General features: G+C 38.7%; 3 protein-coding genes across 6 annotated transcripts; 1 reads left to right on the top strand and 2 right to left on the bottom strand.

The window, feature by feature from the left end:
• The first annotated feature begins 1,573 nt into the window (after positions 1–1,573).
• On the top strand, positions 1,574–7,554 carry LOC127533588 (uncharacterized). Of its 2 annotated transcripts, none has more exons than XM_051946946.1 (8): positions 1,574–2,470; positions 3,545–3,780; positions 3,866–4,045; positions 4,125–4,637; positions 4,850–4,951; positions 5,108–5,306; positions 5,544–5,661; positions 6,956–7,554. In XM_051946946.1, the coding sequence occupies exons 1-8, from the start codon at positions 2,231–2,233 to the stop codon at positions 7,312–7,314; spliced, it is 1,947 nt and encodes a 648-aa protein (XP_051802906.1). In that variant the 5' UTR covers positions 1,574–2,230; the 3' UTR covers positions 7,315–7,554. The 2 variants fall into 2 exon arrangements, with proteins under 2 accessions (XP_051802906.1, XP_051802908.1); XM_051946948.1 differs by having other exon boundaries at positions 5,108–5,310.
• Positions 7,555–36,635: 29,081 nt separating this feature from the next.
• prrx1b (paired related homeobox 1b) lies at positions 36,636–53,595 on the bottom strand. Of its 3 annotated transcripts, none has more exons than XM_022207544.2 (5): positions 52,879–53,595; positions 45,179–45,354; positions 41,002–41,183; positions 38,969–39,034; positions 36,636–37,489 (listed from the first exon to the last, which is right to left on the bottom strand). In XM_022207544.2, the coding sequence occupies exons 1-5, from the start codon at positions 53,123–53,125 to the stop codon at positions 37,357–37,359; spliced, it is 804 nt and encodes a 267-aa protein (XP_022063236.1). In that variant the 5' UTR covers positions 53,126–53,595; the 3' UTR covers positions 36,636–37,356. The 3 variants fall into 3 exon arrangements, with proteins under 3 accessions (XP_022063236.1, XP_022063237.1, XP_022063238.1); XM_022207546.2 differs by having other exon boundaries at positions 37,434–37,491; positions 38,975–39,034; XM_022207545.2 differs by lacking the exon at positions 38,969–39,034.
• A 9,140-nt stretch (positions 53,596–62,735) lies between these two features.
• gorab (golgin, rab6-interacting) lies at positions 62,736–70,085 on the bottom strand. Its single transcript, XM_022207547.2, has 5 exons — positions 69,857–70,085; positions 69,427–69,751; positions 67,381–67,482; positions 67,130–67,270; positions 62,736–65,286 (listed from the first exon to the last, which is right to left on the bottom strand). The coding sequence occupies exons 1-5, from the start codon at positions 69,909–69,911 to the stop codon at positions 64,836–64,838; spliced, it is 1,074 nt and encodes a 357-aa protein (XP_022063239.1). The 5' UTR covers positions 69,912–70,085; the 3' UTR covers positions 62,736–64,835.
• Between the last annotated feature and the right edge of the window lie 2,004 nt (positions 70,086–72,089).

Genomic DNA, 72,089 nt, shown 5'->3' with positions numbered 1-72,089 from the left:
GTTTGGTCTGGAGACAGTGTCCCTGAGGAGAAGACAAGAGGCAGAGCTGGAGGTAGCAGAACTGAAGATGCTGAGGTTCTCTTCGGGAGTGACCAGGATGGATAGGATCAGGAATGAGTACATCAGAGGGACAGCACATGTTAGGGGCTTTGGAGATAAAGTCAGAGAGGCCAGACTGAGATGGTTTGGACATGTCCAGAGGAGAGAGAGTGAATATATTGGTAGAAGGATGCTGAGTTTCCCACTGCCAGGCAGGAGGCCTAGAGGAAGACCAAGGAGGAGGTTTATGGATGTGGTTAAAGAGGAAATGAAGGTAGTTGGTGTGAGAGAAGAGGATGCAGAAGACAGGGTTAGATGGAGGCAATTGATTCACTGTGGTGACCCCTAAAGGGAAAAGCCGAAAGGAAAAGAAGATTTCGACACATTTCTGCTTCTATTGTAAGACAACAGAATGACTAGTGACTGAAATGCAGCCTCTTAACACTACATGTTAACCAGCAGTTATTTCATACTTATTTCCAAACTGCTCCAAGCTCTGCTTTAATGAAATATTGATTTCATAGCCAAGAAATTGGCAGAAAAACTCGTCACAAAAAGTAACAACAGTGCTGCAAATTCAGTGGTATGATCAAGTAAAACGATTGCTCGGAGAGAACGTTAGAACCCAGAGAAGGTTCCTCTTTCAGGTGCTAGCTGCTGAATCATCAGCTGTGTTTCTCCAGTCACAGAAGTATGTGACGAATGTTCTCTCTGATGTGTAAACAGTAGCATATCAATGGTTTGCAAAGCTTCAGACGCTTAAACAGCCTGTTCAGTACAGCCCTAAAACCAGGTGTTACATACAGCCATGGCCATAAGTTTGGACACAGCATGACTTACCATGTCTGGTTTGATGTCTATTACAGAACATAACTAATATATTTTCACAGCACCAGTTTAATTAGTCAACAAATCAACAAGGGATATAATATTATCAATAAATTCCAACAATTGGAACAACTTTGTTCCCAAAACATAATATTAGAAGAAAATAACAAAAAAATGCAGTACTTTCACAACCGAATTTGGTAAGAATAACAAAATGACACCAAACTCTTTTGATGTTTTTTTTAAATATGAAACTTAATATAGTTCTCAGGAGTTGTGTACTGTATTGTAAGTGACAATTTTGTGGTATTTTGTAAGATTCACAAGCGTCATGGTACTTGTGTCCAAACTTATGGCCATGGCTGTAGACATGGTAAAATATTTTCATGGCATTTTTAGTATTTTAAGCTGAAAATTTGAGTCTTTCATTAATTTGCTGAAAAGGGGACAATACAGATTACATATACAATAAGGACTAATAACAAGGACTCAAGACTTGCATTGAGCAGTGTGAAAACATAGTTACAAGAAGTAAAGCAGAAACACTGGACCTCCTACAGAGTAAATGGCAGTGTTGTATAGTAACGAAGTAATAATACTTAAGTACAGTACTTAAGTATGATTTGGCAGTACTTGTACTTTACTTGAGTATTTTTTTTCTTCATGACTTTTTACTTTTACCCCACTACATTTTTGAATGAAAAAATGTACTTTTACTCCACTACATTTTCAATAAGCTACTTCGTTACTGCTACTTTTACTTAAGTACTTTTCTAACAGGATTGAGTAAAAATATTGAGCAGTTCAGAACTTTGCTCCGTCTCCGGGCCACGAGCCGGCTAATGAGTGAGACTTGTGCTGCGTTCATGTGAAGCCAGTTTAGTAGGAAATACGACTTTCCCAGTGCACAGGACTGAAGGTAGTGTCGTATTTACCACTGGGAAACGGAGACATTTACAAAAAAATAACCTTCCAAAATGAAGGATAGAGGCGAAAGATTTTTAAATAATCAGAAAAATCAATCAAATTGTGAAAAGGCAATTGATTGATTTACACATTTATTTACATTTTATTTATTTGACGTGACTGTGAAGTTTCAATATATTTTCCCTTGCACATCTTCTATAAGATTATTTGAATAAGTCAAACAAATATTTTACTTTTTATTCTGCTTAAAGTTCCCTTTCTCCCTCAATAAAATTACATAAACCACTAAAAACCAGACAGACAACCTCATATTTACGAGTTCCTGAGGAGAAAGCTCGTCTTTACCAGAGAACATGAACGCAGCACTAGCCTGCCTGGGTGCCTGGACCAAGCTAGCTTGGACCCGCCAATTAAGCATTTAGCGCTTGGCTGGCACATGCTTACAATGGCTGAAAATGAGACGGAGGCGAGTGATAAAGACGACCATCGCAGTGATGAAGAAATTCCTTCACTGGATAAAGACGCTGAACATCCATGGCCTTATCTTCACTCCCTATTTGATTGTGTTGGGGTCAAGTCAGATTCTTTCCGCATGAAGTGCATGCTTTGCACTCCAAAGCTAGTTGAAATATTGGCTTACAAAAATTCACCGTCAAATCTACGGAAGCACGTGAAGGTAAGGGCAAACATATTTGGTTATATTGGCTTAGTTAACAATATTCTTGCATGATGGTGTTATACTGCTATCTTTAAATAATAGTCTTGCGTAAGTTAGCTTCACTCTTGGCGCGCCCACTAGCTAACATTAGCCTCACAAGCTAGCAAGACGGCCTATTTGCATTAGCCAAAAAATTAGAAATAAATCACTTAATTTTGAGTTTGTTGTAGCTTGTTTCTCACAATGTAACGTTAAGCTGTGGCTACTGGTGGTTATGAGTTATGCTACAGCGGAGCATTTTTGTCATTATCTGGTTCAATTTAGATTGTTATTTGTGTGCTTTTGCAACGTCACATGTTTAGGCCTATACCTTGACCTGACTTTCGCCATCTGACTGTTATTCAAGTTAACATGATAAAATCTTATTTTAGTTAACTGAACATGTTTTTTTTTCTTTCTCTGACGTTTCGAAGCTCCAAGCTTCCTCATCAGAGCCTTGTCGAATGGAAAAGATGTCACATGTCTGTGAACCCAGGTGTCATGGCTGATGAGGAACACCTCGGTTCACAAACATGTGACATCCTTGATTCTTCTCAGTCTACAAAAGGCTCCTATGAAGAAGCTTGGAGCTTCAAAACGTTAGCCAAAAGGGAAAAAAAGAATATGTCTAGTTGAACAATGCCTGGATTATTGAGGTCTTACATTTTTAATTCTTATGAGTAGATGTGAATTGGTCTAAGATCAGGTTATTAGGAAAAAAAGACAGAGCTAAATGGATAAAGATGCAATAGTTTTAAACAATAATCAAATTGTACACAACACCAATATAGACCTGCAGTGCATACCCATAAAATATATAATGAGGTTATTTTACTTGTACCATTATTAGAGCTCTTATTGAATAATTATTTGTGGGAGTTGAGGTTTTGAGATCGAGAAGGCATTTGATGTTTTAATTTAAAGGTTTATTAATCAGTCTCCCTTGTTGTCATTACAGTGATTTATTTGGGACTTGCCGTAGATTTTTTTTTTCCTATTTTAATTTTTGCATTAACAAACTGTAACATGAAATGTTCTAATAATCTGTTTCAGAGGATGCATCCAGAAAGCCTTGCCAAGTACTCTGCCCTGACTTCTGTTAAAAGAAAGCGAGCCGCTGAGACGTCCACGCAGGTGCAGTCAACACTGCGAACCCAGTGGAGCATCTTTCCTCAGGGTTCCTTGGACAAAGCGGTCATGAAGTACATCATTACTGGACTCCAGCCCTTTTCTCTCCTTGAACAGGAATCTTTCAAGATATTTGTGAAAGACTTGATTCCGAATTCTAGGTACAAATGTTAAAATTGTGCTTTTATATGAAAATCAACAAGATAATCATAATTTCAAGGTCACCTGTTTTGTTGTTAAATGCAGGCTGATGACTCGCGTGAAGCTTAGAGCCATGACCATCGAAGCCGCAACAAAGATGAAGAAGGCCTTGACGGACAAGATGGGTGAGGTTGCACACATCGCAACCACCACAGACTGTTGGACAGTCAGGAGGCGTGGCTTCATCGGGGTCACTGCACACTGGATCAATGAAGATCTAAATAGGTGGGCATTTTTGTCAGCTAAGGTTTTCATAATTTGTAAATTGTCAGCAGAACAATTTTTCCTCAAATCTCCTTAACAGATGCTCAGTGGCCCTCGCCTGCCGACAGCTTAAAGGCTCTCACACCTTTGACCAGATCGCTGCAGCTCTAAACGACATCCACACGGAGTATGATATCCGTGAGAAAATTGTGAGAACCACCACGGACAGTGGTTCAAACTTTATAAAAGCCTTCAAGGTGTATGCAGAAGAGACTGAGAGCACATCTGAGAGTGAAGAACGGGAGGATCATACAGATGAAGAGAGTGGAGATGATGTTGAAGTGGAGAATGTGGATGTAGCGGATCTTCTCTCGCAAGATGATGGGATGGAGTTTCAGCTTCCAAGGCACCAGCGATGTGCCTGTCACCTAATCAATCGCATCGTAATGGCTGATGCCCTCGATGCAAAATCGAACGACACTTACAAGAAAGTTTACCGATCCGCTTTTTCAAAGTGTCATGCACTGTGGAACAAGTGCGGAAGATCCACTCTTGCAGCTGAAGCTGTAGAGGATTCTTGCACTATCCAGATTCTACGTCCAAATACCACAAGGTAGGTTGAAAGTTGAAACATTTACCATTTTACACTGGCAGTGATAACTATGATTTAAAGAAAAACAGAGCTTGAAATACTGCAAACATTGCCATAAATGTGTACATGTTACTGTACTTTTTTCTTTCTTTTAGCCTATTATATCAAGGACAATGGATGTTCTTGGTCTTCAAAAGGCTTATTAAAAAACACTTTTTCTTCTCTAACACCAGATGGAACTCGCTCTTCCTCGCTGTCGAAAGGCTGCTAAGAATCATCAAAGACAAAGGAGAGGGGACCATCAGAAATCTTTGCAATGACTTCAAAGTTCCAATGTAAGTAATTAATTTCTGTTGTCAAATTGTTGGTTTTGAGCACATATCCTAGCTCGAGAGTTAAGTGGGTTAGGTTTCAATTAGAATATCCTAGATAAATAACAGACTGCAATGGATATGCATGGTTAATCAGCTAAGATACTTTTTGTCTTACAGGTTCAACCCGGCAGAACTGGCGTTTTTGGGAGAGTATGCCATTGTGATGACTCCAGTTGCTCAAGCAACAAACATCCTCCAAGCAGAAACCAACGCCCAGATGGGATGGCTGCTACCGACAATCACGTTGCTGTCCGTTAAATTGGACAGAGTAAAGTTGCAGCTGAAATACTGCAGGCCTCTGGTGGATGCACTGCAAGTGGGTAAAAAAAATCATTTACTGTACAAAAGAGTTTATCATATTTATAGATACATTTGGAAGTGCAAAACTAATGCAGCAGCCACTTCTAAAAGTACTAACGTAACAACTGTACTATTTTTTTTTTAAATCTATATTTTTTATGTTAGTACCAACTATACTTCAGAAAGTATAGTTAATAACCTTTTTGTCATAACTATGCAAAGTTAATTCTGTCTACAATTTCTATTCCAACAGGAAGGTATAAAGACTCGGTTTGGAACAATGGCAAAAGATCCTGAGCTGATTGCGGCAGCAATTCTTCTGCCCAAGTTTCGGACCACATGGACAAAGGAGGAAGCTACCATCAAAATGGGTGAGGCAATTAAATAGCACCCAATTCTGTCTGGCAAAAAAATTAAGTATTTTTTTACTGAAAGGAGCTGTAGTACGCTTTTTTTTTTTTTTTTTTTAGCAATTTCAAAGTCATCCCTAGGAATTAATATGAACCTTCCCCACTTTAGACATCAGAGACTCATTTTGAATTAAATGTAAGGTTTGCTGTTTTTTATATCTGAATTCTTTGATCCTGCATTACCCTCTGTGTCCACATCAAATCAAATCAAGTTTATTTGTCTAGCCCATTATCACAACAGTTGCTTCAGCGTGCTTAACAAAAAACAGGAATAAAATACAAAAAAAAACAAAAGCACAAGACAAACAAAAAAAAGGTTGTCAACAAAAAAAGTCCTGGAGTCCAAGCTGAGTTTAAACACAGCAAAAACGATTGAGAGTAAACGTAGTGACTTAAAATCAAATAAAAATGCCTTCTGCAGGGATGTAGAGCAGGAACAGGAAGCATGCAGGAAAGAAGGCATTGTTACAAAAAGAAACCATGGAGTCAGATAAAACATTCCAAACAAAATCAAGATAAACACCATGGATCAAAAAATCAGAATAAATACTTTCTTGAAGGATAAACATAAGATAAAAACAATGGATCAAAATTAAGAATTAACACTTTCTGGTAAAGGTAGAAGAAGCAGAAGCATACAGTCAGAGTCAGATGTCCCAAGTTTCTGTTCATACTGGGAAATGTCCTCTATGACACTGACGCTGTAGTTCTCAGCACTGATGATGTGGTCCCAGGAATTACAGTTCAGGATCTCAGCGCTGATTATATGGATCCAGGAATTAAAGTTCAAGGTCATTCAGGAACTGTCCTCCTTGACACTGACTCCTTGGGTCAGTGGGGCACATGGGGGCAGCAGACACAAAGCAAAAGAAATGAGCAGAGTTGACCTTTATTTCCTGGTTCAAACTGCAACAGTGGCACAGGACACAAGGGCTACTGCATTTTAGGCGAATAAATATGGGGGAAAGCGAGAAAAAGGAGCAGGAAAGAGAGGGCTCTGATGTAAGGACGTAACAAGAACAGATTTGCCTGAAGTCGCTGGTTTCCTCAAGTCTGGGAGGGGCTGCAACTCAGAGCAGAAGATTCAGAGAGAGAACAAACATGCCTGGACCAAGCAGAAACCTAACTGAGGAAATAACTATTTAACATGGTTAAAACTTGCAAAAAGTGCATCTCCCATGATACAGCTCCTTTAATTATCTTTGTGTAATATAGAAATTGAGCTTTTAAACTTTTTTTTTTTTCTGTATTCAAGGAATGGACTACATCAAACAGCACATTGAGCAGTCTTCTCCAAGTGAGCAGTCAAGGGCTTCTTCATCGGATGATGAAGACTTCTTCTCACCTCTGCAATCATCTCACTCGCAAGATAGTTCCAAACAGCTTGATGCCTATCTGACCTGTTCAGCGGATCACATGACTGTGCTGAAATCTTACCCAGCTGTCTGCGCACTGTCTGTCAAGTTGAATACCCCTCTTCCAGCCTCCGCAGCATGTGAAAGGCTTTTCAGCATTGCAGGACTCGTCTTTGCCCCAAGAAGAGCAAGACTGAATAGCAAGAACTTCGAAAATCAGCTTCTTCTAAGGATGAACCGCAAATTTTTGAATTGGTGACAGGTTTTTTCATAGGGCTGGCCCCTGGTCGCGTGAACTTGTTCTATTGTTCAAACTCATTGTTTAAACCAGATTTGGTTGATGCATCAATTTTCTTACAGAAAATCCCGGACTGTAAAAATGTATGAAAATGAAGTTAAAGTTTTCAGTTAAGTTGCATCTCTTTGTACAATTTTGTTTTTTTTACAAAAGGTGGCATTTATTTCCATAAGTTACCTAAATAAACCAAATCTTTTTGAACGAGTTTCCTTATCACTTAGATTAAAATCACAATTATCAAAAATGGGTGAAAAAAATTTAGATTTTCTCTTTTGGACACATTGTTTTGGCTGTTATTTGCCTCAGTAAAATATTTTATATTTTGTACTTTGACTTTTACTTTTACTTTTACTCAGAGTAAATTTACTTGAGTACTTTTGATACTTGAGTAAAAAAAGTATGCTGTACTTTTTTACTTTCACTCAAGTAAAATTTTCATGGGAGACTTTATACTTTGACTTGAGTCATTTTATAGTTGGGTAACTGTACTTCGACTCAAGTAAATTTTTTCAGTACTCTATACAACACTGGTAAATGGACATTACATTTCCAACATTATCAGGAAAACAATATCTAAGCCTAACCTCTGGCCTCTGTTTACGTAAAAGCAGAATGTAAAAGACTAAATAGTTCTAAATCAGTAGATTTAGAGACAAATCCTCTTGATAGTTAAGTATTATTACATGTTTCAAGATCTATTTTTTGTAGTGCTTGACATTTATAGTCCCTCTCTTGTCACTGATTATATCTCCAACAAATCCAGAAGCAATTTGCATGAAAATAAACTCTTTCCATCTAAATATGGAATAGATGTAACCCCTATGTAAACCCTATGAAACCCTATGTAAAGTCTGAATCTGTGTTTCTGAGACTGTCATCAGTACACTGTACCTTTAAGGAAGAAATGATGAGCCATGGTAATAAACTACTTATTTTAGTCGTTCCAGCTCCAAACAAGGTAGTAAAATAACCACACACTTCTTGACCATATCAGATAACCATCAGCAGGTGAAAGATCCTTATGTGCCTTAGAATTGCAGGTATGGAAGTTTCTATTATATCAAGACTTTTGGGATTTCGTTTCCTTTCTAGCCCATTATTTGAGCTTGACAGTTTGCTCTCAATGTCTGAAAGACCAAGTGTATTTTTAGAAAGGCAGAAACACAAAACAGGTCTGTCTTTGTAAATGGTGTTTAACATTTCCAAATGTAGCTTAAATGTACTTATAATACTGACTGCTTACAGTTAAAATGTTTCATTGTTTCTAATCACCAGTTGAACGCCACATAAACTGTGTGTACATATATATATATATATATATATATATATATATATATATGTACATACATACATATACATATATATATATATCTCACCGCTTTCAGATATGTATATATATATATATATATATATATATATATATATGGGCTGTGGGTTCATATCCACACACATACACTCAGAACTAACACAGTACACTATAGCCCAGCTGAAAGGCTTCCAGAAGTCTTAAGACATCTCAAAGCCAAACGTATCCCTTCAACAATGTCAGGAGTGTTCCCAGAAAACTTCCACACAGGAGGGATTTGTACAATGGTTGAGTTTTATTCCTTTGAAAGAAAGGCCAGTTATATTGCAGGAGAGAAGGGGTGTGGGTGGACTGATCCCATGGGATATAATCAAGGCAGCTTTGGCAGAGTTTTTATTTTTGACAGATCTTTAAAATTCCAGCACATTAAACATTATTACAAAGCAGTTCCATAACATAAGGATCAGAGGTATTCTCAATAAACTTTCTCGATGTTAACTGATGCAGCGACTGCAGCAGGCCAGATTATAAAACACAGCTCAACGCTGATATGACTGTTGCACTGCTGTAAGCATGCAAACACTCATATTTAGTTTTACTATATTTGTAAGGACCCTCACCCATACAATGTAATGCCTTTCCTTTGTCTAAATCGTAACTGAAATCCTTACTGTTTAAGCCGATATATGGATTTTTCTAACTTTGTCTTTATCAGGGTGATACCAGACACTGTTTACATTTCCTTTTGATAGATTTATCGATCTAATTTATCATGTGACAAACATGTACAAAAAATCTGAATGAATCACTTCTTCCAACATCCCACATTAAATTTGATAACATTATTAAGAAATAAGAAACAGTAATCACTAAACAAAATCTGTCCTCTAAAGATCATTGTAAGCCGTCAATCAATGTTACATTATGTTCTTCAGTTTAAGAAAGAAATTTATGCTCTTTTTGGCCCAAAGCACTTTCCACAATATTATTATTCAACTTTTCTCAGTAACCCAAACAAATTAGATTTTTTTTCTATACACTAAAACACATACAGTCAACCATGAAAAATATTATCACCTAACAAATATTTTAATGAGCAGTTGTAACCTTTGTTCAGCCAAATTTTCTATCAAGACTGGGAGCAGATTGAAAGTTTAAATATAAGTAGATCAACAGATATATCCTAGGGAATGATTCGAAAACTATGGGAGCAGAAAAATAAGTGTCACCAAAAAACATTTGATCAGCATCACTTTTACTGGCAGTGAGTGTAGCCAAAACTCTCAAGGATCAAGGATATTACAAATCTCTCAGACTGCAAATCCATTCTCAGTCAAGAAGAAAATAAGGAACACAGATGTATAAAAAGGGTGGTGGCTGTTGCTAACAGTTATCATAATCATTCATAGAGCAGCATTGTGGCATCTACAAATAGCTGATTTATCAACACAGGAGCGTGTATGTAAGGGTGAGAAAACTCAAATGAGGTTTATATTATAGAGGCATGGACACAAAATGTGTAAGCATGTTCATGATATTTGAAGAGGCACTTACCCATCATAGGTCCATTGGTCTTCAGCCTGGCCTCTTTATCTGCACCGCAATGCCTGAAAAAGAGACAGCTTTCAGGCAAATTCCTTCAAATTAATTGGCTGTTCTATGTGCCTATCTGAGCAAACTAATTGTTATCTTTACATTAAACCCCACCCTCTACCTATGCCCTGCTTACATGATACAAAATGTGGTAAACTCTCCGTAGCACAGAGGGTCAAAAAAGTGCCTTCCCATTGACATGTCAGAGACAGCAGGCACACTCACACACTGGTGGTGGAAACTGAGTCAGCGCATGCTTCAAGTCACCCAGTCATCACTCACCATGGAGAGACAATAAACAAAGACAGACAGCAAAGAATCCATGAAATCCTTCCACCAAATGGTCAAGAAACTCTCAGGGGCTTCCTGCCTCTTTATTATTTATACAGTCATATATACTGTATTGAACAAAGATTCTTGGTTTACCAATTAAGAGACTTATAAGACAGTTCATTTGTTGATAAAGTGGGGACATTTCAGTTTTCTTACCTCAAACAGAGAAAAACATGAGTTGTAGCCTCTGAGGTTCACTTCTAATAACTGACATGAAGTTGGTAAATAAGGAAAGCTTTAAAGAGAATGCTAGATTGTCCTCCTTACCAGCATATCGTCTGAAGCTTCGTGAATAATTAGTAAGAGAGATTAAGTTAGAGTAGATCACGTCAGGATATTAAGACCTCACTTAGTAACTAAAGTGAAAATAAGGTTGACAAGGTAGCTTCACAACATTGTGAGAATGGAATACGTTCGCACAGGAATCAAAAGCTTTCAGATAAAGCAGTGTATTCTTTTTTTTAATGACATCTCGACCATTTAAGCATATGTGCCAGTCAGAACTACAATGGCCTCCATACTGGCCTAAAGAAAATGAGACTTTATGATGACAGCTAAGGGAGCAGAGGCTACAGGAGATGTAAACAGATGTGTCCAACATGACAACAGTAGCTGAGTAGACAACAGTAAGGCTCTCCTCAGCAGCTGTGTGGCAGCAGACCACCAGAGCACTAACCAACAGGCGTAAGTTGTTTTGCATGAGAACAACATTTGTTCTCACATATGTTGGTGGGGTTAAACCTCAAAGCAGCTCTGTGTTAACCATGTTTCAGCAAATTGAAGAAACTAGCACTTGCAACATACACCTAACCTGGAAGGAAGATGACATGCATACTCCATAAACTGGCAAATATATACTCTACAGTGGTGAAAAAAAGTTTTCGGGCACCCTTAAAATTTTACACAATATGACAATATTGTCATGAAATATTTGTGGAAATGTCTTTTTTGTGTTTCAAATGGCAGACAAAAAAGACAGACACAAACAAATACAAATGATAGGATTTTATTCATAGTTTACAAGAAAACCTAATAAAACTAAATTCTTGACAGTTTCAGTATGTCACTTCTCAATATCGTCAGTATCAAAGTCAACAAATCACAGAGAATGTGTTCAAAACTGAGCTAAAAATAAGAAAGCCATCACATCATTAAATACATTTTTCATAATCCTGCCATTAGCAGCAGCAGAGCTCTAATCCTGGCTGACATGTTCCCCACGAGCCTTTCACACTGTTGAGGGATAATCTGGTCCCATTCTTCTTGAATTACTGCTTTTAATTCTTCTAAATTCTTTGGTTTATACTTTGAAACAGACCTTTTGATAATCCACCACAGCTTTTCAACAGTTGATGTCCAGGGATTGAGCTGGTCTCCTGCAGCCAAGTTCTGCTGGTCCTGGATGTGTTCAAGGAGCATTATCTTGTTGAAACATCCAGTTTGACGTTGATGGAACAAAGCATGTGCAGAAGGGAGCATGTGGATTTGGAGAATGGCATAATACTTGGCAGAGTTTAATGTGCCATCACAGACAGTGGGATGACCAACACCAGCAGCACTCATGATCACCAATCCATGATACTGCCTCCACCATGCTTGACAGTAGGTACTGTACATGCTGGAGATAATGCTTTGCCTGGCCTTCTGCGTACCCTCACATTAGCAGGAGGAAGATAAAGCTAGAAACTGGACTCATCTGACCACAGAATCTTCTTCCAGTTCCTGGCTGTCCAGTTCTTATGTGCCCAACAACGCTGGGTTAGCCTCTGTCTCTCATTGATCAAGGGCTTCTTGTTAGCCTTGTAAGACCTGAAGCCATGATCTAAAAGTTGTTCACGTACAGTGCTGGTGGAACACTGAATACTAGTTTGGCTTGACCACTCCTGCTGATGCTCCTGTGATGTCATTCAGTGGTTTTCCCTGTACATCTGGATGAGGGTGTGGTCATTTGTTGCTGAAGAAACCATTGGACGTCCAGATCTTGGTTTATCTTCCAAGCTGTTGGTTCATCTGTATTTCTGCAGAGTGTATCCAACAGTTGAAGGACTTTACTTCTGGCAATCTGGCGACAGCTGTACCCTTCCTGGCTGAGAATCTGTATCTTCATGCATGTTTTCTTGTGCTAGGTTCCTTGTTTTAGCCAATTTATGTTTGAAGAACTTCCAAATGTGCTGGCTTTATATAGACATGAAGCACGGCAACAAATATAGTGTCTTTTAAGAAAAAGCATGATCTTCATTAGTGGGTTTCTGTATGTTACCAGAATGACCCAGTACTCAAAATGTCTTATGTATCTTATGGAACCAATCAAATTTAAGCTTTTAATGGCTTTTTTATGATTCGTTGAGGATTTTGGCTGTAACTATACTAAAAGAAATTGCACTTGAAGACTTAAGAGTGATTCCTAATGTAATATTTGACAAATCTATGGCGTGTCCGAAAAATTTTCAGCACTGTGTATGACAATTTCCTGAAGCTCTGTAGAAGATATCGGTGAAAAGATTTTTTTGCTTGAGTGAAAAATCTTAAGAGAGTACTAAAGGTCATCATATACACAGTGGGTATGGAAAGTATTCAGACCTCTTGAATTTTTTCACTCTCTGTGTCATTGCAGCCATTTGCCAAAATCAAAAAAGTTCATTTTATTTCTCATTAATGTACACTCAGCACCCCATCTTGACAGAAAAAAACAGAAATGTAGAAATTTTTGCAAATTTATTTAAAAAGAAAAACTGAAATATCAGAAGTATTCAGACCCTTTGCAGCGACATTAATATTTAACTCACATGCTGTCCATTTCTTCTGATCCTCCTCGAGATGGTTCTGCTTCTTTCAAAAATTTCTACATTTCTGTTTTTTTCTGTCAAGATGGGGTGCTGAGTGTACATTAATGAGAAATAAAATGAACTGTTTTGATTTTTGGCAAATGGCTGCAATGACACAGAGAGTGAAAAATTTCTAGGGGTCTGAATACTTTCCGTACCCACTGTATAACCTAAAAGAATGACGTAACATCAAAAAAGCAAATGAGTCAGCCATTTTCACAGAGTTGAGAAATTCAAATACACAGAAAATTTTAAGTTTTGAAAGAGTGATAAAAAAATAAGCATATGGTTTTGTCTTTCTCTTCACTGACCTTGTGCTCCTATCCAAACATCATCAGATATAAGACAACTAAAGCGAAAAGTGTGGAACATAAATATCAAGAACAATGGTCAGCCACAGATGATCAGCAATGGTCATCTAGAGCTCACCTGTTACCCTAAGATGGTCATTTTCATTGATATTTCCATGCAATACTAACTGATAGATTACAACAAAAAGGCTGCAGATGCAATAATACCACAATAATTATATAAGCTACGTAAACTTCATGTCATTATTTTCCTATTTCAATATAGTATATGACATTGATATTAAAACTCAAGACTTCAGCTCTTTGTTAATAGCTGAAACTTTATTTTCAAAGGAAATATACTTATTATTTTGTTTATAACTCTAGCTTAAACCTTCTTTACCAGCCATATGTGTCAATAATTAAAAGTTCATGCTGTTCAGAGAAACTTTGTTCAAACCCACACCCATGTATTTTGAATGAATATGATAATATGTGTATAATATAAACTGGTAAAATGTGTTTTAATAACATTGTGCATATTTAGTATATTTTCATTTGATTAAATGGTACAACTATGAATATAATTAATTCACTCAGTTTAAGCAACACTTTGCTTCAAGTGAGGGCTACAACTGGATGATACGCAATATATGACTCTGTTAGTGTGAAGTAAAATGAACCCTTAAACTGCTTCAGGAGAAAATAGGAGTGTGGGAATTATTGGAAATTGGAACATACTTAAACAGATAAAAAATGTCAGGAATGAACAAAGATAGTTGAGGCGATTTCTCTGAAATGACTGAAATTATCTCAGCCAATAGCTGCCGAGGATCCAGAAACCGTTTGTGGGAGCTGAGACCTCATTATGGAATGCTGCACAAAGGTTCTCCTTTTTACTGAAAAGTAAAGATTTTTTATTAGTAGTATTGTATTTTATCTGCTTTCAGTGCAGAGGAGAGCCTTTTCTATTCACACTGAGTTCATGAATGCACTTATGCCTACACAAACACATATAACACACAGCCACAGGTTACAAACCTCACACTCTCACCAAAAGAAAAGCTGAATAGCCTTACCTTCCTCTATAAAGAAATCCACTCATTTTCAGCTGAATAACTTGAAGAAATACACAAATGCTCTTCAGATTCCTGTAGCTCTGACGGACCTTCTTTATATATTTCCTAAGCCATCAGGTAAGGATGAGTCTTCAATCTTACAGTTTCCACAGACCACATCTGTTTATCTCCCGGCTGTCAGTAGAGTTCCAGTGAACAGACAAAGGAAAAATATCACTGGCAAAAAGTAGAGATGTGAATAGACAGGAGTCTTCCAGCCAGCTGTATCTGACTCTTCAGACCCAGAGCCAAGTGACCACAGTCAAGCTGTCTGGCCACGAGGCTCCCGAAGGAGCAAACCAAGCACCCAGGCAGTCATTTGACGTGGCAGAGAGAGTAGGAAGGAGAAGAGGTAAACACCACTGGGGAGCAGAGCAAAGGTACACAGAGGCTGCCTGGTTCAGTATGAAAGAGTGATGTGTTTCAACTTGTTCCCAAACTTCTTCGCTAGGTGTGTGCATGTGTGTGTGTATCAGCATGTGTACAAACCACACTAATGTCTCCCTGCCACTGCTTGTGAAACAGTCACTAAACTGTCAGTTGACTATTTGCCTCTGGTACTTTTTTAAGGCAGGCAGGGTGGAGCACAAGGAGGGTACTCAAGTATCGTGTGTGTGTGTGTGTGTGTGTGTGTGTGTGTGTGTGTGTGTGTGTGTGTGTGTGTGTGTGTGTGTGTGTGTGTGTGTGTGTGTGTGTGTGTGTGTGCGTGCGTGCGTGCGTGCGTGCGTGCGTGTGTGTGTTTATGCATCACCTCTTCCCCCTGCAGGTGTGTATGACATGTTGGAACAGGTAAAACAAGGTATGATTCCTTGCTCCAACGTTAAGCAAACACAGAGCTGCTTTACCTTTTTGTCTGTGGGCCATACACAGATACACACAGAAGACAAATTTTACAAAAAAAAAAACTAAAGATAAAAGATAGAAGAGAGGCTATTAACAGTTACTTGAAAAAATAGCTTAAATGAATCACAGATAAGCTGTACTGTCTATATCCAGACCTGCCCACTGAATCTGGTTGAGCAAGGTCGACATCAAAGACAGGCAATGGCAGGCCCAGAGTCAGCAGCAGAAATTTGATCAGTGTTTGTGGAAATTCATCTTCAGTGCTTTTCCTAGCAAGAGGTTGTGGTTTGCTAGAATGTGGGTCTGCATGTAAAAAAAAAAAAAGGAATTTCATGGTTTCATAAATAATAGTGTATGAATTTTTCCGAGAAGCAAACCTTTATTTGGTCATAGTATAGTAAAGAAAAGATAAATAAATGAATAAAAATCTGATTTTTGACCTATCAGTTGCCATTTTTAGTTACTGCTGCTTTTTGCTGTCATTTCCTTTAATTCTGTGGCAGGTTTTTACTCTGAACCATTTACAATGACCAACAATTGAACAAAAACAGTGGGGCCAGCATGTAAGACAGGTATTTGCTCTTTACAATATCAAGTCATAAAACCATATTTATGCTGATTTATTACCTACTTTGCTGAAACACAGCTTTGAAAAAATACTTTATCATAAGTAAATAAAAATGAATTAATCACAAGATTCATTTTTAAATGTCCAGAGGTGTCCATACTGATTCACATCAAGTAGAATGTCATATCAGACATTGGTGATCTTTCATTGTTTAGCTTCAGAGATTTCTAGTTGTAAATGCAATATTTCTTAGCTCAGAAGTATTAGACTTCAAAGAAATCTTTTAGGGAAGATTTTCAACGTGGTCTCTGGATTGTCTCTGGATGGTTAGGAGTCACATAAAATTTACATAACTCCGACATAGGCACAAAAACTGGAGTTTCACGACTGCGAGTGAACTGAACGTCTACACATGCTGATAGTGGCCATGAACCAACAATCAGTGAAAAAGCACCTACACCTAGGAGTGATGTCGGACAACGGGAAAGTTGAACAAGTTTATCATGAAGCACAGATTCTCTGACAGTGGAGAGCAACAACCAATAGTCTCTATTTGATTTTCATGTGTAGATGACAACAAAATGGGGGAAAAAGAGCACAGTGATCATAACTGATGAAAATTTAGCATTCTGAAAAAATATGAAATGGAAAGAGCCCCACTGAGAAATGAACTACAGCACTCTATGCCAGCATAAAATCAAGAAGGACCCACTAGCAAAAACTGTAGTGTGGCCCTATAAACAGACCTCAGTGTTCGTGAATGCAAACACGTGCAGCATGGGGAGGCTTTTACAACAGACATTCCAAATTCAGGGCTTTGTAAAATCTGCCACCTACACATATCTGTCCTGTTGGCTTTTGGTAAATTCATGGAATTTCTCTTTCCCCTCCCTTTTGCTCCACACATACCTGCCCCACATTCCACACATGCAGCTAGTTCACTCAACAGTGTTGTGGAGCTGTGCGACCCTACGCTGCAGTTCAGCAGGAGACAGAACATCAGGGACTGGACTGAGAAGTTTCCCTTTGCTGAGCCGAACATGCTGTAATTATCCAAAACAACAACCCTTCACTCAGTGTGATTTACTGCTTGGGGCCTTTTGGAGTCTTAAATGTTTTTGCATTTTTATGTTTCTGTATGTCATGATTATAGTGTAAGACAGGAGTTCCCAGCCTGAGACCTGGGATCCCAAGGCAATAGCAAAGACAATGATCATTTACAGAAAGAAAAAGAACACATTTCTACTACATAAAATCTATTAAGTCTATTGTTTTTCATTTTTCTCTGAAATTTAGCTTTTTTTGTTAATAAAAAAATGAAATCATTTTACCTCATTCAGGATTCTAAACGGTATTTGATCGAAACTGAGAAAGCAGCATCCCTTGTTGGTTGGAACTCATAGAGTTTAGCGGGGAGTCAGACTCTTGACAATGTCTGACTATAAGCATTTGACACATGGCTCCTGTGGTCAGAAGGTCAGATTCTCAGACAAATTTTCTCTCCAGAGTTCTTTATTTTTGACAGATGAGCTGTATGTATATAACAATGCTATTTTTGATGCTCCGAAAAGAGCCATAGAGGGACAATGACATCAAGTCAGTTTGCTCAGAGTTTATAAGCTGTGAAACAGGGTGATAAAATTGTATGTCCTGTTGATTTTCTGATACACACACTTCAGCATGTAAGCAAATTAATCCCAACCCACAGCCGATAATTCGAGACGATTATACAACCTTGGAACTTCCAAGCAGCTATACGCTAAGTGGTGACCTTGTTAGTTGTTAGTAGGCTGATTCTAAATTACAGAAATTATGTTGTTAAAATATATAGTCATTCATAACTAGAGTCTAAAATAGGTTGATTTTTTTAAAGCCTAAATATGAATTTACTCAAATCACATTTTAATGCATCCTACTTTGATGGGAAAGTTTTCAATTTTGTTTTGTATTTTATTAAATAATGAAAGGTCGACTCTTTACCTGATAAAAGAGAACACACAGTATAGTGATTACTAATTGAATTGTTTTTCTTTTTTGAAAAATGCATTGTTTATCATTTCATTTTATGTTCCTGATTTCATTTTCCTGAGCTCAGAAGCACATTTATTAAAGCAAACTAGTTTTTAGGAATGATCATTAAAGATGTGAGTGTTTTAATCAATGTGTGCAGCAGGGAACAAAAGTTTACATACGCTTGTAAAGACCATGTGTATCATGGCAGTCTTGAGTTTCAAATGACTATAACTCTTCATTTCATATGATGTAATCACTGAAAAATATGCATCTTTGTCCCAAAAACCCATCATGCATTTTGGTTGTATCATAGATTTATTATAGGTCATCTGGAAGTATGACAAACTCTGCTGGATCAAAAATATACATACAAGTACTAGAATTATCAGTTTAGGTGATGTAAAAAAAATTGTGTCAATCAAATTGTCATTGTGGCATGGTCTCAACTTCTCATGAGTGACTTATCTGAGTCAATCTAAATAGAGCCAAGGCACAAGCCCATTAGGAGAAGAGTTACCCACAGTTACCTAGGCCTCTTGTACTTGTAAGAATGGCCGACATATTACAGTAGATTCAGCATTGAACAACTTAGTTTACTTTCAAACTCTAAAATGTTTAAACTTGCCTAAATGGAAAGGTATGTCTGAACCTGTTACATGCCATTTATTTTTTCAAAGCACAATGTTTCATATGCAGAAATATGCTTTTCCCACTATGTCCTGGCCTCTATTTATTAGAACAGCAACAAAACACCAAGTGGAAACTTGATCAAAAGAGCTACTCTATTTAAAACACGAGCATATGCCTTTACATGGGAACCTACAGCACAGACAGAACCCCATATCGGGCCAGCTGGATGTCCTACAACTAGGAAATCAATAAATCATTACTGACCAGGGAGCAATTGATTCTCATCAGTCACACACTTCCTGTAGACCCAGCAGACTGCTGTTATGCACTGAACACACTGGATCCTAATAACACAGCAGTCTGTCTGCTGCCAGTAAATAACAGAACCATAAACACAGTGCAAAGGCATTAAATTGTCAACTTATACACTACATTTAAACCTAAATTAAGCAATGCTCAAAGTCTGCACTAAAATTGTTGATGTAGTTCACCTCAAATGTTTCTACATGGCAGCACAGATGACATGCCTGATTACCTCTCTGCCCCTGATTAGGATGGTGTGTCACGATGACAGCAGCAGTCTCCTCTCCATCTTCTTCAATTCACCTTCAATGGATCTGCCGCTCACATCACTGCACCACCAGCATCCTTTAATGAGCATTCTGTTCTCCCACCCGCGTTAGAGTGGTCTGGATCCTTCCACCAGCCACCCTAATTCTTCCATGCAGCTGGAGTCAGAGAGGTGCTACTGCTCAGACACCACTGCCGATGCTCCCGTTGCAGCTCATTGGTCGGTAGCAGAGAGGACACACTCCCACCCACCCACACTCTCTCACCACCCAATAAAGGACAGACTGAATGTGGTGATGCTCTTTGTCCTTCCCAGCAATGATGTCTATCCAAACATCAAAGGCATGAGCCTCATGATCTACTTTTGGCATGTGGGAGGCTCATCCATCCATGGAAGTAGGTGCTGAATGGATGGTAGGACAGGAGACACAGCTCTAGATCGCCATCCTTAGTATTATTTGTGAAATTTTGTAGGTTTAAACAACTTAAGTTTTTATCTTACAATTAAATATATTGCTAATTATACAAGATGGGTACAGCTGAATGTGAGTGTAATGGGAGAACAGAAAGGCTACAATAGTTGTAGGCCTAAAAGATGTTTGCTAATGTTATGTCATTGTAAAGGAATAACTGAGTGACATTTTGTCTAAATCTATAAAATTCTGGAATAATTTTAAACAAAGCTTAGCTTTCTTGTAAATTGTGAAAGTATTTAGCACCTGAAATGTTGAAACCACAGCTATAAAATACCTTTTAGCACATCATGATTGAAAAGATAACATTTTCAAATCATATGTGTTTAGCAGCATAACCATAAACTCTACATTCACAAAAATAATAATGACATATCAGTACCTGTCACTGGAGTGGTAATTTAAATGCAACAATGTTGATGAGTTTGTAGTTTGCAGTGGTGTTGAACTAGATCACAGAGATGGGGAGGTGGGGAATAACCTTTTTCCCTACCAAAAAGACACCACTGCCGATGCTCCCGTTGCTTATCCCATGTAAATCTATGTTGCAACTTAAGTATTTACACTCCACTGTAAGGCAGCACATTATTTATTTCATCCATTTATTACAGAATTATAGAATTGTAAAATAATGTAGTTTTTAAATGTGCAGTAAAGGTAATAATGATGCTCTTTCCGTGAATGTGTTGATGTTTGAATTCAGTTTATCTGCTATAAATGACAGCAACATGGACTCTGTATGTAATTATGTTACAACAGCTGAGATTAAGTTAAAGTTGATAAATGGAACCTGTGAATGCAAAGAACAGAGAATAATAAACTGCTGAAAGAGTTGGTCTGTGCTTCTCTAAGTGAAACCTAAACTGGAAGTGGTTCACTAAGGATGTCATCCATTCAGTCTCCTTCTTCACAACCAGATGAACAGCACCACAAGAGGTTTTCCTTCTGTTGGGTTCACTCAGAAGATACTCGCAGTGAATATGAGACACCTGAGATGAAGTGAGTCATCTCAGTATCAGAATTAGAGCAGAGGTTCATTTTACAGTGACCCTGGAAGGATTTCAAATCAAATCAAGCTTTATTGTAAACACTTTGCTATGCGGTAGTTCAGGCAAGATGAGAGAGCATTCCCCCAGGATCCAATAAGGGGCAGATGTGTGTACAAATCCAGATTGACCATTCAGTAAAGCTTGTGGAACAAACCTGTTGATCAGTCTGGTGGTTCTGCCTTTGATACTCCGGAAATGTTTGCCTGATGGCAGCAGTTCAAAGAATTTATGGAGAAGGTGTGAGGAGTCTCTGACAGTGTTCAATGCCCTAGTCCTGCAGTGACTCTGGAAAAGTTCTTTACACAGAGGGAAAGGAAACTCCGATGACTCTCTCAGCTCCTCTGACAATCCTCTACAGGGTTTTTCTGTCTGACGTACAGCAGCCGGAGTACCATGTTGCCTTAAAACTAGTTAAAAAATTTAACTTTGTGGAGATTCTGCCCCTGACCTCGACAGACAGGGTTCCTCTGTCGGGGTCAAGTCATCCGGGTGCTGGCGCCTCCGGTGGGCGTTACCTGCAACTCCTCCCAGTGTGGACGGCCCCAACGGAGGCATTTTCCGCAATCGTCAGTGCCATGCCATGTCTCCCTACAATCAGTGGTGAAAGTGGGTCTGTCGGTGTACGTGTGTGTATGCATGTGCACGCATGTGTGTGTGTGCTTGTGCATATATGTATATATGGAGGGAGGGTGGGATGGGTTGTTTTTAATGTTTTTAAATGTTGTACAGCACTTTGTGTTGCATTTTCTTGTATGACAAGTGCTCTATAAATAAAGTTTGATTAATTGATTGATTGATTGATTGATCCTCCGTCAGACATACACGCTGTCACCACACTGACGCATACGCCAGTGTGGCAATCATTCTCTTCCTCACCAAATAATGTGTGCTTTGGATGTATTGCTGCAATGTTATTGCTGCAATATTAGTGTCTTGTAAACCCAAGAGGGTTGGTCAGACTTGTGTGTTTGTCACGAAAATAAAGAATTCAATCAATCAATCAATAGCTAATCAGCCAATTACATGGCCGTAATTCAATGCTTTTGGCATTTAGACGTGGTCAAGACAATCTGTTGAAATTCAAACCCAGCATCAGAATGGGGAAGAAGGGGGATCTTAGTGACTTTTAACGTGGCATGGTTGTTGTTGCCAAATGGGCGCTCAGCCCCGCACGGGCCCTGAAGGTGCTTCTCAACACTAAAAAGAATCAAGACCTTCCTCAGGAACACGATGTCACAGGATCGTCTTCATGCACTGGCCATGCTCTCTATGGAAAAGAAACTTGTTAGGAGACCCCAGATTTTAACCATAGAGTCATTGAGAAATTTGCATGTCTCAAAGACAGAAGAGCAAAACTTGCATACAAAAAATAACACAGATGTAGAGTTGCTGGCTTTAATCTCTAAAATGTGAGGATTTACTTTTTTGTCATTTAATAATGTAAATAGAAATGTTAGTTGACACAAGTGGCACTTTAGACTGAAAGCCTGTTGATTTTCATGTTCTGAAATCTGAGGAATTACTGTTTTTCTTTATTTTCTTTGTAAATATTTAATGTTAGTTGACACAAGCACTTTGGGCTCACAGCCTAAGATAAGATAGGTTTTATTTGTCACATGCACAGTTATACATAGTATAATGCCTAATGGTTTCAGTATTTTTTTTTCAGGCAAAGTGACAAATTTTTATTGCTTTGATCTTAAATATGCAGATTTGCTGTTTTCTCATTGTCATGTAAGGTTGTTAATGTAAAAGTTAGCTCACAGAAGCACTGTCTGCTTTAAGCTTTACAGTTAGGGTTTTTTTTAACAAAATGTCCAATGTTTGTTGGTTTCACAGGTATGGATTTGTTTTTGTTTATTTGAGTACGTAAATATAAATATGTTGTTCCAAAGATTTTGCTGGACAGAAGAAGCACTTGGCACTCTTTGAAGCTGGAAAAATGAATTGTTTCTTTTTTTACTTTTGAAGTAAAAAATAGATTTGCATATTTATACATTCTTAATTTGTTTAATTATAGAAAAGGAGATTTTAAGGGTTTGTGTGTACCAATTACACCTTATCTGGAGCAAATCATATCAAACACTGGGGAGATAAATTCAAATTCACTAGCTGGTAACATTTACATGCATTTAATTGTCTATTTGACTCAGCAGTAGTGCTTAGGTGTACCCTCGTAGTGGTGCATAGTAATAGCACATCAAATGGCTGTGAACATAATTTACATCAATTATTGTATTCCGGTGTTGCAGACTCTGCTATTTGGTTTGGTAAATGAAGTGCCCCCCCCAAGAGAAAAATTCACCAGCCGCCACTGCTGCTGGTGGTGTAATCATGTGTGGGATATTTTCTTGGCGCACTTCGGGCCGTTTAGTACCAACTGAGCATCATTTAAATGCCACAGACTTCCTGAGTATTGGTGCTAACCATGCCCATCCCTTTGTGACCACAGTGGACTCATCTTCTGATGGTTACTTCCAGCAGGATAATGCACCATGTAACCAAACTCAGATCATCTCAAACTGATTTCTTCAACATGACTATTAGTCCACTGTAATCCAATGGTCTGCACAGTCACCAGATCTCAATCCAATAGAGAACCTTTAGGATTGGATGGAATGGAAGATTGGCATCATGAATGTGCAACTGACAATCACCAGCAACTTTGTGATACTACCATGTCAATATGGACCAAAATGTCTGAGTAATGTTTCCAAGTATGGAAATATTATTGCTGTAAAGAATTAAGACAGTTCTGAGGGCAAAAGGGGCCCAACCTTTTACTAGCAAGGAGTACCTAATAAAGTGGCCAGTGAGTGCATATGGAACATACTGACGTCTATCTACTGTGCATCTATACAGAGATCCAGGAAACAGAGACATCGAAGCAACTAGCAAATGGCATAATAACATAGCCTAGCCGCGCTAGACCCAGGTCTGAAGCAGGCGTGAACAAACCGTGACGTCACCCGTTGGTTTCAACGCCGAGAAAATGAAGCCCGGATTTTGCTACTTCCTGGTTGCCATTTTGGATTTTTTGGAGCCAGTGACGTAAAAAGCGTCATCAAACAGGCTGGACCGGAGAGCAACTCGGGGCAGGACCAGTCAATGGAACTGTCAATCAAGTATAGCCACGCCCCCTGGCTCTGCCAACTTTAACGATTTATTTAAAATTCAGTATTGATTTATTTTAAGATCGGCCACCTGATCTCTTATTTTGACCATGAAAACTAACGGGAAAAAAATCCTGAGCTGTAGAAAATCAGTCTATCAAATTTTAATTTTTCCAAAAATGAATTTGGGTCTATGGAGCAAAAGCTTTTTGGAGCCAACCCTTGCGGACGGCGTGATATTGCAAGTTTTTGACACTTCCGGGTGTGCTTCAGTTTTGGAGCCAGATGCTACGTCCATCTTTTTATACAGTCTATGGTCTGAAGACACAAGGGTCTAGGAACTTTCGACAGGGAGGGAGGCGGGCTAAAAGGTTGTCTTTCAAATCACTCTGCAGCAATTGGGTAGGTATACAACCAATCAGCGCAACGAATAGGCTGACGGAGTTCCTAGACTACCGGAAATCAGAGGATGCAGGAGTTCGGTGAAGCCTTATTTATACAGTCAATGGGTGAAGCTCAAGTATATTACAGACATGTTAACAGAAAGATTATTCAGAGTCGGTGCTAATGGAGCTCAACGACTGTTGTCGTTTTTGTTGTCGACCCTGGCAGAAAATTAAATTCATTGCCGTGGGTTGTCTAGCGCGCCTAGGCTAGTTGTTTCTGGTTGTTTCTGTCAGAATTGTCGCGCCTCTGTCGTCACTTAGTTACGCCCGCCTTCTGACTCTACACTTCATGGTGATTCGTCGGCCAGTTTTAGGAGCATCCAACCTCAAGGCTTACCGAGGGCAACTAGACCCACCCTGGCAGAGAATTAAATTTGTTGCCGTGGGTTGTCTAGCACGGCGAGGCTAATAATAACAAGGATATGCAACCATAGATGTCTCTGTGTTGGTATGCAATGAGTGAAATCAAGGTGTAAGTCTCTTCTCATCCACTATTTGGTCAGCTATAAAGGGGCAGCTCTAATGCTCTATACTCAGCCCACTTGAGTGCACCTGGGAATGTTTTAACCAATGAGGACAATGTAACCTTCCATTGATTCATTACCATTTTTTAGGAAATTTTGTTAAAATTTCTGCAAAATTTGCAGAACATGGCCAGCAGTTCTTTGAAAATGCATTCACATTTGGAAAAAAAATAAATGAAGGAGTATAATGGTAACATTAAATAATTGCATATAAAAAGTCCATGGAAGTGACTGTCTATGCCTCTCTGCGGCCTGGCTTGACCGGGAAACTCTTGAGACAGTCTTGATTTCAGTGAAACTTTTCCTGGTTACATAAAGGTTAAATACTTAAACAAACAAAATAACAAAATCTGTGATGGTAGATAGTTTTGTAGGCCAGTCAGAAATATTATTCTGACCTGGATCTCAGTCTAATACATAAATATTTCGAGCCGGTTCTAATAAAATTAACCAAGAGTACAGATCCAGGAGTTGTGTCTCTAGGAATGCACTTCAATAGGTAATAATAATAATAATAATAATAATAATAATAATAATACCTTGCATTTCAAGAGGGTACATGGAGCTCATACCCCAATTAAAATGAAAATGGTCAGCGCGTGTGTGTGCCAAAAGAAGTTGTGATGATAAGAGGTGATTACTGGAACTAGAAAAACAAAGAAACAGAGTAGTGTCAGAGCCAGCTGTCTCAAAGATCTATTTTCCAGTGGTGACTCACTCTCGATAATCAGGTATTAGTTTAAATAGCATTCTTAAATAAGAACAATACAAACATTTCCTCTCGGAATTGAGCCCATCAGGCGCCTGCCACTTACACTAAATGGATAATTGAGAAAAAAATAAACTGTGGGGTCCACTTGCTGCAGGCCAACTAGATCTCCAAGTTAGTGTGTGTATGAGGGAGCTTGAGCTCGGCCTTTGATTTGCACACAGCATGTGTGAATGAGAGAAAGAGTTGGAAAGGCAAATGCGTGCACAGTCACCAGTGGGGGAAAATTGAAGGCAGATTTTCCACGGCAGGCGTCAGCTCTAAATTGTTCGTTTTGTGTGGGGAATTTACTCTGGCACAAGATGTGACAATGATATTCATTTCATAGCTCGCCCCCATTTCTACATTAGTGACAACACACGCTTACACACAAACATGCTCACAAGTTCCAGCTGAACCAAAACTATTGCACAAAGTTGCAAGTGCTCTTCAAATGAATAAAGAAACATTCCTCACTGGCTCAAGTTTAGGCACTGATCAAAAAGCTCACAATTAAACTGTAGCCCTCTTTTATACTTTCCCTTGTAAACACACATGCTAAGCATACAAGCATATCTCTCCTTATTTGGACATCCACGTACACACGTGGACAAAATTGTTGGTACCCCTCAGTTAAAGAAGGAAAAACCCACAATTCTCACTGAAATCACTTGAAACTCACAAAAGTAACAATAAATAAAAATTTATTGAAAATTAAATAATCAAAATCAGCCATCACTTTTGAATTGTTGATTAACATAATTATTTAAAAAAACAAACTAATGAAATAGGGCTGGACAAAAATGATGGTACCCATAACTTAATATTTTGTTGCACAACCTTTTGAGGCAATCACTGCAATTAAACGCTTTCTGTATTTGTCAATGAGCGTTCTGCAGCTGTCAACAGGTATTTTGGCCCACTCCTCATGAGCAAACAGCTCCAGTTGTCTCAGGTTTGATGGGTGTCTTCTCCAAATGGCATGTTTCAGCTCCTTCCACATATGTTCAATGGGATTCAGATCTGGGCTCATAGAAGGCCACTTTAGAATAGTCCAACGCTTTTCTCTCAGCCATTCTTGGGTGTTTTTGGCTGTGTGTTTTGGATCGTTGTCCTGTTGGAAGACCCATGACCTGCGACTGAGACCAAGCTTTCTGACACTAGGCAGCACATTTCTCTCCAGAATGCCTTGATAGTCTTCAGATTTCATCGTACCTTGCACACTTTCAAGACACCCTGTGCCAGATGCAGCAAAGCAGCCCCAAAACATTACTGAGCCTCCTCCATGTTTCACCGTAGGGACAGTGTTCTTTTCTTCGTATGCTTGGTTTTTGAGTCTATGAACATAGAGTTGATGTGCCTTACCAAAAAGCTCCAGTTTGGTCTCATCTGTCCAAAGGACATTCTCCCAGAAGCTTTGTGGCTTGTCAACATGCATTTTTGCAAATTCCAGTCTCGCTTTTTTATGAGTTTTTTTCAGCAGTGGTGTCCTCCTTGGTCGTCTCCCATGAAGTCCACTTTGGCTCAAACAACGACGAATGGTGCGATCTGACACTGATGTACCTTGGCCTTGGAGTTCACCTTTAATTTCTTTGGAGGTTGCTCTGGGCTCTTTGGATACTATTCGAACGATCCGTCTCTTCAATTTGTCATCAATTTTCCTCTTGCGGCCACGTCCAGGGAGGTTGGCTACTGTCCCGTGGGTCTTGAACTTCTGAATAATATGAGCCACTGTTGTCACAGGAACTTCAAGCTGTTTAGAGATGGTCTTATAGCCTTTACCTTTAAGATGTTTGTCTATAATTTTTTTTCGGATGTCCTGGGACAATTCTCTCCTTCGCTTTCTGTTGTCCATGTTCAGTGTGGTACACACCTTTTTACCAAACAGCAGGGTGACTACTTGTCTCCCTTTAAATAGGCAGACTGACTGATTATGAGTTTGGAAACACCTGTGATGTCAATTAAATGACACACCTGAGTTAATCATGTCACTCTGGTCAAATAGTTTTCAATCTTTTATAGAGGTACCATCATTTTTGTCCAGGCCTGTTTCATTAGTTTGTTTTTTTTAAATAATTATGTTAATCAACAATTCAAAAGTAATGGCTGTTTTTGATTATTTAATTTTCAATAAATTTTTATTTATTGTTACTTTTGTGAGTTTCAAGTGATTTCAGTGAGAATTGTGGGTTTTTCCTTCTTTAACTGAGGGGTACCAACAATTTTGTCCACGTGTGTACATACCCAGACCTGTAACATGTGCCCACAACTGGCAAATGTGATTTAAAAACCTTATATTTCTTCAAATAATCATGTTCAACTGGCCAGTATGCAGTGCATCATATATATATATATATATATATATATATATATATATATATATATATATATACCAATTTCCCCTTCAACAGGCCAGATCTCAATCCAATAGAATAGAGAACCTTTGGGATTTGATGGAATGGAAGATTGGCATCATGAATGTGCAACTGACAATCACCAGCAACTTTGTGATACTACCATGTCAATATGGACCAAAATGTCTGAATAATGTTTCCAAGTATGGAAATATTATTGCTGTAAATAATTAAGACAGTTCTGAGGGCAAAAGGGGTCCAACCTTTTACTAGCAAGGAGTACCTAATAAAGTGGCCAGTGAGCACACTTTTATTCATGTGCTAACATAATGGCACAAGAGTTTTCTAATCATCATTTAGCCATTAAAACTATTAGCTATCACAATGTAACATTCGAACACAGGAGTGATGGTTGCTGGAAATGGGCCTCTGTACCCCTATGTAGATATTCCATTAAAAATCAGCTGTTTCGAGCTAGAATAGTCATTTACCACATTAACAATGTCAAGGCTGGATTTATCATTCATTTATTGTTATCCTCATTGAAAAAGCTGCTTTTCTTTCAAAAAGAAGGACATTTCTAAGTGAGCCCAAACTGTGTTTTATTTTTCATAATAAATAATATCCTTTCTTATGAGGTCAGTTTTTATCTGCTAACAAGTATCATTTTCCAGCATGAAAAATTAGTTTCACTTCTCATCAAATTGTAAATCTCATCACCCATTGCAAATCTCCAGTAAAGCTGGTGAGTCAATCTTAAATATTTTTAAGATCTAATTTAGGATTTAAAAAATGTTTTTGCACTAGCTCAATGCATTACTTCATAAGAATATAATCTTGCAGACATGTTAAGGGGCAAAACTGACTTTGGAAAAGAACGTTTTTGACAGTCCTTTTTCTAACCTGCAGCTCTATGCCTATCAGTGTCCACCAGAGGGAGTTAGACGTCTGATAATGTGAAGACCTGTTCCTGCAAAGATGACACATGAGGCTCATCTCATTTCACATATTTCAGCCTCCTCTGGTTGATCTCTGGTGGGAGGGAATATCCCCTAATCTCACCTCAGTGATCACACATCCTCCCACCAGAGATGCAAACGGAGGAGATGAGAAGTTGATGCGAGGAGAGAAGAGTCAAGACAGCAAGTGTTTAACAACATGAGACATCCTCACCTTAAAGCATTACTTCAAAGCCACATCAAGTAAATGTGAAGTGTGGCATAACCAATCACCTGTCCATTGTTTTATTCTAAATTTTGTTATATATTTTATCCTAATTTGTCTTTGTATTCCAGCTGTGTGTCATACATCTTGTATGTCACGGCTGGGTGCATAATAGACTTCATAGATGACACAGTGAGGACACGCCTGGGTGTTCTTGCTCTTAGCTCCTCCAGCAGCCTCCTAAATCTTTAATCCTTTACATTTTTGGAAATGAGATGTCCTTTGTTATTATGCACAAAGATCAGTTTCTGGGTCAAGAGCTGGAGGGTGGAAGATCAAATTTTTAGACTTGTTTTTTTCCGGTTTAAGTTTCTTCCAGATTTGTGTTGGAGCCGTTGCAGAGCAGGGATTTGCAGTTTTCAAAGCGAAGAGTCAGAAGTTTGAACAATGTGTCAGGCATCCTTCATCAGCTGACGGACAGTGAGCACTGAGCAGGCTCTGCTTAGAATCTCACAATCTGATAACACTGCCATTTAAAAGCATTTACCTGCTTTTCTTTGGTCCTGAAAATATGTTATAAAGGCAGAAAGAATTCAAAACACTAGTGCTATAGTATAAGGCCTTCATGACAAACAATGTAATATTTCATGGAGTCAGTCAAAGTCTTTGCTCTTGAGACTTTTTACATATTTCCCAGGTCAAACGTGTTCATCTGCAAGAGGCTGAACTTCCTGCAAGAGATCAACAAACTCCACAGAATCCCCAAAATAGTTCATGTGCCATTTGGGAATATGACCTCTAGCAACAATTATATAGTAATGGTGTCTCAGAGAAAATGTCATGTCACTCGCCATAATTGTTGTTGTGGTTGTTTCCCTGTCGGACCTCAGCAGGACCAATAGAATTAAAATGCTAATTCATCCAAGACCCACTGGTTATAACAGCCATTTAAGTCAAGCCAGACGCATTTATTACACCATAATTAAGTTAGTTCCAGGACAAGACAGAAACTATCTTTGTCACTATGTTACATGCAGCACGGGAAAAGTGACATTTAGGTTTACACTACCATTAAGCAATTTTAAATCTCTTTCAGATGTGTACCATGTGGAGTGGAATGTAAAGTTTTATTCCCATTTTATTACGAGTCTAATAGTATTGTTATAGCTTTGGCCATCAGTTCTGTCACTACACTAATGATATTTACTAAATTAACAGCAAAGATCTGCATTTTTTAACACTAACAGAAAATAAGATGGAGCAAAATGCACAAACAATCGAATGACATGTAACTGAAGGAGAAAACAGAAGTGAATTCTACCATTTAGACACACTTCCTTCTTCAACTTTGACCCACTGTTCTTACTGTAGTTATATGCAGTTTTGTTGAGCATCAAGGAATTTTTAATCATTTTCACTGATGTGCACCAGGGTGAGCCAAAATTGTCAGAGTAAAAGCCCATTTGCTTGAGCTGCTCTTGAGGAAATAATATCATTTTTATTTAATAAAGGATTATCTTATCTTATTCTTTACTGTTGTGACAACATAAATGGGAGTATTCCAGTACTGCGAAAGTTAGATCAAATGCCCCCCAGTACCATCACACTGTAGCAGACTTTGTGTTGCTGGCATAGTGTGGGGACTCTGGGTGAATCTTCTGTGGAAATGATCAATAATAGCTTTGCTTTTAATCTGGCCCCTTGGATGTAAATTGTGGGTATAAGGCTGCCATTGATCACACAGTTCATGCAGCTTTCTCCTCCACCTCTGCTATTTACATATTATTGCTTTCAAAATCCCCATCATAACAACAAACAATAACAACAATTTCTAGGCTAGCAAGCTAGCAAGAAATTTTGCACAGAATTTGGACCATACAGTAAGGTTGCTGCTAATTTCTTTTGTGAATTAGCTATTTTGACGTAGCTGCTAGAAGAAACAGTTTAAGTACTTGGACACTATAACTGACAACAAACTAACCTTTGAATCTAACATTGACGTTGTTTGTAGAAACACTCAGCAGTCCATCTACTGTGTGGTTTCACAGTCTGGTGTACAGTAATAGCGTGTCACTGCAGTGTACTGCTGACTGCTGAACAAACTTCGAAGATGATCAAGATTATCTTGACCTTGACCTTTAATCAATTTATTTTTTATTGCAAATTATTTTTAATATTCAAATTGGCTCAAATGTAATGCATGTTTTGTAATATAATATTAATCTTGGGAAATGCCTTGCAACAGTAGAAGACCTCTGGGGTCTTCAGATTGGCCCATTTTTAAGTTCAATTCAATTCAATTTTATTTATATAGCGCCAATTACAGTCAAATTATCTCAAGACGGTTTACAGAACCCATATGCCTGAACCCCCAGAGCAAGCCCTAAGGTGACAGTGGCAAGGAAAACTCCCTTTTAAGAGGGGAAAAAACCTTGAGCAGAATCCGGCTCTTGATGTGTGTGTGTGTGTGTGTGGGGGGGGATCCATCTGCCTGCTTAAGCCTATATATGAATGCCCCTCTCCTGTGATATTCACAACCTTCCAAGTGGAAATCCTTCAAAACCTCAGAGTTTATGAGTTGTGACTTGTTTGTTGACATTATCAGAAATGGTAGAGGGAAAGGAAGTTAACTTTTCAGTGGATGGTAAGTAATACAATATATTTTTTGAAATACAGAGTTTTTGTCATGATTTTATCATGTCTGCCTCACCTTTTCTTTATACCTTTGTATTTATGTTACCTTTTATTATGCTACCTACATTCTAGCTTGGCGTGGCATCAAGTATATCAGTATGGACATGTTGTTGTTTCCCTTGCAGCAGTGGTTTCACCATTTGCTGCTGATGTTTCCACTTGAAGGCAAAGTCATTGTTGTACTCAGATTCTCATGTGGCAATCATGAGTTCCATTTGAAGGCGGCATTTAACAGAGAGAGCACAGAGGCCAGACTGAGATGGTTTGGACATGTCCAGAGGAGAGAGAGTGAATATATTGGTAGAAGGATGCTGAGTTTCCCACTGCCAGGCAGGAGGCCTAGAGGAAGACCAAAGAGGAGGTTTATGGATGTGGTTAAAGAGGACATGAAAGTAGTTGGTGTGAGAGAAGAGGATGCAGAAGACAGAGTTAGATGGAGGCAATTGATTCGCTGTGGCGACCCCTGAAGGGAAAAGCCGAAAGGAAAAGAAGATTTAACAGAGAGAGAACAGGCCAAGGGATGCAGCTAAGGTGAGCAGAACTTTGCAGATCTGATTCAGACAACAAGCAACCTTACAGCTAAAGCATTAAGAACAACATATCATGGAATTTTGTACATAGCTGAATAATTGTGAAGGAAGCCTGTTTTCTTGGGAGTATTTTTGATGGCTAATGGCTACCCAAAACAATCAGCAAATGATATTTTTACCATATAGCAATATATCAATAAATACTGTCTTAATATTATTTCTAGGAAATTTCATTGACACTAATCCAAACATTCTGAAGTGAGCATCATGGAGATATGAAAAGCAGTACAATCAAATTCTGGCTTTGAATGATACAGCAAAGTACAATCCACAACTAGCCTTTTTCTGATTGAGTTTGTTCTACAACTCAAACTGTCTGTGCATGTCCCTGATTTCAGGTATGCTCACCCTTAGTTTAACTTGCACATAAAATATCTTTGATGATCTATATATACTGCTGGCTTGTTTACAACCTGTTGTATCATTGGACTGCTAATATTTGTTGAACATGAAACTTTGTTTTATGATTCTCTTGGTGTCAGTGTCCCTTGGCACATTCAGTGTCGTGATTTGAACAATTGACTATTACAAAATCTGCATGTTCTTACAGTTAAGGATGTTGATAAATAGCAGCACAGAGCCCTCTACATGATGAAGTGAAAGGCAGGCCGAATTAACCAACAACTCATTGTCTTTTTGGGGTGACCTATGGAGACCTCTGCAATCAGTATCACAGACACTTCTTTGAATGCTGTTGTTAGTTTACGTCTTTAATTTTGGTGGTCAGTCCCTGGCACCACCTTCCTGACATGACATGGCATGGGTCGTGAAAGATGGCACACTATGATTGTTTGGACCAACAAGTCAAGCAAATCGACCAGAGAGATTTGATGACTGTAATCACCTAATGTGATCCAGTAACCATCTTATTGCACAAAAATATTGTGTAGTCTAATATTGTGTAGTCTGAATGCAGCTGTAAGATTTAGCAAGTTTATCAAAAATAATTTCACAGTACATATTATCCATCCGCATGTAAAGGGTATCTATCTGCTCAGAATCTCCGTACTGGTGTCATCCTACCAGCTCCCTGATCGCTGCCCAGCCACTCTTTGTCTTTTGTGTGTCAAGGTTTGTGACAGGAGAGTTTAGCCAGTCAGAGTGCTTTACCCAGATCAGATGAGGTGGTATAAGTACCAACAAAGTCCACCTCGGCAATGCCTTGTGATGGCATATTGGGTTAGATGGAGGAATTTTACTTGGGAGGGTGAGGTTTGAAACCTGGGTGAAGTCACAAATGGTTGCGAGCTATTTCCGACTATCCTCGCAGGTTTAAAGTGGATGTTCATCAGTTGGGTTTGAGGTGTTTAGAACAGAGCAGGAGAAGGGGAGAAGGAAGAGCTGTAGGCGGAGGGCTGTATATCATATTTTAAAATTCTTTCTTTGCCTTTCCCAAATCAATGCTTCTTGCATTGAGTGAACACAAACACCAAAGCTTATCCAAACATGTTGTTGCAATGTCACAGTATTTACAGATGCCAGCATTTAATTGGTTAATGATGTACAAGTACACACCTACTCGTACCATCAAGCTGGAAAAAAACAAACTTACTCTAAGGGTTAAAAGAGAATCATATGACTTAAGGCTTCAACAGAAAAATCGCCCCTGTGTTAATCAGAAACAACAAGTATCTTTTTAATGGGAAAAAGCAGCCAGATTTCCTTTGTTTCGGAGGTCCAGGAAAACAACCATGTGTTGGCAATGGAAGTGCAGTACATATGGTCATCAACTTTAACCTTGAGATTTGAAGTTAATTTTGTTGCTTTACAATCCAACAGAGGGTGTATTCGAGTCTGCATCTGTGTTTATGAAAAGTGTGCAATAAAAGTGACTTAATCACACAAACAGTGCAACCTCTCAGTCAACTTGACTTTGCGTGGAAACTCCACATCTCAGGACATTCTTTTGGTTGTTCACCCAAACCACACACTGTTAGCAGCTGTGCTGTATTTCACTCAGACTGCTTTCAGACTTTCTATTTTTTTGTGCCGAGCTCCTTTCCAAAACCACTCATTAATAAAGTATTTGTTATCATGTGGCACTGACAGTGGGACAAAGATCACTGCAGGCAGTGTGTGTGTGTGTGTGTGTGTGTGTGTGTGTGTGTGTGTGTGTGTGTGTGTGTGTGTGTGTGTGTGTGTGTGTGTGTGTGTGTGTTTGTGCTTACACGCATATGTTCTTGTGTGTGTGCATGTGTGTGTGTAGGTGTGTGTGTGTGTGTGTGTGTGTGTGTGTTGGGGGAATAAAGTAAAAGTTAATTAGAAATAAACAAGGGGATAAAGAAAGAAAAAGATCGATGTTTTAAAGGAGAAGGGTTAAGAAATGCTCTCGTTCCCGCTCTCTTGCACACACACACTCTGCGCACAGACTCCCTGCCCCTCCCTCGCTCTCACTGTCTCCTTTGTAATGAGCTCCAGATGTACTGCTGAAGACGGGGGTGAATGGGTGAGGGTGAGGAGGGAGGAGAAGTGGTAGTGGGGGAGCTGCCTTGTCATGTGCTCAGGCAAGGAGAGACGCTGTCCGAGGGGACGCTGTCAGCTCTGATCGAGTGGCTGACCAGGCCCTAGGGGCGAAAGAGGGAGGGGGGATCTCCACATCTGGAATCGCTTCAGGTTAGCCCAGACCCTGGCCGTGAAAGGTGAGACCGGGCGCCTGGCAGGGGAGAGGGGGACAGAGGTCTGACACTGGACATACCACAGTCAGGGATCAGTGATCAGGAACCAACAGCAGAAAATGAAACAGCTCAAAAGAAAACAGAAATAGCCCTTTTTAACTCTAGCCTTCAAGTCAGGAAAAACCCTGAAGTTACATAAAGGAACTGTTGCTTTCTTATGACTAACTCTTGCTCAGCACAAAGACACAACTGTTGAAAAAGATTCCTTATGTTCTTTATTTAACTAAATAAGACAAAAAAACAGTCCTAACTGAAATCCTTTTTCTAAAAAATAAAATCAGAGAGCTTTAAATTTCTCCCTTTTAAACAGAAAAAGGCTTTCATGATGTTATTATACCTCAGTCCTTTTCTACAACTTAACAAAAAGTCCTTTCCTCAAGCAGCAACAAGGTTGTTTCTAAGAGCTTTTCAAAGATGATATCATAGCATATTTAAAGCGTGAAATTACAAATATGAAACATGCTAAGTTTTTAAAAGTTGACCCCCCCTCCTCCCCTCAACGCACCTCACCGAAACAACCAGTATTGGATGTGTTAATTTTATGCTGAATTATGTGCAAGACAATAAGAATTATTAAAGCATTCCAAACTTATAACATTAGTCACTGTCTGTATAAATTTAAATGACAGACTTTTTGAAAGGAGTTCAATGGTAAAGATGCAAATAAGGGTTAATCCTTTCTGAGGTATCTATGACTTGTACATAATAAGCCTCTGCAAATAGCGTTTCCAAGGAACGTGTCACACGATGTCACATGTGAAGCTTAAAGTCTTGCAAAAATTAAAACACTGCTTCATTGGCTTCAATTTCATTCGGCCCGGTTTTTACGGTCTGTGTGTGCTGTACGAGGACGAGTGCCGACATGTGTTTGTTGACAGTGAAGGTTATGAGGGGCCACGGAGAAGAAACACCTTGCATGACAACCGCAGAGTTAAACGAGGCCCAGGGGCCCTCCATATTAAGGAGAGGATTTCCCTGCTCATAAATATTCTGTTTTTAAGATGGAAATTTCAGGTTGTGGTAATCAGGAAAAAAGCGCACACAAAGGAGGAACAGCTTGAGATTTCTCTGAAGGAGAATCTGTTCTCGGGTTGTAAATCTCTCTTTTATGAGGCATGTTCGAGGTTCAGGATCATTTTGCTTTCCAAATGGTCTCAACACTAAACATAATTATTCCTTATAGTTTCTTAGGCGTGATTTAAGTCAGAGTATTATTCATATTTCTCAACTAATAAGTTATAAATCTTCCTACCACAAGGATTCACTTAGAGGTTATTTGAGAAAACTGGCAAAATAGTTCAAAAAGAGGAAAATGTCTGTTATTCCTTCTTCACTAAGATAGGTCAAGTTGGACACTGTGTCATGACTTTGCTTGAAATGCATTTTTATTAATATACAAGTTTTTCTTATTACAAATAAAGGATATCATAGGATATTATCTACTATTTTTTGGATTCAGAAATACATCAGCCTTTCCCTTATATTGGACTATTACATAAAAATCAAAATGCATTGAAAATGTTTGCTTGTCAGTGGCATAACATGGAAAGATGTAAAAAAAAAAAAAAAACTATCTTTAAAAAAATTAAAAAAATGTCAAAGAAAGTCCCTGGTGATTTGTTGTTGACATAAAAAGAAAAAAAAATATTATTCCAATTTTGGTGTGTAATTCTATCCAACACCACAAAAAAAGTGGGACAAAGGGGTTCCACGTAGTCCATATATGAGCATCCAGACAAACAAGTTGTTTGATTAGACTTTGCCTTCCATTTCAGTCACAAACACAAATGTAAAACTATGCAGATATTTGGTTACAGCATCCAATCTAGATGTCTTTTTGTATGGACAAGAGTTCAGTGATGCTCAGGAGAAAGGCTTGAGAAAAATCCTGCCATCATTTGGTGTCCAACATTTGGCATGTAGGTGGTAGCAGTATGCCATCATGGCTGCTCCAGAAAGGAAAGAAGGCTTCATGATCCAGGCTATGTGAGCTGATGTTCATCGCAGAGACGGCATCTGTCTGCAGGCGTACAGCAGGTGGGACGGTCTCTCCCCTCCTGCCAATCCCACAACCACTCCTTCTTTCAGTTGACTGTGGGCACCTGGTTCAAGCTGTATTCCTTGGCTTTGAGCCGAAGGTTGGCGATGCTGTTGGCCATGTTCATTCCCTGGGACGTATTGGGGTTGGAGCAGGTGGGTGGGTAGGTGGCCATGGTGCTGAGAGACAAGAGGAGAGGGGCAGAGTGGAAAAGGTTACATCACCTGTGTGTAACAGCAAGCTGAAGCTCAGCATGAGGCCCAGCTGTGGAAATACATAACGAAACAAACAAAAGAAAAATATCACTGATCACGTGAAAAGCTTTGAACTAAATCTGATTGTGACATACACAGAAAACAAAAAATCCCAAAGGAGCACAACCAGTGTTTTTGCACAATTTAAATCAGCTCATGTTAACTGTGCTTCATGTTGCATTACCATTTTTCAGTGCACGAAAATATTTACGTTGAGTTTTCTTTTTATCCTCTTATATTACAATTCTATTCATGTGAAACTTCGATATTCACTTGTTGAATTAGTGACTCTAGGTCTTTGTAGAATCCCAAACAGTCTTTCTTTTCTCATTGCAGACTACATTAAACAGGGATCTGATTATCATGAGATTGCAGTTTGGGGATAAAAAGCCTATAAAAACAAACAATAACAACACTACCTTAGCAGTAATCAATCAATGGAGTGCAGATTACAGACCTGGCATTTTTGAATTATGGAATCTTGCAATCTTCTGCTACCATATTGCACAGAGCTCAGGGTTCTTATGCGGCTTAGTTCATCATCTCAAACAAATGTCAGCTTGAAAAACATTCTTTGCACAAGGTGCACTAATTTCATCAGAGGATGGTTTGATTAGGGCAATGAAATGCATGCTCTGTGCTTCCCAGTCTATGTTTATCAGACAGGCATTTCAGTCATTTATCTTCAGCAGCTCAGTTACCACAATGTGAATTTTTATCCTAATGCATAACTTATGTTCTGTTTGGGTGTGTTGATTTAGCTAATGCTTTTTGTTTTTATGTCCTTTGTCCTTTAAAAAAGATTTTTTCTGTCATATTTTTTTGTAAAGTCATTAATCTGTGCTGTGTACTGTAAACATTTGCTTTGCTGTGTGTTCTTGACCTGTTTTTGTCTTTTTACCAAAATATTATAAATAACTGTTCACAAATTAGTTTCTGGTTTTGATGCATAACAGTAGTTAATCTACACAGGGGCAAACAGTACTTTATTTGATCAATCATCTTATTTTCTTCTGCAGGTTGACTGCACTGATGCTACTAAGATTCACATTAATTATTAGGGGTCCAACACACATTTATAAACAAAATCTAAAAAAATCATCTATATCTAAATGATGTCTGATGTTTGTCTATCGAGCATCATTCTTGTTCCCATGTTTGCATGAGCCTGTATTTCATATGCGTATTTTGGCAGCTTTCTCCTGTCTTTTGCTGTTTCATTGAACTTTGGATGAACTATTTTGAATTTAAAGTTTGTGTGCTGTAAACACAAATGACTGTTGCGTGATGTGATGTGTGGTGCACCATACTACTATTACCAGCTAAACTTGATGTGCAAAAACAGTGGTATACTTCTTCAAAGATAGCAAGAAAAGAACTATGTGTAGTAAAGTGAAAGCATACTTGTTCTCTGAGGGCAGCATTTTCTGTGGCACTCGCACTGGCCCCCCCTCCGGCATTGGATACCAGCTTAAGGATAATATACAGTGAAGTGTTAGCAGTACATAGCATTATTTCTGCTTCACAAAAGATTTCCCCCACTGTTCTGCCTCCGGCCAAAAAGCGCTCAGTGAGTTTAAGCCTCGGCCATGGGGTCTGACATTTTATACAGAGTTTCATAACGAAGGATTACTGTAAATCATGACCAATGTAACCAGAGTCACAAAAAATGTTGCCCAGTAGAGCTGTCTCTCTGTTTAAAGTTCATTATCTGGTGTAGTGTAGCAGAGAGGGGTCACAGGGGTCAACAGTGGATTTAATATGGTTTGTTTTCACATTATCACCTCATCAGTAGGGTCACAGGATCTAGACCTGTCTGCTGACAGAGGGGAACGATGGAGGAGAGGGGAAGGAAAGGAGTGTTTGGATTCAACATGGTTAGTTTGGAGCAAGCTTCAAGCAAGGCAAGATGGTTACAAATACAGTGTAAGAAAGATAAAGTAGCAAAAATGTGGAGATTTTAGATACAGAAAAAAGAGTCAAGGAGCAACAAAACCAGATTATTAATACATGAAAAGGGAAATACTATATTCCCAGTTATTGAGAGTAAAATTTCATAAGTCACACAAAATAACAAATGAATGAAATCATTATCATTTTGTGTCAATTATCATCATAATTGTTGAATTTTTAAAACAAAAAAAATTTAGGAAATGTTGCTGTGGAACAGTAGCCAAAATGTATAAAAAATACAGCATACTTCTGTTATTTCTACAACGATCATAAAAGAAAATTGCAAATTACAAAAATTACTAAATTACAAAATTATAATTTAGTGTATATATATATATATGTAATTTCACATTTGGTGCTCCAGCTGGATTGAGGCAGAATAAATCACAGTGCAGTGTATGTGGACATTGTAATGATGAAACAGTTTGGCTTGGTTTTCATTCAATATTTAGACAACAATGGACTCCTACATCAGTGAGGAAAAAGATCTCTCCAGCTTTGGATACACACAGTGCTGACCTCTGACGGTGCATATTTAATTTGTTGACAAGTCAAATAATAACATCATTTTATTGTCCTGTGTCCACAAGGCAGTGCTGACCGAGTATAAATAAAATCTAAATGAATGAAGTATCATATATGAGAGGTTTTAGTCAGTTTGAGTTCCGGTGGATCAGAGAAGATGAAGACTTTCAAGAGAAGTATGAGGAATATGTTCAGGTCGAAGAGGAGTAGGAAATGAAACAATAACAGACAGCAGTGCGTGCCTATGTGTTTGTGTGTGTGAAAGAGAGAGATGTTAAGGTGGTGTTAACATGTGGTTATTGTGGTATCATCTTGTGCTTTTTCAGCTGGATAGTACAATGTGAGGAACCACAGTACCGCAAGTATCAGAGCAGTGAGTATTTTGGAATACCTTCTATTCCAGTATGCTGATTTCACTGTGGTAGTTCATTCGGAGGTTTTGAATTAATCAAATAAGTTTTTTTTTAAATGACATCAATCAAGTTTTATTTCTTTGTCTCCCTTATTTGCTGTCTCATTATTTTTCCTTTGCCTTTCTGCTTTCCTTTCTTCTTTCTCCTTTGTTTCATGAGATGTCTTGTATTTTTTATCTTTCATTTCTTTGTGCCATTTTATTTCTCATTTTGTCTTTGCTCATTGTTTCAGTTGCTTCATGTTTATGTCTCTGTCTGATTTTATTTGTTTTTTATCCTGTATTGTTTTACATGTTTAAAACTTAATCATGTTTATATGGACTTACAAACACTAAAAAAATGAAAGTTTGTTTCCAATATATTTTTATTTTTTCATATCCTTTATTTACATATTATGTAAATAAAGGATTTCTGTTCTTCACCCACTGCAGACCATCAGTGTAAACATATTTGACTTGTTGGTACAGAAACAGTGCAGATTGTGAATGTAAGGTGAATGTCACATTATTACGTGATGTTAGCTAAGCCAATCAGAGGTGACACTACCTGTAGGGGGCAGCACTTCCCCAAGACAGGTAATCATTTGGGCGTGGTGCAGGCCGAGGGACAATTGGCTGCTCCACCGCTGTCACATCTCCTGAGTAAGATTTGAGGAGTGAGGCATTTTTGCTGGCCAGCATAGCTCTCTCATTCCTGCGGAACTTAGCTCTTCTGTTCTGAAACCAAACCTGGAATGACAAAGAACAAAATGAGTGAATTGTTAACTTGTTCGTATATTTTTCAACCTCTTCAGTATTGTGGAAGGCACCACCTTTACTGTCCCAGGCTGTGTATTCAAACCCGGCTTAAAGCCCCTCAAAATTTCCAAAAGTATCAACATGTTGAGCTGAACTCTGGAGATAAACTTGTTTACAATTCTAGGGCCTGTACCTTACTGTGCTTAGCGCTGTGAGATGACATTTGTTGTGAATCTACACTATATAAATAAAACTGAATTGAATTGATTTGAAATGGCACATAACACATCTAAATAATCTGATGAAATGACACTGCCATGAAAAAGTATGGATCCTAGTTTGACAATTTCACTTAATTTTCAGGTAGAATTTATTCCTGGAAAGTATAAATCTATTTGAAAAGTTTTAAAAACTGTATAAAGAGTAAAACAACTAACACTAACACGTGAAAGAAATGCTCTAAATGTTTGCTCTGACATTGTGACACAATTTCAACTAAGTCCTGGATTTTGTCGTGTTATCTGTTTTTTCTCCTTACATCCATTTTCTACATATGGCTGAATCCTCTGTAGGATCATGGGGGGCTGGAGTTTATCCCAGCTGGCTTAAGGTAAAGGCAGGGGACACTCTGGACAGGCCACTAACTGTCCACGGCCACTCAAACACATCTCAGTCTTCAAGTCATTATCAGATGAAACTATCAGGTGACATCACACCGCATAAGTAACAATAAATGATCATAGCGAGTCTTTCACATACAGGTCACTAGACACCAGCAGTTACTGACCATTAAGTAAGAGACAATATAGAAAAATGCTGCACCAGCAGCCTGTAAATGTTATATTAACGATAGAACATATGGTAATAATGTCTGTACAAAAATTTGTAATGTAGCCTGTTTTTGTTGGTTGAGAATCCAAAACCTTTGGTGATTTTGTCCGTTTCTGACATTTAACTGTTTCTACTTGATGTAAAGGTTTAAATAGAGCGTAGCTTGGCAGCCAAATGTTGTATGATGTGTCACAATTTCTGGGTTTATTTTGGCTTGGACATGAGTCTTTTGTCCTATGTTGTAACCAAGTTTCTTTATACAGTTTAAAGTCAAATGTAAGAGTAGGGTCCATAAAATTCGATGTAAGCAACTGTCTCAAAACTTCTATCCTGTGCCATAAAATTACTATGCCTGCATCCTCACACAAATGTATACACCCGCATTCCCTTCATGTACAATTAACCTCATCCAGCACCAAGGACTTACCCCCCCGCCACCCGCCTTCCTAAACAGATGATGATGACTGGGGGGGTGCTAATGTTGTTCCTTGCTGTGAAATCAAATCCATTATTAGAAGCTATGTGCCTTCACATGGGCTCGCTGTTCGCTGACGCACAGCCTCAGGAATGAGCCTAAAGTCTTTTTTATCAAAGGATTTCTGCAACGCTCTTTGCTACACATTAATCACAGATGTGCTGCTTCTCTTGCTCCAACATCACTATTTCCTCTTAACTCTCAGTCTACCCACAGAGCAAATACTTCCATTGTGTTATTGAAAGAGAATACATTCAAACATATCATGCATATATTAACATTTTCAAGAAATATGCTGGAAATGTTTAACTATTTCTTCTACTATAGGCTGTATGATTATTAGGTGCAAGTGACGCCTGTGTGCGTTTAGGTTGAATGTGTCTTGAGCTGTTTTGATGACAGTTAGGTTTATCCAGTATCTCCCTCACATTCTGCTCCACGCTCCTTAAATGGTCTCCTCTATTAGGCAGTTACAATCCAGATGACAGAAATTCTGTTGCATATATGCTGGTTCAGGAGTCACGTTCAGTTGCTATGTTGTACTCATAGCCGTATGAACAGCAGCTACCACTATTTTTGCCATGACTTTTGGGTCTGGAGCTACATACAGGTTGCCTCAACAGTCTAGCAGGGTGAGTTATTCGTGCTTTAGAAGAGGCTGTTCTTGCCTAAACAGTGCTGCCTGCAAGCTTTGCTAACAGTACTTTACAGGTTTACACTTAAACTCTATCTTTATCAGTGAACACATTATTATCATTCCTCCCTTAAAGATGGGCCATTGTTGATAACCTACTGGAACCTATAGTATCTGTTTTCAGATATCTAATTCAGGTTTTAGGGTTGTGGGTTTGGCTCAGGACAGTGTTTCATTTATTTATTTTTATGAAGACAAAGATTCCTTTAGACAGTGCCTGTGTGGACTGATTTTTTTAAGTTAAAGGAGGAAACACCCTTTTTGTTTTGTAAAATTCCATTTTTTTGTGACAGAAGAATATCACACTCAAAAGAATTATGGTTCACCAGTTGTATTTCTCATAACCTTGACAAAGACAATTATAGTGAGGTACTCACTCACTGATGCATGCTTTTATTTGTCTTATTGTTATGTGCTATATATTAGAGGAATTCTTTTTTTGTGTGTGAAGACAGGGAATACATGGAGGGATTAGAGAAATGAGCAAAAAAGAAATCAAATGGCCATATCTATATCTATCTATCTATCTATCTATCTATCTATCTATCTATCTATCTATCTATCTATATGTGTGTGTGTGTGTGTGTGTGTGTGTGTGTGTGTGTGTGTGTGTGTGTGTGTGTGTGTGTGTGTGTGTGTGTGTGTGTGTGTGTGTGTGTGTGTGTGTATGCGTGTATGTGTGTGTGTACCTTAACCTATGGGTCAATGAATATCCTAAAAATGGGACATTTTAATAAAACTAAATATCAGTGAAAGCACTGGGCAGCTTTCATGACAAAAGGACTATTTTTTAAACTAGAATTGTATTTTTGCTGCAGTATTTGCATGCTGTTTATTTTACTGTATTTGTTTGTTTATTTATATTGTTTTTATGCTGAAAGATATAAATACTTTGTCGCTATATCCACAGAGAGCTTAAAATCAATTTTTAGTGTGTCCCATATCGCTCACTTCTAAAACCAAATCTTCACCTGTAATTACCGGTGTCAATCTGACAAAGACTCATTACAGAAAAATATTCATTGCTTGAAAAAGTAAAGTAAATCCATTCTGTGTATTGATTGGCAGATTAGGTCTTGGTGTGTGACATCACTCATTTACTAATTACATGCCGTTCTGCTGCTGACCTCGTGTTCAGACACTTGCAGTTTGTCACTTATCTGTAAACATCTGAGGAAATTAGACGTCATTACATCCACTTTTCTCATCACATCCAGTCCACTGGGGAGTTCTTGCAAACCGTTCACAGACCCTAAAATATCAGTCATTATTGACAAGATTATGCAACTTTTATAGGAGACATCTGCAAAGTGCTGAGAAGTTATCATCACTCTACTGCAATTGCTTCTTATTAAATCAAAATATTTTAATGATTTTTAATCACCAGTTAGAATTGTTAATACATCTAATATTATTTCAAGCTGTGGGGCTGGGCACCCCGCTGTTTGTATGGCTGCACTGGCTTCAGACTCTTTAAAAAAAACCTCTGTCCTCTCTGATGATTTTTAAAATAATCATTTCAACTTTAAGATATGAGAAGTGAGTATACTACAGTGTTGCCAGAACTTCAAGAATGTTTTTTCTTCAACAAATAATACAGCAAATTTCTGTGTTGTGTGTGTTTATAGTAATCTTTTTGTTTGTGTGTCTTTATGGTAAAAATGGATGACTGTCCTGCCCTTTGCTCTATGACTGTGCCAGCCTTGCAATCTAGCAACATTTTTTGGTTAATTTCCTGTAATTTAAGGCTAAATATGTCTGACAAAATACTACTGAAAAACCTTTATAGGTCAAGTAATCACAAAAAAGTGCTATTTTAAGGGAGGAAACTATGTGAGAAAAAAAGCTCTCTGAACATGGTGTTTGAATCATTAGAGGGACTAAAGATGTAAGCGCAGATTTGCTACCTGAGGGGAACAAGGGAACTTGACAGCGAAAGAATAAGGGATTCTTTTCTGTCATGTAGACAGTGTCCCTGTTTCCTACCTGAACTCTGGCTTCGGTGAGGTTGACCCGGCGAGCCAGGTCCTCTCTGACGAAGGCATCAGGGTAATGTGTCCTCTCAAACACTCGCTCCAGAGCCTGAAGCTGGCTACTGTTGAATGTGGTCCTGTTCCTGCGCTGCTTCCTCTTTTTCTTTTCCTCTGTGTTCATCTGTTCATCTACCAGCAGACAAAAGAGAAGGAACCCTTATTAGACAAAGCAGAGTGTAAGTTTTCACACACTAAACACCTTCTTTCTTTTTTAGAAGGACAAACAAAGGAAATATCAAGTTTAAAGAACGTGTCAGAGCACATCAAATCTTAATATTATTGAGCTCTCTACATTTGACTGCTTCCACTGATACTGCTGTAGCTTAATAGAAAGTTTCAATCTGAAATTAAAACAATAAGATGCAACAATGATCCAAGTAACATTTTAAGTCTAATGTCTGATCACAGGTTAAAAATCTGCAGACCTAGTAACAAAGTAACAAATGATATTGATTGTTTAGACTGCATTAGAAAAATACTCATGGGTTTATATGCACCTGAAAGGTGCCAAATGACATCATATTTCTTTGGCAGATGTTTTCATCCAAAGTAACATTTTTTTCCCATGCATGAAGACAGACTGGGAGCAGCTTGAGATACTTGCTCAACAACTTAACCATACAATTTATAGCCAACCTGCTCTCCCTCTTAGGCTACAACTGCACAGAGTAAAATCTAGATTTGAATTCGTATCAAACTACATACGGTGGTGGATGCCCCATATAAACTACAGCATTACGGTTTTTCAGCTCATACACACCAAATTCTAAGAGACACAAAAATTTGTCAATCAATGAATCCTTAATTTTAAAAAAATCAATCTATCCATTTGTATTGTCCGTGTCACCCTAAATAGTTCAACAATGAAACTAATTTTCCAAGGTTTTCTTCTTTGTGCACACAAAGCAAAAATTCAAAATGATTTGATGCAGTGATCACTTTAAGTATCAGAAGTATTTAACAAAGTTGCCAATTTTTTTTTTTTTTTTTTGTAATGCAACAAAAAATGAATGAAGTTCAGCCTGTCACAGAAATGATGTTTGTACTCTGAGCAGTCCCACATTTAGTAGAGCAGCTCTGTTCCTTCCCCTGGTTCCTGCTGCCTTTCTTCCTCTACCCTCTCCCTTTCTTCTTTAGAGCCATGTTCACCTGTTTGTTAGGATTTTACAAGTCATTTTTATTACTGAGCTGGCTAAGAAATTTAATATGCCTTGTAGGCTGTAATGTTAAAAAAGGACTGACACTAAACCATCAGGAAATAATTTTACATGTAGATATACATATTAGAAAATTATATATAAATTATATATATATATATATATATATATATACATATCTTCTCTAAAGTCAGAGTTAAAACTTGGAAGTGGTTAAAGCTGCAGCAGGACTCAGTGAAACATGGAGTTAGTTCATTGAGCTGCACTGTAGCACAGAGGTCCTCTCTGACCTTCCTGCCTCTTCATCACCTGCACACTACTTCCAGACATCAGTTCGAGCCTTTTCTTTGTGTGCACCTTCTCTGGACGCCACTTGTAGCTTTTCTCTTTCCGTCCATTTTCATTTCACCTACAGTTAATCAGTGCTGGACACCTGCGGGTATGATGGCAGCTGCTACCTGCCGTCACTTATGTGACTTGCACTGTCAGGAGAAGCCTTCTATCAGTAGACACCTTCTATCAGTAGAAGCCTTCTATCAGTAGAAGCCTTCTATCAGTAGATACTTTCTATCAGTAGAGAAATTCTATCAGTAGACACCTTCTATCAGGAGGCTGCGCAGAAATGTAGGTCGGTAACGACGGGATTAGGCTGAAAAGACGAGGCAAGACACGAACTTCACAATGGAGTCTGTCCCCGATTCATGTAGAACCTTGACTGTCTTTATCCTTGCATTCTGTCAGCCGCTGATTAAAGACTGAAGGGACGGTGAAGGTCGAGCTGTAGCTGCAGGAGACAGATCCTTCACACCAGGATCAAGGTGTTCACACATCTACCATCCTAAAGAAGCTCCAGCATTCACACTAACCTGTCTCCCAAAATCATACTCCTGTTCAGCTAAACTGCATCCTCGGTTAGGTTTTTAGGGGATTCTAAAAACGGCCTGGTTCTAAGAGTTTGTTTTTGATCCACCCGATGCCCACTAGCCGGACCGGACACCGACACAAGCGTCGGCTCCTCAGCCGAGCAGTCCGGCCTCAGCAGCAGCAGAGCAGAGAGATGTGGTCCTGTAGAGAAGGAGTGTTCTGTCTGAACCCAAACACACAATCTGCTCAACAGGACCAACCTTCATCTAGCTTCTAGTTATCGTTGTGAAAATGTCAACCGAAGCCTGAAATTTTCCAAAATTGGTTTTAGTGTCTATTTTGGTCTCTGGCGTAACCCTGAAAACGAAACTTCAGTCAGCCGCCCGGTCCTCCGTCCGTCCGCTGACCAACTGGAGGCTCGTTTCATACAAAACATGAATGTCGTTTATTGTAAGCTGACGGAGTGTATTTCTGGAGACAGAGTAGTTCATCTCGTCTCTCTCCTCACACTCTGCTATTCACTCCATCAGTGCCACAAACACAACGACGTGAAAACTTGAATTTCCGTCAGCTGGTCTCTGAAGATTCTTCAAATAAGCCCGAAAATAGCCAGAAATAATTCCTTAACCCTTTTCCTAACCGAACAAACATCTAAACAAAGCAGAAAACAAATGGAAGTTCTTTGTCAAAGCGTACGTATTTATTGTGCAGTCAGTACCTTCAGCTCTGTGCTCAGCTCAGTATTCCTGCAGGGTGCAATTAGTGGAGTTGCCTTGTGGCTCAACAACACGACCACAAAATCACACTTTGACGAAAAAGGTTCCCGCCTAATTATCTGCACACACCGTGGAGCTGCTCTCACATGCACATCTGTGTTCTTACACTCAATTCACAACGCAATATTAGGATTACTTCTCCGCTACAGTTTCTCTGATTATCATCTCAAAATATATCTTTTGTTGTTTTAAAGTCTTTCATCTCCTTCAGTGTTTTTCAGAAACTGTTGTTGTTAGCTGATGGCAGTGACATTTAGACATTTTAGACATAAGTAAGTATATTAACACCGTTGCTCATTAAATGCAGTACAAGTACTGACACCTGTGTAAACAGTCAAAAATTATTAATCTATTTATTCAAGTGTTTTTAAATTTATTTTTCCATGTTGCGTCATAATTTATTTTGCAGTTAATTAAGCTGGCAATGGATCAAAATAAATACTTATTAGAGGCCTGATCAAGTATCACTCTGGGGTGTTGCTGATTCGGGTTAGTGTGTGCGTGCGTACGTGTGTGTGTGTGTGTGTGTGTGTGTGTGTGTGTGTGTGTGTGTGTGTGTGTGTGTGTGTGTGTGTGTGTGTGTGTGTGTGTGCGTGCGTGTGTGTGTGAGTGTTTTGCAGATATGTTAAGTGGGAACATCTCAACGTGGAAATTAAAAAAGGATCAGAATGAGTGAAAAGTTGGAACATTACCAACCATAAAAACAATCAGAAAGAAGGGACCTATATGGTCAAAAAACGTAACAATTGTTGATTTTAATTTCCACTTGAGTATATTTTGAGCATATATGTATGTATGTATGTATGTATATATATATGTATGTATAACTGCAGTGAGAACTTCTAGGTTTCATAATCCAGTAGGTGACATATAACCACTCTACTTGTTAAGTTGTACTTTTAGAAGGGTTTAAGAGCATATTTTGCCTTTAGTAGAATTCAAGGCTCGACATGAAAGGAAGGGTGAAACAGACTATTCACTGATCGAATGTGTTTATGTGTGTAGAAAGTATATTTATAGTAAAAGTAGTCCAGAAAAGCTTTACATTTGTTTGTTTGTTTGAATTTGGTTTGTTGTCAGACACTGCCATATGTATATCACATGTATTGACAAGAGACTAAAGCTTTATATTTCATTTTTCTAAATATGCAGGAGGAAGGCTTGCATTTGAATTGATTCTTGCAGGTATCACCAGGCTGATGTACATCTGAAGGAAAGTGTTCATTCTGGTTCCTTTCAGCCCATTCATTTGGATTCCAGTTTGTGTCAGGTGTCCACCGACATTCTGCATTTCTAAAAGCTGCCTCACAATCTCTTTGGCCTTTGACCCATAATTACAATGAAACCACCAGCAACCATCTGAGCTGTGAGCTCAACTGAAAAATGTTTCCCCCTTTTCTGTTGTAGATGTGAAAAAGCAGAAACATTTCACAACAACATGTAATATTTCTCCATTCATTTCTCTTTATTTGTTTTCAGATTGATTAGTTTTTTCCAATTATTGTATATCTTTTTGAAAATCAGTAAATAAGCCTGGGCTAAATGAAAACGTCCTCTTTTTCCCTCATACTTCTTTTAATCGTCATTTGACTTCTTGGGTTTATCTTAGAACTCCTTAGAAGAGGTCCTGGGTTCAAAATCAACTCCAAAAATGCACAATAGTTTCTACAATATGATGATTCAAAATGTTTCTGTTGGTTTGTTTGTTTGTTTGTTGTGTTTTTAATGCTCATTCTAAGCTGATTGTTTAAAATAAATGGCAGAAATGTATTCTTCTTTCTCCTCCCTTTCAATTAGACATTTGGAAATTTTAATTTTTGTGTTGTATTGAATTATTTTTTATTTGTTTGTTTTTTCTTTTGTCAATGAATAAAATAAAAACTAACTAACTAACTATAACCACCATATGTTTCACAAGTAAAATGCTCATCTGAAGAGCAAAGGACTAACTGTGTTGCTTCCTTGGAGTTTGTAGATCAGTGGCTCAAGGTAGGCACATGGTGGATTCACACGGAAAAAAAAACAGAGCAAATAGCAGTAAAGTGTGGCTGTAAACAGTCAGCAGCCGTTTCACAGGTCATCAGTCCACAGACCTGTCTGCTCTAGTCACAATCTGAGAGAAGCTAGGTCTGTTTGGAGAAGAGGCTTCTGGGTAGGCCGCTGTCACTGACGGGGTAATACATTCATTATGGGTCTGTATGTCGACAGCTGACAAAAAGGCTCTGCAGAGGGTGATAAGAGCTGCACAAAAAAACAAACTCACCCTCCCTTCTCTTGAGGACATCCATACATCCCGCTGCCTTCAGAAGGCAACAAACATCATCAGGGACTGGTCCCACCCTGCTCACCACACTGCTGAGACAGACGCTCAGTAAAAACTACGAGCTCTCCTTCACTGAGTAGTTTTCACTCAAGAAAACAATCATCTGAACAGTCACTGAAATACGGATACACATAAGTTTTTTGAAGTGGAATTTCACTCAGGGAATGTCACGAAAATTATTTTACGTGTACAAAATGCATCCGTGTATTTTGTGTGTGTGTGTGTGTGTGTGTGTGTGTATGTGGTGGTGGTGGAGTGAGTAGGCAGTGTGGTATTATTATTTATTGTTTATATATATATATATATGGTTAATTAAATCACTAGAGAAAGTAAAAATAGCTCACTGAATGAATTGCACAGGCTGTTTTAGTATTTTTCTTAATTTTATTTTCGCTATTTTCACGAAATATTTATGGAAGGTGTGTCTGAAGAAAAACCTGCATACAAAATATCCAAATGTATTTTAGTAAAGCTATATTTCGAATAATTTCAAAAATAGCTTCGAAAAGAACAAATGCAAAGTCCTGTAATAACACCAGACTGACTTCAAATGAGCTTCATGTCTTTTAATGACCCCAGATATCTTCATTCTGAGTTTTAGCTATTTAAAGTGGGCACAAACATTTAAATAAAATTCAAATGAAATGATCGTTTTCCACAAAACACTGTTCTGTTAATATCTGTCCAGCCTGTCTCTTCAGGCTGATGTTGAATGATCTTGATCCTCCTGCAGTGACTGAGCTCATTAGCAGCTATTAGCAGACTCACTTCCATACCAGCAGCAATTCCTTGTAATAGCAGAGTAGGAAAACATATTCACTTTGTTGTTTTAGAATGAAATGTCATTTTAAGGGTTATGGAGCCAATAAAAAAATATGTGTGTAACACGGTGGAGATTTGTAAAATACACTAAAAGTGTGGGCTCACGTCTTTATTTTTGAATGAAAAGCAACATTCTTTTTTCAATAAGAGTAACTTTAAATTAATGATAAATCCAGTATAGACATTACAATTGTGGTAAATGACTATTCTCGCTGGAAACGGCTGATTTTTAATGGACTATCTCCACAGGGGTACAGAGGAACATTTCCAGTAAGAACACTCCTGTGTTCTAATGCTGCATTGTGTTAGCTAATGGTGTTGAAAGGCTAAATGATGATTAGAAAACCCTTATGCAATTATTAATTTTCGTGGAAATCATGAATTTGTCTGGGTGTCACCAAACTTAGGGTATTTTGTAAAAATTTCCCAAAATGTGTAGAGCAGCTGTGGTTTTCACGTTTCTGTCAGTAATTTAAAATAAATAAATAAATAAAATCCTTTAATGACATCCCAAACATGTCGCCGTGGATCTGGTGTAAATCTGAGCCAGAATACTGAACGAAACCCCGAATGACAACAGACACGATCACAGCAAAATGCGTTTTCTGAACATGACCGATTCAATTCCTCTGCCGTGTGTTCGTCACATTTGCACATAATCAGATCCGGTCAAATGCTGTTATCTGACTCTTTCATTGTCAGAACGAGGACACGCGCGGTAATTATGACAAATGATTGGACTCCGATATTGCTAAAGTGTTTTGACAAGCCGAAAACAAGCGTGAATTAACCCGGCCACTTCCTCACACATATTTCTCACAGTCGCCACTTCGATTTTTAGCCTTAAAAATAACAATAACAGTCATTAAACTGTGTAGCCTTTAGGTTGAGCTCGGTGAACGGCCCTCAGTAGATCACCGTTTATTTACTCTCTCAGTGGAGCGCCGGAGAGCGACCGGTTCCTTCGCTTTCACGGGGATTTATCCAACTTGTAGTCTACCTCCACGCACGCAACGGCACAGTTAAGTACAGAATAATGATAAATAAAAAATAGGATTATCGGCCAGCGATGAGCAAACGGACTGCTTCATATCTGCATTCAGGAATTCATGAATAATAGTTCAAAAATATTATTTTTACCAAAAAACTTCATACGATCACAGACTTGGAGCATTTATCAAAGCATGTTTTTGAAAGATCAGTTTTTAAGCTATTGTTTTCGCCAGACTAAAAAGATCAAAACCTGGACGATAAATAATGTGACCTTCTTTAGGTCAGCAGTTATGAGAAGGAGATTTATGAGCCCTGAGTTGGAGCCGTGAGGTTCCTCCGCTGACCATGTCCACCAACATCACCATACCTCAGCAGCTTCAAAGTGTTAATGGTAAATTAATGGGGGTTTGGAGCGGGAGGCCGTCAGGGATGATGCACTGCCAAAACTCACTAAAGGATTCCTTCCATTCATGCTCTGCTCCAGCTACACGCCACAACACTGAAAACAAATCCGTTTAGCTTTCAGCTTGTCACTGCATTAAAACTAGGTTTGTGTGAAATGTGATGTTCCCTGCGCCTGATAACGTGTGGTTTATCCACAGAGGTTCTACAAATACATCATTTTTTAACGGACAAAAAAACTTTAAAGGTTGTTTCTGATCTCTTGTGCTTAGTCCCATTCTGTGTTCAGCCTCTCTCCCATCTGCCTTTCACTTACTCTCCTGCTGGGTCGTGTCGCTCCCGCTGGTTAGCCCCGGAGACTCCAGCATATTCCTCCCCGCCTCTGCGACGCTCTCGTCTGCGTGGGTGCCAACCATTTCCCCTGCCTCTTCTAGATCCAACAGGTGGCTGACCGAGAAGTTTTTTTTGGCTTGCAGGTTGTCCAGGTTAGACGTGATGGGACTCTCCAGGCGGTTTGATATCGTAGCTTGCCTGTCCATTACATGTGCATAGCTAGAAGTCATGACGCAACTGGGGTACGGCGGAAAAAAACGGAGGGGTAATAAAAAGAAAGCAAAGGATCACAAGCGAGCCAAATAGATCCGTATGTGCAGAACGCACAAGCTGCGTCTCCAGAAAACAGCCAGATAGAAACTCGGGTTGTCCGAGCGAGAGACAGATTTGTTCACATCCAGATCAGCCGCAGACGGCTCAAACGAACTTCAGCAAAGTTTTCTTCTCGCCTGCGTTTCTCCAATCAAACCCGTTACAGCCAATCCATCCAGCGGTGCGCGTCAAACAGGAGAAACATCGGCCTCTGTTTGTCCTGCGGCCAAAGAGCGACTTTCAAATGAGTATTTCTAAGAAGTCATTTAAGAAGAAGAAGAAGAAGAAGCTCTGTTCTCACTCCGGTTGAGTCACATCTGAGCATGAAAGCTGCTGCTGCTGTTGCTGCTGCTGATGACGACCAGATGCGCAAATCTCCGAGTGTGCGCACAGCTTGCTCTGGCGCGGGGAGGCAGAACGTTACTGCCGCGCCTCCAGGCTACACAGTCTCTCTCTCTCTCTCTCTCTCTCTCTCTCTCTCTCTCTCTATCTATCTATCTATCTATCTATCTCACTCACTCACTCTTAAATGAAACTTTGCGGCCCCTGCGAGGGTACACACACACACACACACACACACACACACACACACACACACACACACACACACACACACACACACACACACACACACACACACACACACACACACTTTCTCTCTCTCTCTCTCTCTCTCTCTCTAACACACCCTTAATAGGAGCCGTATAATTACATGCCTTTATGCTGTGTCTGACGCTTCACAGGCCCCCACCACGAGCTGCCTCCCCTCTAAACCCTCTCTCACCTCCTTCCTCTTCCTCTCCCTTCAGCAGAAACATCAGCAGCACCATCAACAACCCTGGCTTGGTCCACTGTTGTGCTCCTGGCTGGCAAACATCAGAACGACTAAGGCGAGTGGGAGTGTGTGCGAGGGGAGAATCAGTCAGCAGTTCGTAGGGAGACACACTGTTGTTATCACTGTTTGTGTGTTGATAAACCCACTCTAAATGTCTTGCGGTCTGCCACCAACTAAATCAAGCATAACCAGCGGCAGGGTATCCACAGAGCTGTCTGCCCGGATGCAGGCTGCTGTCAGAGACTCCACAAAACACAATTAGAGCAGAAAGTGATACTGAATCTTTCTAATATAAACGTAGAATGAGGCTAAAGCGGTTTCTCACATTTTCAACTATTCAAGGTGAAGCATTTTTCTTTCAGGATTTTGACTCCTGCTCTTGACTAATTTGAAAAAACTGAAACACCGCTGGTAAATCTAGGAGTGAGTTTAGGCTCCTGTTTGGTATTCAAATACATCTATTTAGGGACTTAATAACCACCCAATTAGCTTGTTTTGAATTTAACTTACTTACCAAAAGACACTTTAGAATAGGTATCAGAATTTCCACATTCCCTTTATCAGCCAACCAGTCATCAACAGTCATCTGCTGATTCAATGGTCTTATAATGATGTGTCAGTAGTTTGTTAACAGAGTCACACAGCTCCTACCAGACATGTTTGTGATTCTGCTATATTTTAATCAGAGCAGGAGGAGCATCAGTGATGTTCACTCCATCAACTGAATTATCAACTGATGGCCTAAAAAACACCCAACTTTGTTGGCAGGTAGTGGAAGGAAAACTGAAAGAGTATGAGCATTATTTTTTCAGTGTTTTGACATTAGAAATCCTTAATGTAAATATGTAAATGTAAATATAAAGGAAGTACCATGAAGTCCATCGTATGGGGGAGATTTTCATTTCTGTTCAAATCAACTAAAGACAAGAAACAAAGGAGAAAGACAAACACTGAAAGAGTAACCTATCTAAGACTGTTGTCCTCCAGGAGTCTAAAGAAGAATCTAAGAGAACATCATCACAGTAAAGTATACTTGCCTGTTTTTTTAATAACATTTTGGATAAATTTATAACTATAGGCCTTAAAAATGCTTCAGAGGGGACAAACCTGAACAGAAATGTAGCTCTGTAGTTAAAGTGTGATGTGTGGGTCACAGCTGTATTTAACACAGCCAAAAGTGTTGGGAGCCTCTGCTTTAGGTCATTTTAAAACACTTTGTGTCATATTTTAAGACCTTTTCTGAACATGTAAAGTACAACAACCCCAGCCACCAGAAAAATGTGGTGGAGTAAAAAAGTCCAATATTTCCATCTGGAAGAACAGTCTCCTCAAATGTCAGTATAGGCTATCGCAAAACTGAAGTGTATGGACTCCCTTCTCAGAGCTGGTACTGAACTGTAAGTTATTTGGTTTAGAGATCTCCATGATGAAGGGATGAAAGAAGGCTGGAGCTGGATGCGGGTGGGAGGGGGGTTAAGTTTTGGGAGGGTCATGTGTTCATATGGCAAGAGTCAACTCTCTGCTCTGAGCTGCCATAGACATCCCATAGCTTCCAGCCCCCTGATCTGGGAAAAGAACACTTGATGCCATCAAAGGGACGGGGATTGAATCCAGATGTGCCTCTCTCGTTCTTTCCATGTATTTAATGAAGACACAGGGATAGAGTAGACTTTTTCATCATTAGTTTTCCCCCCAGATTCTCTTTTCCTGGCTACAAGTCCAATCCAATGCCAACTAGGGCCAAAAAAAAAAAAGGTGGGGAGTGGGGGGTGGGGGCTATGTCTCAGACTCAGTCTTCTCCTACAGGGCCCCTATTCTTTGTTCAGAGCTCAATGTGAAAGTGGCCTGTTTGTTCCAGCCACTACAGTCTGCAAATGGAAACTTCCAAACATCTCTGCAAGGAAAATATCATCCAGAGCTGATGTTAGCAAAGACAGTTTGTGCAAAACGCAGAAGTTAGCTAACCCTTTTATGCTTGTGTTCATTCCTAAAAAAAAAATCAATAATGGCCTAATAATGGCAGCAGAGTATTAAACACAACATAGTTCATTTGAATAATTTTGGGGCTAAGTTTAAAGACCATTAGCAGAAGCATCAAGTCACTTAAGGTAAGTACTTTTGGTTTATGCATCCCACAATCACAGATATGTCTTGAAAGAATGTGGGGAACCCTAAATGTGAATACACTGGAAAATCTTTGTAGGGATTTTCTGAAAATCCAGTGGTTTGAGATGCAAACCACATAAACAAACATCCCTAGGTTGAATCTGTCTGCCTCTACACTATGCAAAATGCTCAAAATGTAGTCTTTACAAGTATTTAATTGAAAATAATAAAAATTTCAATAAAAAATCAAGAACAGCAACAGAGGAGTGATTTCTCTTTGAGTCGGAGCATGCAAAGCATGTAACTATTTACAATCACCTCACATCTTTTACAAACTTCTGAGTGTCTATTTGGCCTGATAATAAATTTAATATTCAAGTTAATTAATCAGTTGCACTCATTACTTCCTATATTTTACTGATTTACAGGATATTTTAGTCACTGTATTTCCAAAACAAAACTTACTGAAAGAAAAATTTGTCAACAAAATTTGTATATCAGTACTCTTTAACCCATAAGAACCCAGACCCATTTTTCCTTAAAGGACTTAATGAGTTAAGGTCAGACATAGAACTTTACAAGGAAGAGACTGGGGCACTCAAAGTGGTTGTTACACTGGTGTCACCGTGGGTTCTTATTGTCTTTATATGTGGAAAAAAGAAATCCAACAGAATTAAAAGTAACCATCTGAATGTAATGTCTGCGGACATACTATATGCCAACCATTTGAGTGTCATTTTCCATAATATGATTTGGAGGAATCCGGGTTGCACTTCTGATCTGTAACATGAAATAGTTGATTGTACTTTATTCCTATGCCTAAACCAACAGTTCAATAAATGTTTCAAGAATTTCATCAGCATTAAAATTGTCTGTCTGTCTGTCTGTCTGTCTGTCTGACCAACAGTTTCTGGGCTCAGATTTAACTTCAATAAAATGAATTACTTAAAAGCCTGAGCTTTTTCTGTCTGATACAGTTTTAAGCTGTGCAAGTCAAAAACACAAATAATCATAAATTAATGACGAACTTCATAAAATTAGTTTTGTGAGTTTAAGGTGGAACCTGACTACAGAGTCATGAAACTCCACACTTTAGTTCATGTCAAGACCAAACGCCTGCACAAGAATAATTAGGGTCAGGACTGGTTGCAGTTGGTCCAACTTGATGAACGGTGGGTGGTGGCTGAACAGTCAATGTACAAAATCCTGCTCACCCGTCAAGATGAATTTTAAATGTTAGTGGTTAAAATTCAATAATTAGATAAATTATATATTTAATACATTGTCTTTATACAGCCAAGTTAAGTGTTTTCCCCCAATAATTGCTTAAAATTTCATCTAGACTTTTGTTTGACACAACTCATAAGGTATCTCCACACTGCCCAGAAAATATCACAGTGATAACTTTGAATGATTTGCAAATACTAAAAGACATACAATAAATAATGATTTAAAACTATAACAAGTCTACAAACCACAGCTACAAAATCAGGAATCAACTGCAAAAACAAATGATAACTGAACTGATGTAGGCTGCAGCTATAACTTGGATTAAAATCATTTCCATGTCAGATGTCTCTGAAATTTAGCTCAGCATCACAAAGTAAACACAAGACATGCATGAAATGGCTTCACTTATCACAACACAATTATAAACATTAAATTGTATAAACATTAATTCAGACACTAATATGAACATTCATATAAATATGTATGCAGTCATGTTTACTGTACATCCATGTGTACATTATATACATATACATTACCATTGAAAATTTTGGGGTCACCTTGGCAATTTTATGTTTTCCATGAAAACTCACACTTTTATTCATGTGCTAACATAATTGCACAAGAGGTTTCTAATCATCAATCGGCCTTTCAACACCACTAGCTAACACAATGTAGCATTAGAACACAGGAGTGATGGTTGCTGGAAATGTTCCTCTATACAGTCCATTAAAAATCAGCCGTTTAGAATAGTCATTTACCACATTAACAATGTCTAGACTGGATTTATGATTCATTTAATGTTTTATTCAATTTTTAAAAAATCGCCTTTCTTTCAAAAAGTAAGAACATTTCTAAATGACACCAAACGTTTGAACAATACTGTATGTACATTCAATTAAATTCAGTTCAATTCAATTTTATTTATATAGCGGCAATTACAGTTCAGATTCTCTCAAGGCGCTTTACAGAACCTGCATGCCTGAACCTCCATGCACTTGTATGAATATGCATATAGGCAAATATTCAGACAGAATCAAATTGACATACATTTCATAAACATAACTGTCTGACAGCTGGACTTCCTCTCCAGATTGTGACTTCCTATTTATCCATTATGTCTTGTGCTGCAGAAGTCAGCTTTGAGGTCCCACTATTTATGTCTTCTGCTTCGATCTCCTTATTAAAGAACAATGGTACTTTTTCCTCCTCTATATTTATCTGGTTGGTACCAGCTGGACGTAAAGTTTTAAAGGTAATAATCTTTGTCCAGACAGTAGTTAAAATTAGTTCCCCTCCTACTGGCTACAGACTGGTAGAACTGTTAACGCGCTCATTCCTGACAGTTTGGTGGCATCCCGTTTAGAACCTTTCAAATAGTTTTTCTTACTGACTGTTTTTTTTTTTTTTAAACTTATTTATATATTTATTTATTTTACTTCGACGGGACCAAAAACATACCAAAATAGACGATTCAAAATAAAAGCTCAGTCTTGGTCTTCATGTCTTCTCTGTCCCTGCTCGTCCTGCCGGAGGCCGGCCCCGGGCTACAGGGGACGGGGAGGACAATCCGGTCCGCCGCCGCTGTCCACTGACCCCTGGTGCTGATTGGAGCAGCGCTGCGGCCCGTGTCCGGTTTTATTTCCCTTACCAGGGGCAAATGGCCTCCGTGTTGACTCTTTGTGCAGGAAACCATATGTTGCAGACACGCTCCCCCTGCCTGATTGCAGCGGCCGCACCGGGACGTGTCCTCGCCGCGGAGCCTCGGAGGAGGCTGTTAGGACCTGCTGCTCCCGCACAGCAGCGGTAAAAACCGGAGGAATCGTCTGGCCTGTCCAGCCTCGTGTTAGTCTAAACATAGAAAAAACATGCTAGAAGCCTACGCACATCATTGATTAATCTCGCCATCTGTTATCCATAGAAATAAATATAGAAGCGTATCAACTGTGCAGTGGTGTGATATTAAGTAACTCACATTTACTGTACAGAGGTACTTCACTTGAGTAGTATTTCTATTTTATGCGACTTTATACTTGCATTTCTACACATTCCATAGGAAAATGTCGTGTTAATGTACAAGTCATATCATAAGTCTGGCTGTTTTGGGCATCAGTATCATAAATAGAGAACACAGTCAGTTCAAATGTTGTTCACAGACTCAGTGTCTTCCATAAATGTCACACCTCTGTGACTACAGGTCATTGCACGAGGGGAACTATTCAATACTTACTACTGTAACTCAATTGTAAAAATCCTATTATGTGAGAGTAACAGTTCAACTTTGGTTAAAGACAGTCTTTCTTTGGCCATCCATCCATTTAGGGCCAGATGCATGCAGAAAGGCTTTCTAATGTATTATTTATTTGTACTCTAGGTTGTTTAAAAACCTATATTCTGTTTTCATCTATATATTGTGCAGTTGTGATCCTAAATATCACTCCATGTGGTCAATAGTCATTTTGAATATAGATCATGAAATGTCCTGCCAAATACACATTTGAATAAAAGCAAAATATTAACATTAATATGAACCTAGTAAAGAAAAGCTTTCAATCCTCAACTCTGTGCCTCGAAAAATGCTGAAACCAGCTTCTCCAAAATTAGGGTTGTCCTCTTGAAAAAAGCTGGCTTCTCCATAGAGATACAAGGTTTTCACATGAAAACTTTACGATTGTAATCTGCGAAGTAGCTGCAGCTGTCGGATAATGTAGTGGAGAAGGTAAATAGCTGTGCACACTGTGTCCACCTTCTATCTGAGCTATGGGAGTGGATCTGGGTTTGTTCTGTTGTTGCTCACATGGCTGCTCTGCTGGAACTGTAAACGGTCTGCGGTGTTCCGACATCAAAAACCAAATCTGCTCCTGATTAAAACAACACGGAGAGTTTACAGAGCCAGTGGGCGCTGAGATGAATTCAGCCGCACTAATTCTCATCATTTCAAAGCTCTGAACGTGGCTGAGAAGATCCTGGTCCTCAGACAGAGCACAGCTGACTGCTTGTCCGAAGATTTGCTTCACTTTATGCTTAAAGTTAGACTAAAAAAATAACAAATAGTTCAAGATTCTGCCCTTTATATTAACGTCCAGGCTCAGTTCTGCTGGAAATGACTTGATTTTATATGTGATGTGTTAAAGAGCCGAGCCGTTTCAAAAAATCTGAAAGAATTTCGTTGAAAGAGAAAAATCTTCTGTCTACGGTCCAGATATTGGGTTCCTATAGGAAATAACAGTACAGGAATTTGCCTACAAAAATGAAGCTTCAAACAGAAGAGAGATTTAGCGCCAGAGCAAATCTACCCCCACATATTGTCTATTTTCTGTTCGATCACAATTGTAGCTGAAATGGAGTTCAGAGTCCAGAGCTGGGGGTGCTGGGTGGGTGGGGGTCTCTGTGGCTCTCGGACTTCTCGGGTTTCGGGGTCTTTTTCGGCCTGTCGAGCGACGCCAGCGCCACATAAATCACACTTTACTTTATAAACCCACTGCTCTCTGAAGTCAGGCCCGACACGCGCGCACACACACACACACACACACACACACACACACACACACACACACACACACACACACACACACACACACACACACACACACACACACACACACACACACGCCTTCCCAGTGGATATGTATTATGTATTCCCATGTAGAAGTGATTTCTGCCCGGCTGGACGCTGTAATCTCCGCTGTCTATGTCGTCTCATTTTTCTTAGTCATAATCCAGAGCACATTTCTTTTCCTCCCCGCGGACTTATCCGAAAAGATCGTGACAATTCTTATTATTCCCATTTGAAACTGAAGCAGTGAGGGGAATAAACACCTTCATCCTCTTGTGCAAGCCTTCGTTTAGCAGAAACAATCAGTTAAACGATGTAAAATAAGACACACAGACAATCCCTATTCACTGATGAGGGGCTCACAAGTGCCAAAATGATACAAGGACTTTGTTTACTTGAGACATCCCACGTGAGCTTGGCATAGTTTTTATGCAGGTAAAGTGGATATGCGAGTTAACTGTACTGAGATTTATAAAGAATTTTAAATTGAGCCGAAAAATATTTTGTGTTTGGTGGCCAGTTACATATGAAATCAATAAAAATTCTATAGAAAGAAATATGACAAGATTTGCAGTGTTATGATGAACACAAAAATATTCTGCTATCTAACAAAACCACCACAATTTTCTGTCTTAAAAAAAAAACTTTAGTGAAGCTACATAGAATTCTAGACTAAAAACTCATCTGATTTCATTATGTGGTTCAAAAATTCTGTTGCTTTGATTCCCACATATCTCTGCCTGTGTCAGATGTACGCAACACTTGGTCCAATAAACGTTTAAGTACAATGAGCAAGCAAGATTTACAATGACTCCAAAATTACATTTCAAAAAAGCATTTAAATTATGTGTAAGTGGACAGAAATGCACTTTAAGTTTCACAAGTAAATGCTCTCAGTGTAGTAAAGGGTCCTTTGCATCTTAGTTTCTGGTTATTTTACAGACTTTTAGAGCTGATGAATTCAAATGTAAGTGTTAGTTTGTGATGGCAGCCAATCAAGGTGCAGTTAAACTATATATTTTGACTTCTTTTTTAATTTAAATTAGCTTTTCTTGGAAGGTTCCAAATATAAGATATAGCTTGAAACGAATAACAAACATGAAAATGTTTTAGGAATGCTGGAGTAGTAAAAAAACAAACAAAAAAAAAAACAACTTTCAGTGCTCAAATTCAGGCTGAAACATGTTGATATATATTAGGTCAGTACACAAATACTAAATATTTTAGAATTTGCAGTGTACCTGCAGATACTGAATAAGTGCAGTGGTCTAAAAATTACAATATTGACCTCTTAAAAGTAATGGAGAAAAAATAAAGTAAAATGAAATGCAAATACTCAAGAAAATCTACTTTAGCAAAAGCACTTGGACATATATCTAGTAACATTCCACCACTGGATAATTTTCATTTAGATGTTCACAAATGAATGGAAATGACCTAATCTTATCAGTTTTAATTAATTTGAATAGTTCAGGCAATTAAAGAAATGAAATTTGCAGCTTAGAACATCAAACATTGATCTGGGAGGTTCTGTAAATACCGGGGGTCACTTTCCCTCTCTGAGCTTGTAGCTCCCGACTAATTAAAAAATCTGCTTTTACAGCCTCTTATTCAGACTGCCAGATGTGACTGGAGCACTGCACAACTCAAAGCAGTTAGGCAACAACTTGTAAATGTATTGAAAAAGCAATGGGAGAAGGACTCTTACACTTAATGTGTACATTCCTTCACAGACCACAAGCTTCAGTCCTGCACACAGCTCATTGTCTTTGTGCTAAAACGATAAATGCAAGGACAACATACGTATGAAAAAATATGCTTCTTTATTTTGACCAAGTATCAGCCTGTAGTGGAAATCTAAATACAAGCTTTTTAAAATATTCATCCCATTTAAATACACTTTTTGTGCTTAAGAATATACAAACTAATGAATCAGACTTTGGCCAGGTGTACAGAGTTTCTACATTTTCATTAGGCCATTGTTGTGTATTATTTCTGACATGTTTTTTCATGTGCACCAAGAGAAAGTAAAACATGGAAATCTGCACAAACATGTAGCAGAAAGCATCTGTACATACATTAACATATCATATTACCGTTCAGAGGGCCACTACTCCTCAGCTGCACTTACACGATGAGAATTAGCTTTGTGAAACACGAGCCCAGCGCAGCCCAACAAGTTCATCGCATAAGTCAGGAAGGTTTACGTTTAGAGCAGAAATGGATTCATGCTTTGCAAATCTGCATGAAACAGAGACTTTTTCCAGGAAACAAACGGAACCAATCTTTCACAACAGTCATCTTTCGAATTCAACCTTTGCTCTGTGAGTTAATTCACATGATGTAAAGCCACAACTTTGGAAGACGGTTCTTTTTTAGAAGGCACACATTAAAAAATGACCAACTGAGGGTAATGGCTATAAGATACTTTTGTGATTTACTCTGCCGCTGAACACGATTCTGATTGATCCTGCAGGTACAGATGAAGGGCTGGGTGTCATTTGAAATTCTGGCAAAACACAAGTTTCTACCAATATCATAACAATCCTTTGCCTCTGACATCTTAACTTTACAGTTTTAAAAGACACCGCAGTTCTCCGTGCAACATGTCTAAATTAAAGCAGTCTCACAAGAACACCTGAATTAAATGAACATAACCTAGATTTAAATCCCAAAATATCTGATCAAAAACTTCCAGAAGATTGCAAATCTGGCCAGATGTTCCTGAGCAGCTTTTGTCAATCAGTGCAAAACACCAACCCTGTCTGCAGAAAACTACTGTAACTTACTACTTCTTTGCTATAGCGACTGCATTTTGGAAGAAATGTGCAGCCATCCAGATAAATAAATGAACTAACATCAGAAACAAAATTTCAACGACACAAACAAGGAAAATAAAATATCGTGAGTCTGTCACATCTGCTACCTGACCATGTTGCTAATGTCAGTATTCTTCACTGCCAACACACTTCCTTTCCTTGCTTTTCATAGCTGCTCATGAAAGGCATTAATGTAAGGCTATATTTAGGGAAGTGCAGGACCTTGACCAAGATTAGGTGTAGGTTGTCATGTGGTCAAAAATGAAATGATCCAAAGTGGCATGCTATTACTTAAACCATCACATTAGTCAAACCATAATAAAAGTATTGCTATAGGCTAAAGTTACGTCTGTAATTGATTGCCGATTTAAAATGCTTTATCAGGCAATTGAGATGCACAATTTGAGCTTCACCAAACAAACACAAATAAACAAATGTTGCTGTAGACAAGGTCAAATTACAACCAGAAAGATGTAAATGGTTTTATAAAGCCAGACCATTATTTGTAAAATTGGCATCTACAGGACCTGCTTATTATTATTAATTAATAAACAGTCTTGCTAGTGGTGCTTTGTTAATGATCTTGCACATACAGCTCTTGTTACTAGGTAAGCTCTGAGGTTTTACTGAATAAAATATTTTTGAATCATATTTAATCTTGAGTTTATGAATACAATCAATTCGATTTTGAAATTTTCCACGAGACTGTGAGTTGATCAAAACAATTTAAATTTCTGAGCTCCAGTTTTTTAACGTTAACACGTGGGATACAACACCTGGGTTTGTTTGCCCCATTCAACCTGACTACCTGTTAGTGTTTCTATGGACAACTTAAATAAATACAATCCAGATAGCAACTATGCTTCCTCTTAGGCAAAAACATTTAGTAGTATGAGAACATATTTTTTGAGGACAGGGCTATGCGGACTTTTTTCACCGTGACCAAAATAGTATTACGTTGCATTAAATAAACAGTCTCCCCCAGAAACACATTTCATCAATCTGACAGTACGAGTGGGAAAACATTAGTATTAGAGTTTAATATAAGATAATGTCCTCATATGAGAGTCTCTCCTCTCTGCTGATCAGGAGGCTACGATTTCGCTTTGTAGACAGTTTTCTGGTGTTATACAGGCTTGTTCAGTTGTTGATGGTTCGATCATAGGTTTGCAGTCTTGCTGGATGGCACCTCTGTTCTCTCTCTTTACAATCTCTTCAGCTGAGGGTTTGCAGTCTCCGGTTGATAGCACCATTTCCTCCTGATTCTTCACTGAACCGTTTTCTTCTTTCTCCTCTCTCTGTGTCTCCATACAGTTTCCTCTCTTCTCTTCTTTTTCCTTCTGCTTCTCCAACTCCTCCTCAGTGGCCTGAAGCTGCAGCTGTTGCATCAGTTCCTCCAGCTTCAGGGCTTTGCGCAGCTCGTTCTGCTGGATGATAGCACAGAGGTGCTCTGTCAACTGCTCTTTCACCTCCGTTTTCTTGTGCAGGTCCAGCTTGGCCATCACATACTCAGCCTCCGCCTTCTCATAACGCTTTCTGTGACAAAATGTGAGGAAAAAAGGACATGAAAAAGAGTGAGACATAAAACGTTTGCAATAATTCTATAAGTAGTAGATCTAATTGAAATCTTGATTTCCTTGATGAATCACTGAAATTCTGTGACAGAGTGTTGAATTTCATTTTAAAAATTTGCTGTAACAGATTCAAGTCAACAATTCAAAAGAACTATAGACAGTGTGGTGGGGGAATATTATGGAATATCAAGCAAACTGGTCAACATTCTCAGGCTCCAACTTCTACAATCTGAAGATTTATTTGATTTGTTCTTTGCCTTATGTCCATTTTCACCTGAATATCTTTGAGCTGTGAGACTGTTGGTTAGATGAACAGAAAAATAAAAGGCTGCTTCTACTGGGAATCTCATAGTGCCAGATTAATTCACTTTTTGCACCAATGGCTGCTGTGACAGTTTGAAAGTACTGTGGTTTATAAAGAACACTGGAAAAAGATTTTTCATCATAAGTGAAAATACAGGAAGTTAAACATGTTTAATTTTGTATTTAGTGAGTTACATGGGATTTTAGTTTATATTCAAGCCTCACTGATATCTGGATGTTGTAGCAGAGTCACAGATGCTCCAGAACATCGAAGTAGAACACTGTTATGTATAAAACCCATGAGCTTGGTAAGTGTTGTGTAAAAAGGCTCTGTGAGTACAGAAATACAGCTGCAGGGGGCAGTGTTTATAGGGTTTAAAAACAAAGCATTAACAGTTAATGTACAGTACATTATGCCTGAAACGGCCTATTCTGAAAACATTACTAGCTCACAGTGATAAGCACAACTCTGTGATTGAGTGTACAACAGCACAGTGCCTGAGGACCTGCATATACAGTGGAGAATGAAAGCAAAATTTGAACAAAACATTAAGCCAATTTCAGAACAAAACTGTTTTCAAATTGGCTGAATGAGGAGGATATTTGAAGAAAACAGCACTGTTTTTAATAATTATTATCATTCACCTCCAGTGAAAACAAGCGTCCCGGCAAACTGAAGACCCAGCGTTATCATTGCTTCAACTGTTACTAAGTTCACATAATGTAACCTTCAAAGGAGTGGTGTGATTTGAACGTGAAAGGTCTCCATTAGGGAAGGTTTGTAATTATGGCTTTATTTATAGCTGACATATTGACAATTACTCAATCAAATCTTTGCCTCCTTGTCATGATAACGATACGAGAGGCATCTCTCACATTCCCTGATATTTGATTGAATGAAGATGACTTTAAATTGTGATTTCACAACAAAAGGGACCTTTTTCAATGCAGACAATTTGGCCATTTTGTGACAACAAGAACAACTGTTAACATTCTGTTAACAGAGTATTAGTTCCATCAAGCCTTCCCATAAGCAATGACAGTGAAATAGCATGCTCTAGAACAGGCCCTCTCCTAACTGAAATGAACCCGTCAATAAGTAAAGATTTGACTTCTCAAGTCTGACAAGTCATCGTATCTGGTCTCTGATGAAGACAGTATTGAAACGTTTCTTTGTTTGCAGAATAAAAAGCAGTCATTTAAGCAGTGTGCTCCAGCCCCCTATTGTTCATACTCTGAAAATTTGCTGTCCTTGAGCTGAGAAGCACCAGTTTAAGGTGCATTTCAATAGAAGATGTGCAGAGAACCCTATATCTATGTGAAAAATATGTATACATGTGTCTCTTCTGTATGTGTAGTACTCTAGTACTTTAGTCCTCTCTGTATGCAGTTTACACAGCTTCTCACCAATACTGTGTGTATCCATCAGAAATCATCCAATTGTGCTTTATGAACTCATCTTTCTCTAACAGTTTTGTATTGGCACCGTAGCGTCTCTCTACCTTGCAGCAGTATAGTCCCAGCTGGCTTGCTCTATCTTTCCTCTAAGGATGCCAATATCATTAGACACCATGTCATCAAGGGCCTGCAGCTCTTTCTGGATTCTTTTCAGCTTCACAGCCTCTGCCTGAGTCTGTCTGGATCTGTGGAGATAAATTTATAGGGTTATTTCTTGATTTTCACAGTATTTGGGATCATTTCCATCTGTCATGATTACATGTTACTACATATCATCAAAATAACTTGTACTTACTTCTCCGCGATAGTCTTTGTCAGTAGAGCCTTCTTACGTTTATTATTCTCTTCGATTAATTTGCGCTCTTGCTGCAGTTGCTCGAGGCGCGTCTTTTCCCGTCTGTGATCACACACAAAGAAATGTAACACATTAAAAGCATTTTCAATTCAAAATCAGAAAAAGAGACAATCAACACCACATGCGCAGTTGTAGGTATGACACAATCCTTCAGGTTAACTTGTGAACAAAAAATATGAAAGCATATCCTTTGTAAAAGCTGCTTAACCATAAATGGAGACTATAAGGTTTTCCCCACATTGTGGAAACATATATTGGATTTGGCGAATGATATAAAATAACTTTGATCCAAACCAGTCGCTGCTTTAAGCTGTTCCTGTCTTGCCTTCACGGCTGTGGCTCAGGTGGAAGAGCAGGTTGTCCACTAATTGAAAGGTTGACAGTTCAATCCCCTGCCTGTCCACATTATCATCTTCTGTGTATATAATTCTCTGTGTTTCCAATTCATTCTGGTACTGCCTTTATACTTTTATTTCTCCTTTGGAGTGCTGTAACGGTGAACTTGCCCCATTGTGGGCTCAATAAAGTTTATCTTTACCTCCGCCAAGGAGGTTATGTGACACCCGGCGTTTGTGTGTCCGTCTGTCTGTCTGTTAGCAAAATAACTCAAAAACGCCTGGGCAGATTCAGATGAAAATTTCAGGGGATGTAGACTATGGTAAGAGGAAGAGCTGATTTAATTTTGGTTGCAATCCGGAAAGGATCCTGGATTCTGGATCACTTTGAATTTTTTAGTATGTGGTTTAGTATGTGGTCCAAAATATGACAAAAACATCATAGGTTAGCATGTCCTCCAACAAATTGGAGCAAGGTGTCCAGATAGCTCAACTGGTTAAGAAGGTGATTCGTAAACAGAACTGTGTCAGAGACACAGGTTTGATTCCAACTCATGATCCTTTACTGCATGGGTTTCCTGTTTTCCTCTCTATCCTTGGCGGAGGTCTGCACTCTCTGAGTGCTTTTGTAGTATCTTATGTCAAAGAATCCTTGGACAAGACACTAAACCCAAAGTTATTCTCAATGCAGGCAGCCACCCTGCATGTCAGCTCTGTCGCCATTGGTGTGTGTGAATGAGAAACATTGTATGGTGCTAGTTAAGTTAAACATATCTTAATGCTCTGTTTACATTTTTTTTAAAATGAAATCTGGTCTTTTATGTGTCATGTACATGTGACGTGAGGTGGAGCTAAAGCTGTAAACTGCCATGTATGTATAGATTCAACTGAAATGTGAACTCAATTTGAGCAAGACTGATTATGTCATCATTTGTGCAACAGTCAAATCAAATGTGCAAAAATGTCAGATGCCAAAACACATGAATTGTGACCTAACCATTCTGAAAGAGCAGAGCCAAACAGGTGAATATGACTCACATCTCAGAGCACAGCTGGAAGGTTATGTTCACAATACATTGTCAGGTGACACAAATCTGATTGGTAAACAAACAAAATCTGATTTATTTTTTCATGAGCTCTGAACCACTAGTACAGTATATTAGGTTGTAGAACTGACAAATATCTGATTTCTGGCACACATTGGCATGTTTACATATATATTATCCCACATATGATTCTTATCCTGATTTTGATCATACTTGGGGTATTATGTTTTATAGAGCATAACAAACTAAATAATTGTCACTGTGCACATAATTTCTACAGTTACGTTTCCCATTTCCTGTAAAATTGTGTCTTGTTTGCCATAGTCTCAGCAACTATGTTTTGTAAACACAAACAATGTTCAATAACCAGGATACAATATGCCACAGTATTCTGGTTCTGTAAGACTAACCGGTTTCTAAAACCAAAACAAGATGTTTACATGCTCAGTGCATAATCAGGATAATCTAGATTCAAGATGACAGCGAGACCAACATCTCCCAAAGCAGTCAACAACAGTTGTCATGGACAAGTGTAATAAATAGTCTACATGTTTTACAGCAAACGTGACCCTTTTTGGTGTGTATAACAAGAAAGCCATACTAACAGTTCCACCGCTTGTTTCTCCAGCTCTTGGACAGGCGGGTGACCCTCATCTGCAACTGGCTCATGATTTTCGTCTGGTTTTGTCTCAGCGGGTTTCTGCTGCACTTTCCCCTCGTCAGTCGTAGCTGCTGACTCGGTCGTTGGCTCAGGCTCTTCCTTCTGCGGCGGCTTGGTGAGTTGCTGCTCTGGTGGAAGGACCGGGGATCCTGCTCCAGCGCTTTTCTGAGCAGCTAGCTGCAGCGCCTTCTCTCGCTGTAACTGCTGCCGACTCCGGTTTGCTGAAACTGGTTTTCGACCGCGAGTAGCCCCAGCAGGTACCGCAGGGTCTAAAAACACACGCGGTCCTCGTTACTGTTAATGATATAATTAACAACTGAGACAAAATAGCAAAACAAGAATCATGTGATAGCATTAGCAGTAGGAAATGTTACCCTTTTGGTGCATCCTCCGTAGCTCCTCATCAGAAAAACCTGCCCAGCTGCTCATTTTACAACGTAATAACTAAAGTGACCAAAACGGGACTGAAAAAAAATGATGTATAAAGTAAATGTTCTGGTTATTGCAGGAAGACATTCATTGTAACGTCTCAAATTTACAGTCAAAGTCTAGGAAGAAATAAAACTACACACCGCCATCTTTGTTTATTACTGCCACGTCAAGGACCCGAAAAAGACCGGCGAAGTTGAAGTGACAGATATCGCCTGAATTAAAAATAAGTAAGTAAATAAAAGAAGAACAAGAATTAGTCATTCACCGAGTTAACAAAATTGAATAATATGCTTTGATGTGTCTTACTCGTCTTAACAATTAATTATGACTTTATAAGTGATAAGATTGAACACATATCAATAGTTTACTACATTGCGGCACCAGAACATTTTTAAAGATTTAATAATAAAATAGTTGTGAGTAAATAGTTTTAGTTTAGAATATACTTTTATTGTATTTACTCTAATAAAGTCAAATACCACTTTCAAAATAAATTGACCATTAGTATGAATTAATTTATTAACAGTGCATTGTATTTTATAGACCTATAAAATTTATTTTATCAAAACACATTGGTTAAAGCTGACAAATAATTGAGTGAGTTCACTTCATTTTGTATTCATTGTGCTTGCATTCATTTCTCATCTGCTGCCACCTTCTGATCTTTAAAGGACTGCCTGTGGGTCAGAGGTTAATTAAAGAACCACTTCATGTGAAAGCTGCATGAAATTTGGTGGTTGTACTGCAAAGTGGAGGCATAGACACCCTGTTGTGTGGGTGCTGAGTGTGTCTAATTTAATTTCCTTCTTATTTGTAAACAGGCTAGATAATGTAAACAAAATATTTTAATAAACTAGGATTTCAAGGATCCAGTCATATCAACCATAAAAGTTTTTAACAAGACCACAAAAATCAAAGCATCAAGATTGTTTATATTACTCTGGTTTACCAGAGTACACTTGACACTAAATTGCCTTATTTTGACTGGCAAATGCTTGCCTGGTACACAGCTTTGATTCTTTTCTTTATGTTTAATGTAGAGAGATGTGCGCAACTTGCCTGAAATAATCTAAATCTGCATTTCTTTACTAAGTTATATTAATTTACTAAGAATGCAACATAAAAGGAGGGTGGGGGGCATAACTTACTACGGGATGCTTGGTTTTGAAATGTTTTGTTATAAAGAGTGGAACACCTTGATCAGTGACCACCAAGTAATCTCTTCCATGCTGTTTTTTTCAAATGAAGAGAATGTGAAATACAAATGCAGAAAGCTGGTTTGTGGATTAAATTCATGAGCTTTAACAAGGTTAAACACAGTACAGAGGTAAGACAGGATTTTACATTACAGCATAGTATATGACAATAACAAACACCATTTAGGGCTGCACAGTGGCACAGTGGTTAGCACTTTTGCCTTGCAGCAAGAAGATCCCTGGTTCAAGTCCCGGAGTGGGCTTGGGATCTTTCTGCATGGAGTTTACATGTTCGCCCTGTGCATGCGTGGGTTTTCTCCGGGCACTCCGGCTTCCTCCCACAGTCCAAAAATATGCTGAGGTGAATTGGATAACTCTAAATTGCCCGTAAGTGTAAATGTGAGTGTGATTGTTTGTCTGTATATGTAGCCCTGTGACAGACTGGCGACCTGTCCAGGGTGTCCCCTGCCTTTGCACGAGTCAGCTGGGATAGGCTCCGGCACCCCCCGCAACGCTAGTGAGGATAAAGCGGTGTATAGAGAATGGATGGAAACACCATTTAGATCATTGTAAAAATAGCTGCCATGTTTTTGCTATAGGCTGTGCACCCTGCTCTACTAACACAGCGGTCTCTTGTTTAGGGGAATGCATTTTTGACCTACTTTAATTCTAAGTTTTTGTCACAGCCAGGTTCCACCATTAATAACATGCTGCGGTGACACTTTGTATTGGGTCTGAACTGTGATCAGACTTTTCCAACCTCCCAGAAAGCTATAAATTTAAACTTCTTCATCTCCGTCATGTCATGCACTTTTTGGTAAATATGGCCTGTTAAAGCATACAAAGTGATACTACGCAAATCGTGTCCGATAAATCATAGTGAAGGTGGGATCTGTGCACAGGACCAGAAAACTATTTCAGGACTTTGCAACAAGGCACTAAGTCCCATTATTTTGCCTCTTGCTTTACTGCTATTCAA

The sequence above is a fragment of the Acanthochromis polyacanthus genome, chromosome 4 (genome assembly GCF_021347895.1).
Source record: "Acanthochromis polyacanthus isolate Apoly-LR-REF ecotype Palm Island chromosome 4, KAUST_Apoly_ChrSc, whole genome shotgun sequence".
NCBI classification, from domain to species: Eukaryota; Metazoa; Chordata; class Actinopteri; family Pomacentridae; genus Acanthochromis; species Acanthochromis polyacanthus.
Note: the sequence above shows the minus strand (reverse complement) of the source record. Positions and strands in the feature narration are given on the sequence as shown.

What these genes read in the sequence shown, in the direction of transcription:
- LOC127533588 (XM_051946946.1), top strand. Translation starts at nt 2,231, where the DNA reads ATGCTTACAATGGCTGAAAATGAGACGGAGGCGAGTGATAAAGACGAC. An exon ending in AATGACTTCAAAGTTCCAAT is followed by an intron (nt 4,952 to 5,107) that starts GTAAGTAATTAA and finishes TTTGTCTTACAG; the next exon opens with GTTCAACCCGGCAGAACTGG. An exon ending in GGAAGCTACCATCAAAATGG is followed by an intron (nt 5,662 to 6,955) that starts GTGAGGCAATTA and finishes TCTGTATTCAAG; the next exon opens with GAATGGACTACATCAAACAG.
- prrx1b (XM_022207544.2), bottom strand. Translation starts at nt 53,125, where the DNA reads ATGACTTCTAGCTATGCACATGTAATGGACAGGCAAGCTACGATATCA. An exon ending in TCACCGAAGCCAGAGTTCAG is followed by an intron (nt 41,184 to 45,178) that starts GTAGGAAACAGG and finishes TTGTCATTCCAG; the next exon opens with GTTTGGTTTCAGAACAGAAG. An exon ending in GGAAGTGCTGCCCCCTACAG is followed by an intron (nt 39,035 to 41,001) that starts GTAGTGTCACCT and finishes ATTATCCTTAAG; the next exon opens with CTGGTATCCAATGCCGGAGG.
- gorab (XM_022207547.2), bottom strand. Translation starts at nt 69,911, where the DNA reads ATGAGCAGCTGGGCAGGTTTTTCTGATGAGGAGCTACGGAGGATGCAC. An exon ending in GAGAAACAAGCGGTGGAACT is followed by an intron (nt 67,483 to 69,426) that starts GTTAGTATGGCT and finishes GTGTGATCACAG; the next exon opens with ACGGGAAAAGACGCGCCTCG. An exon ending in ACAAAGACTATCGCGGAGAA is followed by an intron (nt 67,271 to 67,380) that starts GTAAGTACAAGT and finishes TTATCTCCACAG; the next exon opens with ATCCAGACAGACTCAGGCAG.